This window comes from Leucopleurus acutus (genome assembly GCF_964270905.1).
Source record: "Leucopleurus acutus genome assembly, chromosome: 1".
NCBI lineage: Eukaryota > Metazoa > Chordata > Mammalia > Artiodactyla > Delphinidae > Leucopleurus > Leucopleurus acutus.
Genome location: NC_139142.1, coordinates 138,606,711 through 138,676,350, shown reverse-complemented (window position 1 = coordinate 138,676,350; position 69,640 = coordinate 138,606,711). Strand labels below are relative to the sequence as shown.

Below are 69,640 nucleotides of genomic sequence, written 5' to 3'. Positions count from 1 at the left end.
CCTGTGCTTGTTGGCCATCTGTATATCTTCTTTGGAGAAATGCCTATTCAAGTCCTTTGCCCATTTTTTTTTTTTTTTGCGGTACGCGGGCCTCTCACTGTCGTGGCCTCTCCCGTTGCGGAGCACAGGCTCCAGACACACAGGCTCAGCGGCCATGGCTCACGGGCCCAGCCACTCTGCGGCACGTGGGATCCTCCCGGACCGGGGCACGAACCCGTGTCCCCTGCATCGGCAGGAGGACTCTCAACCACTGCACCACCAGGGAAGCCCCCTTTGCCCATTTTTAAATCCAGTTATCTATTTTTTTTTTGTTTACCTGTGGGAGTTCTTTATATAATCTGCATATTATCCCCTCATCAGATATATGATTTGCAAATATTTTCTGCCGCTCTGTAGGCTGCCTTTCACTCTGTTGATTGCTTCCTTTGACACACAGAAGTTTTAAGTTTGATATAGTCCCATTTGCCTACTTTTGTGTTTATTGCCTGTGCTTTTGGTGTCACATCCACTAAATCACTGCCAAATCCAATGTCATGAAGGATTTTTCCCCCATGCTTTCCTCTAGGAGCCTTGGTGGGAGGGCTGCCTGGCACAGTCAGGAGGATGGGGAAATAGATGGCCACCTCTAGCATCTCTGACTTGACGAATACCTGCTGTTACCAAGAGTCAGAGTTTAGAAAGCTGCCCTACCCATCACAACTTACCCTTGACACTTATGAAGCTAGCGATTAGATACTGGAACAGGGGTGCAGAAAAAACCACCCTCTTTATAAACACATCACCATTCGGAAACGACTGGGGTAGCCAGAGATGGTCTCTGCCGTACTGCTGCTTTCCTATCTTGCTTGAGAGCATCTAATTGTTGAACTGTCTTTTTGTTCAGGGCCCTTGCAATGAAGGAGTCTAGAAGTGTGATGTTTAGCTGTCAGCCTCTGCAGTGCCTAGTAAGGAAGTTGGAACGCATGATGAGTGTTGGGGGGCCAAGGTAACACACGAGATGATGCATCAGAAAGTGCTAGGGCCTTGCTTAGCAGACAGTGGAGCATTCGTTCACTGTGACTTTCCAAGCACAGAGGAATGGTGGGTCGATGAGGCAGGGTGGTACTGGGTAGAGCAGTTCAATGCTCATGAGCACTGACTCTGCAGCTGGACAGGGCTGGGGTGGAACCCCAGGTCTCCCACTCCTGAGCTGAGTGACTTGAGCAGATCCCTGGGTCTCCCTGGGTTTCCCTTCTGTCCTCTATAAAAGGGCAGGTGTGGGTGGTGGGGAGGGAGGTGGCCCAGAATTATCTACAGCTCTCCCCTTTGAGCCATCCAACCCACTCTGAGGGTTTAAGAGTGGCCCTCAGCCGCCCGGAGTCTCCCTTTCCTCTTAGGCCATTTCACAAGCACAAATGGGAAGCCAGATTAGCACTAAGGACTCCCTAGGTGTGAAGACAATGCAAGGCCTTCGGCTATGAGGCATCTGCAGTGCCCCTCCCAGAGCATGGGGCCTCTAGAGCCCTTCTCACTAAGCAGGAGAAAATTCTGTAGTCACAGCTGAGAATGTCTGGACAGATATCAAGCAGTTTAGTGATTCTAAAACTTCTTATTTAACTCCAGAACCTCTTCTTTATTTCCCCAAAGTATTTTGTAGAACCCAATGTATTAAACAGATAAAAAATTGGAGCGCTTCCAACGGAAGTGGGGGAGGGGATCCCTGTCTCCACCCTCTCCACTTCCCCATCATCTTCCCACCCCATCAACTTCTGCAGATACAAGGACCGCCTTAGAGCACAGTTTAAAAACCTGACTGGGGCTTCCCTGGTGGCGCAGTGGTTGAGAGTCCGCCTGCCGATGCAGGGGACACGGGTTCGTGCCCCGGTCCGGGAAGATCCCACATGCCACGGAGCGGCTGCGCCCGTGAGCCATGGCCGCTGAGCCTGCGCGTCCGGAGCCTGTTGCTCCTCAACGGGAGAGGCCACAACAGTGAGAGGCCCGCGTACTGCAAAAAAAAAGAAAAATAAAAAAATAACCTGACTGGGTTATTCCAACTCCAGAAGGCCTAATTCTGGTCAAACTCACCATTATCAACTTGTGCGGTGGTGTACAAACCACTTTCTCTCCTTGATCGTCAATTTTTTCATCTATCAAATGGAGACATTTCCCTGCTCTACATGTTGTGTGTTGCTTACGAGTCCATAGATATGACAGTGCTGTAAACTGAACACACGGCTTTCGTTTTGTTTGTACCTTGCCTCCTTCTTGCAGATGTTCTGCAGTGGGTTAGTGGTCAAACAGCAAGTTGGTCCTCCAGACTTTCAAAATGAGTCTTTTTTGCAATTCTACTCCAGCATGAACATCTGAAATGGTATATCAGCCGTATTTCCTTCTTTTTTACATCAGAAGCTCCTCCCTCTTCTACTGCCCCCGTCTCTCCATGCTCCCAGAATTCCAGGTCCACCTGTAACCTGGACCTTCACAGTCTCCGTCACCTTCTTCCCTCTGTACCCCCAGCCTTGCCCCAGCCCACCCTTCTCAAGTTGCCCCAGGCTCCCTCCTGCAGGACCTTCCTTCCAGCAAAGGCACCTCCAAAGAAGGCAAAGTGTACGTATGCCATTCCTGGGCCACACCTCCCCCATCGAACTCTACACAACCTCACCCTATCTAGCCTTCCACCTGGATGGCTTTCAGAGCTGGGCCAACAGCTACTTTCCTGACTATTTCCCAGTGTAATACAGATGCCCGGAGGGGCCAGGTTTAATGTCCTCACTTGGAGGAGCTACCAGGAAATCCCAGCCAGCCCTTCCTAGAGAGAATTTATTTGAACAACTACATAATTGCTAATTTGTAGGGCAACCTTTAAAATGGCTTAAAGTCTACACAAGGGAGGATGCCAGAGCTAGTTGGTTCTAATAACCTTCTGGTAGAGCTCTATTCTCTGAGAATAGAGAAAAGAGAAGAAAAGGGGTCTAAAGACCCTGATCCCGTGTTTGAAGATAGAGGGTCTGAGTTCAACAACCACTTCTTCACATCCTAGACGAGTGATACCTTTTTGTATCTCAGTTTGCTCATCTGCAAAATAGGAATGGAGAGAGATCCTCTGCTTGTTAAGGTTAGGTGAGACAGGTTTGTCAGGGCTCCTGGACCTCAGGGCTATGCACACCTGGGACTGGATCATTCTTTGCTGTGGGGCTGTTCTGTGCACCGTAGGACGTTTAGAGGTGCACAGATGTTTAGAGGCATCTTTGGCCTGTACTCACTAGATGCCCGTAGCACCACAACCCACAATCGTGACAACCAAAAGTGTCCCCAGATAGTGCCAACATCCCCTTAGGAACCAAATCCCTCCTGGTTGAGAACCACTAGTATAGGTGAGCACACTGGATGAACAAACTCTTCACTGTTATTGCCTGCATGCGACAAACAGACTTTTATCAATTCATTTACTAAAAGGATATAAAGCTGAGAGCAGATTTGGAAGTGAAAATCAAAGCTGTGAGGCAAATACAGATCCTCTCCTCTCTCCTCGCCCAACCCGCACCCACCATCAAAGACCGAGTGTGCTCGGTGACAGTCCCCCCTTAATCACCCAGCCTGACCCGGAGCACTCCCCTCTGCTTGCTGGCCTGGATAATTCTTGCGGCATGGGCCTCACCCTTGTGAAGTTGGATGCATTAATACCAGCAAAATATTTCTTAATCTCCTAAGCCTCCTTTTTGAATCCTTAAAAAGGAAAGAAAGAAATGGCACAAATCTCTTAATTAGGACGCCCAATCACTTCGATAAATATTTACCCGGTTCCGGCATGAGGCATAGAAACCCCGCGCCCTTAGTCAGTGGAGGTCAGCAAAGTGCGCCTTGGGAACGGCAGGATGCGGTGGGGCTCGGCTTCGGATGGAATGCTGGGAGAATGTTTCCAGACTTAAGCTTCTGCTAAAGACAGGTGAACAAACACATTCCATGCCTACTCAGCACAAAGTCCCAGGTAGACGTGAGGGGCTCATTAAATTACTGCCCGGCTTCCTTAGCTTTCCGGAGAGAGGTGGTGGCCTCCTCCGCCAGTTGGGCCACCAGGCAAGCAAACCATCCCCAGCATTCTCTAGAACGTCCCGGCTGGGCACCTTTGCCCCTGTCTGGAACTCTCCCCTTCCTCTCCACTTAGCCACACCGAGGGCCACCCTCTATAGGCAGCTTCCCTGACTGTCAACCTCCACCCTTCTACTCCATACTGCTTCCCTGCATAGACTCTATTTGGTTCTTAGGGCCTACATACAGCCTGGAATTAGGGGTTGTCCTGCCTTGTGTACGTTCCAAAGGCAAAGGCTTCCCTTAGATTTTGGTACCTCCAAAGAGGTCTTACACAGAGCAGGCTTTCTGTACATTCTTGCCAGGTAAGCAAACAAGTGTCACTGTTCCCATTCTACAGATCTGGAAACCGAGACCCTGAGAGTTTCAGGGTCTTGCCCAGGATCTTGCAGATCCTCAGGCCTCCTGATGCCCAGGCTGGGGCTGCTACACAGTACTAACGAGTGGATTCCTCTCTCCTGATCTTAGGAGACTTTAGAGCCAGACTTCACTGGAGTCTGAAATAGAAGTTGGGATGAGGGCAGGGGTCTTAAGGAAGGGAGCCAAAGCACGTTGTCAGGTGGCAAAACACAGAAAGGATCCGAGGAAGCGGAAAGCACCCTGGCGCAGGCTGAGGGGGAAAGGTTTCCGTTACAAGTCTTTGTTCAGCCTGGTCCCCTTTACCCACTGGCGCTTCTGTCCATCCTTCTTGACCGAGCTCAAGCTCCACCCTTCCAGGGAGCCCTCAGAGAACACCCCCTTCACAATTCCTGTTCTCCCTCAGAGCCAGACCACTTTATACTCATATACTTCATTGTTGTGGCTTGTCTTCTCAGAAATGCTATGGACGCCACTGCTGTTTAGTCGGACTTCTCTGCCTCCAGAACCCCTCACCCCTCCAAGGCTTAGCCTTGAATTGCCCCCTCCCTTCTGCCCTTCCCCTCCCACACACACCTCAAGGGTCCTTGGGCAGTATGGATGTCCAGGGTCATCTGAGGACCACGATAAAGAATGGGAATTCCAGAGAGGGAGGGGAAGGCCTGATGACCTCAGGAGGGGCTCCAGCGAGCTGGGTGTTCCCACCGGGGCTTGGCTACTGCCTGGATTATTCCCTGCAAGGGCTGGGACATTAGACCTTCCTCATCTCTGCAGGCACCCTCAAAACGTGCATGGAGTTGAATCATCTGATGGTTCTGCATCATCATCATGACCAACATGGCTAACTGTTATTGATCACTTAAGGTGCCAGGTTCTGTACTAAGTACATTGCATGCACTATCTCCATCAGTCCTCAAAACAGTCCTCTGAGGTGGACAGGATTGTTATCTCCACTTTACAGATGAGGAAATGGAGGTTTAGCAAGATTAAATAAGTCCCCCAAGGTCACATAGCTGGGACCAGCCAGAGAATTGGAAGAGGGGTAAGGAGACCCTGGGAAGTTCCCCAGCCTCTCAGAACTCAGTTCCCTTCCCTGAAAAGAGGTGGTTGCAGGATGAGCTCCCTCTGCGTCTTCCCGGGGCCCCTCCAGTTTCCTGTGGTCTGTCCTGCAGCCCTGATCTCCATTCCCAGGAAAGCCAAGCTTGCACAGTGGAGTGTGGGGGCTGAAGACTCTGGAGCCAGATTGCCTGGGTTCAAGTCCATCAGCCACTGAAGTGACTCTGGGCAAGTCATTGTACCACTGCATGTCAATTGCCCCCTCTGTAAAATAGGGGTGATACTGATAGTACCCACTTCATTCACTGTGAGAGGATTAAGTGTGTTAATATTTGTCAAGTGCTTAGAACAGTGTCTGGGACAGAGTTAAGCACTATGTAAGAGTATGTTAAATAAATAAAAATTCCCTTTCCTTTCACTCTGCGGTGAGGTGCTCACTTGTGGAAGAAGGCTGGGGATGACTGAGTGGGGGGTGGGGGTGGGGTAGGGGTGTTGAAGGTTGGGGGACAGAACTGCCCAAGCAATGGAGTCAAGGACCAACCATCAGAGGAGCCTTACAAAATCAACCAAAGGGGAGAGGGGAGAGAAAGATTTCTCTTCCCTTTGGGCAGTCCCAACAACAGACCTTTAGAAAAATCAAAGCCAGTGGAGGCTGGGGGGCTGGGGGGGAGCGGGGGAGGGATGATAGAGAGCGATCTGAAACCCACCCAAGGTACTGAGCTCTTCCTCAAATAGGAGGCCACAGCCCAGTGGCTGACCTCAGTCAGACCCTTTGATTGCTGGGAAAGGGAGAAAACATATATTAACACTTTATCTAAAGTGTTTGACAATTATTTTTTAAAAACCAGAAAAGCAGCTCTTGGAGCTGGCAAACTGCTACCCACCAACCACCCTGCACCTCAAATGAGGGGCTGGGGAACCTCCGCTCTGCAAATCCAGGCCGGACTTTCTGTCTCACCGGGTGACTTTTTTTTTTTTTTTTTTTAATGCCAGGAATTCCTCTCCCACGTGGGGTGGACTCCGAGGTACTCAATTAAGCAGCCAATGAAAAGTCAGCTCTCCGGTAGCAAATGACCCTGACACTTCTTGTAACATAAACAGTTGAAACGTTTCCAATTAGAACTGGAGACAGAGACGTTTGAACTCTCTCGCTCCACTCCCCTCCTTCTTTAAAAATAATTGTCAAGCGCTTTGGACGGGGTGTTGTATACATGTTTTTTCTTTTCTCTCTCGAGCATAAAAAAATTATTTTTCTCCTTGTTTTTCCTAATTTGTGGGGTGGCAAGGTGGGGGGTAGAGCGGTGGCGAGCTGAAAGGGGTGCTGGCCTGGTTGCCTACCTCTCCGTTCCTCTTGAGGCAGGAGGCCCAGACAGCCCTGCAGAGCTGGGAGTGATGCTGGGTGCAGAGCGAGTAGAAGCCAGGGGCTGGGGAGCTGGGCCTCTGACCTCATCGCCAGAACCTCAGAATGAATAAGTGAATATGAATGAATGAATGCCTTTCCTTTTGCAAAAGCTCGCCCCGGTCCCGCTCGCGCTAGCAAAGGGGACGCTGAAGTTGGCTGTTGAGCCCGCTGCCCTGGACTCTAATCCTGACACCTCTGCCCAGCTTGGGGCAAGTTACCGAACTTTCTCGGCTTCTCTTTTTTACTCTATAAAATGGACTACCAGCCAGGCCGCTTCCTTCAGGAGTGAGGTGAGGATGAAGAGAGTTCTCGCCTGGGTAGCAGTGTCCTGCCCTGTACACAGATAGTGCTTGGGCGCCGTTATCATTTCGGTCTGGTGGCGGAGTAGTCCACTCGGGCCCTGCAGAGGAGGCGGCTCCCTGCAAAACAAGGTCGATCACACGCCCCGCGGGCTCCTCCAAGGTTTCAGGCCTGGCGCTGGCCGTAGGGCTGTGGCTCACAGGTGAATTCGACGTGAGTCTGCTCTGCTCATGGGGTCCCTAGGAGAGTGGACGTCGGGGCAGGAGCGACGCCAAACCCGAGACGTCTCTTCTGGCCATGGTCTGCGTAGACCTGACCTAGGGCCCGGGCTCGTCGGCCGACTGCGGGCGGGCGCCGTCGGAGCCGGTCTCGAGTGAGAGCGGAGAGGGGGAAGGCCGGTACAGGGGCCGCGTCCCGGGCATCTTGAAGGCATTGTGTTTAATAAATCCGGGCGAGACGCACACTCGCTCTCCCCCCCTCTTCTCTCAGCTCCCAAATCGAGACCTGCTGCGGGAGCCCCAGTTTATGGGGTCTTAAACCCCCCCTCCACTTTGATTAGCAGCTTCAAAGAGCTCCCTTTAAAGTTTGCCCCCTTCCCCGTCCCCACCTCCTTTTACATTGCCACCCCTCCCCCATCACTCTTTCTAGACTTCTGGACAACAGAACACTTAATGCAAGTTTAAAAGTGGGGGGAGGCTGGGGGGAAGCTTCAGGCTTCCTCCTGAACGTGGGCCGTAGAAATTACCTGTTTCAGGCTTGCACAGGAGTCGGAGAACCGTGGAGCTTGGCTTTTTTCCTTTTTCTTACTTTTTTTCGTTTCTTTTTTTCTTTTCTTTGGTGTGTGTGTGTGTGTTTTTACCTTTTATTATTTAAATTGATACGTTTCATTACTAGGGAGAAAAATAAAATATTCCTTTGATACACAAAATCAAATTGATATTTAGCCTCTGCTTACTTTTTTATGCATGGCTCCTTTATACCACATGGTAGTGACAGATTGTTTGAGCTGGAAGGAAAAGCCATTCAAAGCTAATTAAGCAGCCATTCCAAGCACTATTTGCAAGCGGGAGGCTCAGAAGCCTCGGCATTTGTCAGCGCTCCCCCACCCCGCGTGGTTTTGACTGACAGCCTTGGTCTCGGACTGACAGCGCTCGGCAGCTTCACCAATCGGTAACAGAGACTCCCATCAGCCGTCTCTGATTGGCTTTTCGGGCCTTGATCGGGGGAGGGGTCGGCGACCCCCACGTGGGGGCAGGGGCGAGAAAGGGGCGGGGCGGGTGGGAAGCGGGTGCGCCCACCCGTGACGTAGAGGGGAGGGCAGAGAAGGGGGAGGGGGAAAGGAAGCTCCAAAGCGGAGCCATTTTGTGTCTAATGAATGCTGCGGCCAGATGCTCGCATCTGTTGAGCCGGGCTTCTCCTCCCCCGCCCTTCGGTGCGTGCCGCACACGATTTATGTTTTTATTTAGGAAAATAAATAAATGAAGAGAGGAGCACGGTTCGGGGCTGGCGGCCGGAACGGACGCGGGGAGGTTCAACTCCGAGGCGGGTGTTCACGTGTAACTCCCATCGCACCGGCCTCCGAGCGCCCGCTCGCTCTCAGCTCCTCATTAAGATGCAAAAGCGAACTCCAGCTCCTAATGAGGAGAAAATATAGATCCGGGGACCGCCGACGGCCCTGGGGTGCGTGCGGGTTCGCGGAGATGCTGGAGGGGAGGGTCCGGGGGCCCACCTGGGCCCGCCCACCCGGCGGTGCCCGTGGGCTTTGGGACGCTGCCCTTCCAGCTTCCCAGCCTCTCGAGGGCCGCGTCCCCCAGGCCCGTCTGCCCTGACGTAACCCCGAGCACCAGAGGTGGAGGCTATCGCTGTGCGGGCAAACTGGCCCCCGTTGTCGAGCGGCCTGTTTGACCGCGCGGGGAGTCCCGGAGGCGCGGCGGCGGGGTAGGAGAGGAGTGCGCGGGGGCGGATGAGCGTCTTCGCCTCGCGGGGCGTCGAGGCTGGCGGCCGAGACGCCCACAGGCTCGTACACGCGCCGCTCCGCAGGTTTCCGCCGACGCGGTGACACTGCCGAGGGCAGGCTGAGGAAACCGGGTCGGAACTCGGAGCTCCCGGGCCGTGGTGAGGCCAGGCCGCCACCGCATTCCCGACTTCGCTTCCCTGGCCCCGGCTCTCAGTGAGCAGCTGCGGCGAGGGCGTAGCCGTCTCCACCGGGAAGGAGCCCCGTGTGGGGACAGCGTGGACTGAGCAGGGTGTCTGCGGGAGTCGGGCTCTTCCGTCTGCGGTGTCCGCCAAGCTAGAGTTCCTCCGACTTCTCGGGGGCAGCCGCCGCACATCAAAGAGGCTGTTTATTTGGCTTTCTGAAAAGAAGGACAAATGAACAAAGAAGAAAAGCTGGGGGCCGTGGGGTCGGGGGTGGGCCGGAGAAGGCGTAAAGAAAGGGACACCCTCAGTTCCGAGAAAATTTTTTAAGGTGGGGGGCAACTTTGGGACCACCACTTTATCAGTCCGAAATCTTGTGAAAACATTAAAGTGACAAAGTGATTTTGTTTGTTTTATAGTATCTAATTGGGCTGCTTTGCAGACCTAATGGGATTAGAGGGAGGTATCGTTTGCCGCCACTGCAGAATAAACTGATACGTTACTACCAGCCACAGGTTTTGAGGACTGTACAGCTTTTTTTTTCTTTTGTTATTATTCCTGTCTTCCCTCTTTCCCCCTCCCGCCAAATAATTATTTGCTAGTAGATCGTGGGAAAAAAAAAAGAGAGGAGGGGAAAAAAACCCTAGCAGCCCAGGACTATAATATATATCTATTTATTATATGTCTTTCGGTTAATTCCTGATCTGAGGAGCGCTGTTTTTCACTCCCATGCGAAAGTCACCAGCGGGTAGGGCCTGATTGCTACTTTTCATGCATAGTTTTAGACACAAGAGGGCATTGTGACGTCGCGCCCGGCGGCGCCCAGTCGCAGGCCGAGTCCGGCAGCCCCACGTGGGGGCCCCGCGCTCCCATTGGCCAGCGCTGGGCGAAGCTGCCACATTATTTTGTTACTTTTCAGTCCCTATTTGGAACTGCTCTCGCGGCAGTTCAGACCTCGTGCTCGTCTCCCTCGCCTGTCTGTGTGTGGTATCCGCAGGTCCGGGGCACTTTTTTTGGTGCGAGTGTGTGTGTGTGTGTGTGTGTGTGTGTGTGCGTGCGTGTGTGTGTGTTTGGGGGGATTGTCGGGGCGCGAGAGGAGAGCCGAGCCGAGGGGAAGGAAGGAAGCCACAGAGCTCCCCGGTCTCGGGCTGCTTCTCCCTTCCAGCGCTCTCCTGCCTGCGCGCTCCGAGGCGGCGGTGGCGGCACCGAGCGCTCCTCGCTGGGGACTCGGCGCTCGAGCAGGGAGCAGCGAGGACCCCTTTGATGCGGCTTCCTGTGCCTGCTGGAGTTAGGATGCCAGGGTGGTTGATTCCCACCTACTGAGCCCGGAGTTTCCTCCTCGGCCCTGGGAAGGGCTTGCAGCGGCGGCGGCAGTAACAGACAGAACAGCAGGCTCTCCTCTCCGAGGGGGGGGGGGGGGTCGAAGCGCCCGCGCCGGGCTCCCGCCCTCACCCTCCGGCACTCCTGCGGCCCCAAGCCGCCACCCCGGTGCCTGCCTCCTTCCTCTTCTCGCCGAGAGCCGCCCCTGGGATCGGACCCGCGCGCCCCGGATGCTGGGGCTGCCCCGGCGCGCCTCCCTCCTGGCGCGACGCGCTGAGTGAACCGGAGGGCGCCCGCGCTTGCCCCAGGAGGGGCCCCCTAACCTCGGGACCCCGCGCCGGACCCGCCGGGTAGACGACGATGTCCGCTCAGCCCCCGGCTTTGACGCGCTCCACGCAGCGGGGGGAAGGCGGCCGGCCACAGCCCGCCGAGCCCTAGGTGCACAAAGCCCGCGCCCGCCGCCCGGCCTCGGCGCCCGCCGACGACTTTGCCGCCTGCTTCGCGGCTCTTTGTCTCCGCTTGGGGCGGGCGCCCGACTCTGGGATTTCGGTGTGAGAGCGGGCTGGGGGGGCCGGGGACGAGCTCTCGGTTTCCCGGCCGCCCCCCGCTCGGGCTTGGCTCCCCCCTCCCCCGCATCTCCCCTGCCCGGGCTCTCGGCGCTTCCACGCTCTCGGAATCACGACCCCTCCCTGCCATGTATCCGCAAGGCAGACATCCGGTGAGTAATTGCAATTCGGTTTATTTAAGCATCTATCATGGGAGGGTAAACGAGGCAGTTTATCTGGCACCTCCATTTTGCTTGTTGCTACCTTTATAGTGTGTGCGTGTGTGCGCGCGCGCGCTCACACAAAGGGGATGGGATGGGGGGGGCGCCGTTACGAGAGGAGGTTAATTCCGCGCTAATGGCGTGGGGGGCTGCCAGTCGTCCTGGGGAACTGTTTTCACGCTGTCCCCGCCCCCTCGCCTAAGTATCCCAACTCACTCGTTGTGTCTCCCCCGCCCCAGAAGGGAATGGGAGCCCCTTCGTGAAAGGGATGGGAGCCCCGCGGCCAATAGGGAGAGGTTAGCCCCCCGTCCCCCCCCCCCCGCCCCGTCGGGGAGCTGAGAAACTTGCTGGAAAGGTGCTGGGCTGTGAGGGCGGCCCCTATGGTGGGTGGGTGGGGGAGGTGCGGGGGGAGAACGGGGAAAGCCAGTGAGGGGTCTGGGCAGCTTGGAGCCGGGTCTGACGCCCCCGCCCCTCCGCTGTCTTGTCCTCGCCGGCTTCAGGCTCCCCATCAACCCGGGCAGCCGGGATTTAAATTCACGGTGGCTGAGTCTTGTGACAGGATCAAAGACGAATTCCAGTTCCTGCAAGCTCAATATCACAGGTAAGGCCAGTGGGGGCCGCCCCGGGGCTGGCGGGGCGGGGGCGTCTCCGCCGCAGCTCCTGCCACCACCCCTAGGGGACCGAGCGGGCCCCCGACCCCGGGGCGGCGGGGCAGTCCGGGCCTCTTCCTTTTGTTTCCCCTTTCCGAGCGCGGCGCCTTAACCCTTTGCTGCCGGCAGAGCCTCCCGGCTCCCTGCGCCGCCCCCAGGGTGAGGGTTCGGGTCGCGAGCCAGCTCGCTCCGGGTTCTGGGGGTCGCGAGCGAGCGTCGGGGTCCCGCCCCCCCCGCGGCTCGGATAAGTCCACTCTCTCGGCCGCGGGAAGTTTCAAGTTGTTTCACTCCATCTCCGCGTGTCGGGGACCCAAGCCCCCCTCCCCCAGAGGCTGCGGGATAAGGGGTTCCCCCCGGGGGGAGGGTGTCAGGAAAGTGACAAAGTGGCTCCCAGAGGCCCTTGGGTTGGGGCCTCGGAGGAGGCTGTGCAGGCGCCAAGTCTGAGCCGGCTCCTTCTGCCCTCGCAGCCTCAAAGTGGAATACGACAAGCTGGCGAACGAGAAGACGGAGATGCAGCGCCATTATGTGATGGTGAGAGGCCGGGGCGGCGTGGGCCTGGGGAGCCTGGAGCCGGGTCCCCTGACCGGCCTCCGCCGGGCAGCCCCGGAGCGGGTGTAATCCGAGTGTGCCCTCTGACCCTTCACCAGCCTCCCACAGCCCGGCCACTTGGAGGAGGGTGGGTGAGAGGAGGGGCAGAGAGAGAAACCCAAACCCCAGACCAAGCACTTGTGCACTTCCTTTGTGCCCCATTAATTTGTGTTTTGAAGGTTTCCCAGAGGGCTGGTTGTCTTATCTTGGCTAGTAAGATAGGATTGGATCAGCCTATGTCAGGGTTGGATAAAAATCTCTCTTAGAGATCTCCTGGGAGTGTTTGAAAACTTCACTGCTCTGCAGCCCTGGGATCTAGCCAGAGTGGGGCGTAAGGCCCCTCCGCCTACCCCCTTTCTCCGGGCGTTTCTGACAGTGGAGGAGCCTTTTACAGGCGTTTGCCTCCACTGTACACTCAGGGATCCCCCAACTGAGAACCTTAAAGGCCCTGGGACAGTGTGTAGACGTCCGCCCTTTTCCCAGTGTCTATTCCAGCAAGTTTAAATCTTCTGTTGGTGAGGAAGGCACCGGAGGTCCTTAAGTGAGGCTCCCTGCGCTGCTTTGCACATAAGAGGCCTTCGACACATTGCTAAATAACTCTCAGAGGACAAGAGGGTCCCAGTGTACACACGATTCCTTGTTGAACGAGAACCTTGTATAAACAGGATATATGGCACAGGCAGGGCTGGTGGGAGGGAGGGCCCCACTCTTCATAATACTTTGCGTATAGGATGTTCTGTTGCAGTGAGAACAGCACTCATGAGCCGGTCTTCAGCTCTGCAACCCCTTTATAGCCGGCTTTGGGCTTTGACTTAAACTTCTTTAGCAGATGTATCATAAAAGTATCATTTGGCCGAAACCTTCCCCAAAGCTCATTGTGGAACACAAACAGACTTTGGTGTTGTGCATTAACGGCCGTTACTTTTACTTTTAGTACTACGAGATGTCCTATGGATTGAACATTGAAATGCACAAGCAGGTAAGTGCTTTACCGTACATGTCTAGCTTTAAAATTTTTACCTAATCCACAGATGTTTAAAAATGGCTCCTCCTGTTTGAAAATGAGCCTCGTTCTTCTGTTCCTTCTCCTCCTCCTTGAAGAGTGAATGGATCCAGCCCTTGACATGCGGGGTTTGAGGCTTGGCTGATTTCTTGGACATGTTGAGCTTCTAGTGTCCGAGCTTGTGAAGTTTGTCCTGGTGTTGGATCTTGGTGGAGGAGGAGGGAGCCAAAGGAAACTTGTTCCTTCAGGATCTACTTTACAAACTCCTGAAACCCAGAGGTAGCTGGCTGCTACCTGTTTTAATGTAAAATTTTCAAGAGGAAAGGCAGGAGAGTTTGTGTGTGTGTGTGTGTGTGTGTGTGTGTGTGTACAAAAATATGTTGTGCCTTGATGAGATTAAACTTCAAGAGTCTTAAAAGCCAGGCTGAGCTGTCAAAATTTAAGGGAACAAGCCACCAACTGCTTAAAAATATAAAGCCAGAATGAAATACAGCCCAATGCCTTACGTATATGAGGCAATTTTTTTATCTCCATCTTAATGTGAAGGCGGCCACAGCCTTTCCCATTTTTCGGAGAAGGAAGATGAAGCCGAGAGGTGAAGTAAGGAGCCTGGGGCAGCCTCGCCACGACTTCTGAGATGGCTGGGGGTTGAGCTCAGCTTTGAAATCCCGGTTTGAAGTCAAACCAGTTTAGCTAGTGTGGTAGTGTGCGATGGATATGTAAACTACCCCGTATTGCCACTCTTCTAATAACAGTATACCTCAGACCGGGCGAATACAAACACCTTTATCTTGCTGCATATCAGTAACTCATCCTGGGTGCCGGGCTGGGCTGTGGGAGAGGCCCGTTTGTGTATTTGTTTTCCGAGGAGAGGCCGCCTATAATTTGGCCTGGCCAGTGATTAGCATTGACTTGGCAAGGAGAAATGGCGCAGGCCGGTGGTTCTCTGTAACAATTGGTGTTCTTGAAATCCCAGAAGACTGTTGACTTATTCTAGTCTTCGTTGACCGTGCTTTGAATGGACTTTCTGCTCTAAATGAACAGTGGTTTACAAGGTTTAAACTTCTCTCTTTAAGGGGGCAGGACCCAGGGCAGGTGAGAAGGGCAGGTGACCTCTGGAATGCTTGTAGATTCCTGTCTGCCCACTCCAGTGGCTTCGCACAGAGTCTTTGGAATCTAGTTTCCTTTCCCCTCCTGGAGGGAACCCCAGTGTTGGGTGAAGGGCAGCCAGAAAGGGACCTGAGTTTGTTGAGGAATCTGGGGAGGCACATGAAGGCTACCAGGTTTTTACTTCTTGACCCACAGGAACTGTAAACAGACACCACTTTGTAAGTAAAGCTGTCTCTCCTCGGGAGTCGGGGCTAGAGACTGCCCAACTTCAGGTGGGACTGACTGGGTCTGACTGGTCCAGTAAGAATGTGTGCAGTGCAACCGGGGTTCCAGGTGTTCAAGGGCCTTGGGCTCTTATGCAGGATGCAACCTCATCCCTTTCTCCACCCCCTCTTTTTTTGTCCTCAGCGCTTGGTATCTTGGGTGTGTTTAAATTGAACAGGGTAATTGCACCCAGGTTTAAAAGTTATAGCAGCCGTTCTTCTAAGAGCTTCGTGGTTAAGGTGTAATATGTCGTTGCACGTCGAGGTCTGCATGGGTGGTGTTCCCCGTGTCTGTGAGTGGCTGGTTCTTTGGCACAAAGAATCCACCTCGGCTGGTGGAGCGAAGCTGTCCCTGGAGTCCTGGGGACACTCTGAACCCAGGAAGAGTTATTCGCCTTCGAAGCTAGCACATTGAGTGGTGGGGTTTGCATAAGGAGCAGCTGTGTGCATCTGGGACTTCTGGCCAGTCCCCAATCCAGGTTCTTAGGGGGAGAATGCCTGAGGTTTGGCGACATGGTCTCATTTAATCCTGTCAGCTGCCAGAGGCAGATAGATGTATTCTTTGCCCTCTTTTTGTAGGCGAGGAAACTGAGGCTTCAGGGAGGCGAGGAGGGCAGACCTAGGACTCAAATCTGGGCCTCTGGCTTCTAAACAGGGCTTTACCCTGTTGCCACTCACCTTTGCCTTCCAGCCTCAGCTCCCACTTGCTTCCCAGAGGGAGTGTTCCGTGCTCTGAGTTCAGTGCCTTTGCCGGTTTTATGGCAATCTCTGAGTTGGGTGCAATCGCCCGGTGGCTGTGTAGGAACAAAGAGGCAAGGAGGTGAAGAAACCCTGCACTGAGAAATGCAGCCCTGACCTCCTGGGGCTGGCCACTCCCTAGGCATGCAAGGGTTCTGCAGAAGAAAACCGGCCACTAATTGTAGTGTGGGTCTTGGGTGCATTTGGCGGATGGTGGTTAGGCCTGAGCAAACAAGTTTATCAGCTGACCTGTTTAGCGGTTGACTGGTGTTTTATCTGCACACACAATCAAGTGACTGGAGTGCTTGAATTATTCATGCAGTGTCCTGCCCTCTAGACTTGACTGTTCGTGTGATTACATCTGCCTGGAACAAACAGGCTGGATTCTTCATCTTGAAGCTGGTGGGGGGGCGGGGGGGCGGGGACTGTCTGTACTTCTATATAATGGCTGCTCTCCAGAGCTAGCACCTTGGGGAGTGTGGCAGTCCTCAGCCTGCGTGCTCCCGCGCTCTCTCCCTCTCTCTCTCTCTCTCTCTCTCTCTCTCTCTTTCTCTCTCTCTCTCACACACACACACACACACACTCACCTCTTACCAGCACCCCCACATATTTTCTTCAAAAGCCGTTTGCTGGCTCTATGGGAAACGCCTATTAGTTGGGAACCTCAGGTTCTACCAGATGGGCCTGAGTATTGACAGAGGGCAGCCGATGAGGTGCGTCCAGCCCGTTTTTATTCTACCGAGAGGTTAAACTCACTGTGGCTGGCTCCTTTCCTAGCTGTTTCTCTGTCTCCCTCTCCGTTCTCTTTCCAAGCTGTCAGATCCCAGAGAAGCAGTAAATCGTTTCTCCTCCCCTCTCTCCCTAATTGTGGCAAAGCAGAGGTTACAGCATCATGGGCCTGGCCCGAGATTTCGAGAGGTCACCCACTTCCTCCAAGCCTCTACTTCCAGGCAGGATGTCAAGGGTGATTCAGCAAGGCCGGGGAGGTGATGATGGCTGGCCAGCTCGTCAGTTCCCATCTTGTTCCCGCAGAGGCTGAAGCTCTCGAGTGTCAGCCACAAATCGCCAGCGTAGAAACGAGCCCTCCAGAGCGATCGTAGTGCATTGGGTTTGAGGCACTGGTGCCCTGAGAAGCTGGGGCAGGCCGTCTCTTCACCCCCCTGCTGGTGAGCGCTAAGGTTTTGGAAGAGCACCAGAGGCCTTTTGATTTGGGGACAGTGTCATGCCCCCACTTTTCTGTCACCGAGCAACACTTCTTCTAACTTTCTGTTCTAACTGGGAGAGCCATTTGGCATCTCCTGCAGACCTTTCAAGTCACAGATGAGGAAACTGAGGCCCAGGCAGGGGAGCCGAGGTATCCAGCCCCATGTTAGCAGAGGAACTGCCGCTGCCACTTTTCCTCCTGACCCCAGGTCTCTTAGCAAAACTCAAGAAACGAAGAGCGCTCATTTACTAACTAATAGCACTCTGTGTCTTTAATTATTGTTGCTTCTTTCTGCGTTGTCTCAGGAAGCTAAGGCCACAAACCTGGCAACCCCAAAGTCCCGCATTTCTGGTTCTATAACCATATCAGATGAATCATCTTTGCCCGCCCAGGGTGCTCTTCTGAACCTCTAGCTATTTGCACAACCAGTGATTCAGTGCGCCTAGTAATAAACGCAATGCATAACTAGCAATCCCGGAGGTAAGGGTCACAGGTAAGGTAAAGTGATGAAACCTGTGACTTTCATCTAAGGATGGGGGTGGCCATGAACATGGCTGAAGATGGAGATGGGACATCTTCATTTGTCATTGCCCTTCTCTGGGTCCTCACACCTACATAAAAAGGGGCTTGGGCTGGAAGACCTCTAGGGATAACAGCTTGAAGTTTTGTGGCTGCTGTGAAGGTGTGGGTGGCCAGAGGGGGCCAGCAGGTGGTGAGGTTACCAGAACCCTGCCCAGGAATCAAGTCCGTCTTGGTGAGGAGAAGATGGAGCACTGAAATTGAAGGGGACGTGGGTCTTCATACTAGGGCGGTGCCTATTTGTGTGGCATCTGAGTCGAGCCAAGAAAAAAACCTTTGAGTATCATTTATTTTGGTCAGAATGCTGGCATCCGGGAACCGCTCTACGCCCTGATTTCCTTCTGACTTTCTTGCCTTGTTGCTTTTCTCCGGAACAGTCTCTCTTCTAGTCATGCTGGCCTGGGGTGCCTGCCTTGCTCCAGTTTGGGGTCCACCAAGCTCCAAGCTCCCTTCACCCTGTCCTGTCCACCTAGGAGGAGCCTGCCTCCCAGGCCCCCAAGACTGCATCTCACACCAGCCTTCTCGGGACCCCCTCTTCCTTCTTGCTGATGGAGTTGTCAGAGCGAGGGTCTGTGTGCTTTCCTTGCGCTTTTCCTTCTCGTCCATTTGATCACTGAAATGACCTGGGAGATGGGTACATGGTCCCTGTGTTTACCCTCCGATCAAGGAAACTGGTCCTAGATGGGGACCTGGCTCCTTACTGAAGACTCTCCATGAATCCTGCTGGACCAGGAGCTCCTGGAGGGCACGGAGCTCTTCTTTCTGTCTGTGGCTTCCTCCTTCCCCAGCTCGGACAGGAAGGGTCTAGCCTAGGTCAGAGGCCCTTTGTTTCCTTTTTTGGTGTAGGAGTGAGTCAGCCAAGGGATGAATTCCCTTTTCCTTCCTGCGTGGGGGGAAAATGTTTTTCCATCCCGTTTGTACAAAATCCTGGGATGCCAGGGGCAAAAAGGTGATCAGGCTGGACCTCAGTGGGGTGCCCTGCTGCGATCTGCATGCAGGAGGTCCTCCTACACCCCCATAGCTGGGGGGCAAGCCCCTCTGCTCAGGACTCCTATGTGCACTTAGCACATATTGGGTGCTCAGTGAACACGTTGCTTCTCCTTTGCTCAGAATTACTGGGCAGTCAGAGGGTGTGAGTCGAGATGGGGGTTGTTCGTTGCGGGCTGGCCGCCGGCTTTGCAGGCTTCCTCCTGCTGCTTCCTACCGCTCACCATCCAGTTTCTCCATCAGTCAGATGAGGGGGTTGGACTGATCCCCAAAATGATTATTAGGGGCCTGGGGTGTCCCGGATGTGGTCTGGGGCTTGTTCCACAGACACCCTTCCCTCCACGGGGGAGTCGGGCATCTAAATAAGTCATTGCAATGCAGTGAAGTAAGTACTAATGGAGGAGCCCCCGGGACAGAAGGGCTCATCCTTCCTGGGAAAGGGGGGTCGGGTCAGAGAAGACTACACCGAAGGGCTGTTACTTGAGCCTCGTCTTAAAGGGAGGGCCGCATTCGTTAGGCAGGAGCCGCCAGTGGAGGCTCCCCCCGGGGGTGGCAGCAGCAGTGCTTGGAAAGGCAGCCAGGTGTGTCCCGGAAGCCACAAGTCCACAAGTCTTGGGAACGGGGCGGGGAGGGGGGACTCCACTTGGGGCAGGAGGCGAGGTGGTGACATGTTGCAGCAAAGCGATCTCCAAGGCCTCTCTGCTCTCGCACTCGCCGCTCTGTGGCTCTTTGGTCCCCAGATGGCTCTCCAGGGCTGGCCCAGGTCCATCTGCCGGGCCGGGCCGGGGGGCTGCTTGCTGCAGTCTGTGGCCTGCTTCCCCACCGTCATCTTCTGGTTTGAACTTTACTCCCCAAAGTGGCATTGTCTTGCTCATATTGGTAATTCTGTAATGACTGGTTATGACCCGCCCCCTCCCCCATATTTAATTCTCATCAGCCCAGCTCTCCACTTTGCTATTAATGATAGCAGCCGGCAAAATAGCTTTCAACATGCCATTGACAGTCTGGTTTAAGAGAGCACTTGAAGTAGTGCTAGACAGCTGAAAGCACCCATAATTGTGTACCAGAGTGAGAACTGCGCACTCAAGGGCCTTGTTTTTATATGCTTAAAGGGACAATATCTTGTTTTCAAGATCACAGCCGAGATGCTTTCTCTCCCCTTCTCTCTTTGCTTTTCTCCCTTGGCTTTTGCTTTTCTCTTGCCTTTCAAAAGAAATGTTCCTTCTCAGGTTGAGGCTAAGGGGAAACTTAGGGAAGGGGGGGAATTTCCTGCTGCCACAGAAGTAAGGTTTGGTGCCGCCCCCGAGGGTCTTCTGGAGGAGATAATGGGGGCGTTGCAGTTCTCCCCAGCAGTGATGTTGAGTTCTTTTGTTTGCTAGGGCTGTTGCACTGGTGAGCATGTGGGTGGAGCGAGCAGGCTTCCAAACTGTCACCTTGTCACCGTGGATGTGCAGGCAGAGGCCATCTGACGGGGGAGGGGTCAGCCTTTGGGGAGTCAGATCAGGGGCCTCGAAGTCCCTCAAATCAGATTCCAGAAGGCCGTTCTTCTGCAGAGGCCCCTCCGGAAATCGTGAGGATGGGGAGGTCAGGGACTTGCCTTCTTCAGGGGAGGTTCATCCCAGCTTGGGATGAGCCAGGGGACCCATTTACTCAGCCCTGAAGATTCTGCCTGAGAACAAAGACCTCCCTCCCCTTCACCCCAGTGATGTCACGACTTTGAAGGTTCAACAACCTTTTAGGAAGAGGCTCCCTTCGCTTGCTGTCACCAGAACTTCCCCTGACCAGCTGCGTCCTTTGAAGGGTGAAGGAAGAACCGAGTTCCCAGGAGTGGGGCTGAGATTCCAGGGGAGCCCCTTCGGGGTTGGGTCTGGCTGCGCCCGTTGCCCTGTCCTCTCAGAGGCGCCCCGTTTCATTCACCCGCCACGTGAGTGACAGAGGCGGGGTGCTGGGGCAGCTGCCACCATCTCCAGATAATCCCAGGGGAAAGCCTTCATCAAGGATACAGTGAAAATTTGATCTACCAGATATTGTAGATTATAATAATGTAGCCTTTCGTATTTCTGTAGCACTTGATTGTTTGCAGAGCAGATTAGACATTTTCATCTTAGAAACCTAAACTCACAGGCATTTGGCTCCAGGACACACACACACCAGGAGGAAAGCATCAGAGCCTGGCACGAAAGGCCTGGCGTGTGAAGATGACCTGTATACTTAAGGGTGCCACAGGGCTGTGTTCTTTTCTTTATTTTTTTTAATTTATTTTTTTCGGTACGTGGGCCTCTCACTGCTGTGGCCTCTCCCGTTGCGGAGCACAGGCTCCGGACGCGCAGCCTCAGCGGCCATGGCTCACGGGCCCAGCCGCTCCGCGGCATGTGGGATCTTCCCGGACTGGGGCACGAACCTGTGTCCCCTGCATCAGCAGGCGGACTCTCAACCACTGCGCCACCAGGGAAGCCCGCAGGGCTGTGTTCTTAAACTGGGGCTGGGTTTAAGAGGGGAGGAGAGCGGTGTGGAGGCTCTGAGCGCCCTGAGGGACAAGACCATTCTGCATTCACGGAGGCCCCTGAGCCCGTACCGGGTGCACGGTGTGCATTTTGTTGGGGACTCCGGGACTGTATGTTCCAGTTTGGGGGTCTTCCTGACCCTGGATAGCGTCACGGACCTTCTGGGAAGGATACCAGGCTTTCTCAGGTTTCTGAGAGAGGCCTGTGGTTGCGAAAGTCGTGCTTTATGTGTCATAAACCTGTATTATAACGTGTCTTTGATAGGCTTAACCATTTTTTTTTCCCGTCTCACATGACAGGACAGTTGAAGTGTGAGAGGGGAAGAAAGGGAGGGGGGTGAGGAACGAGATAGTTGGGGAAAGATGATAAAGCAGAGATATGGGGGGGGCGGGATAAGGAATGGGGAAGAACCAGGGAAAGCATGCTGACTTTGGATTCCGGGAGCACCCGAGTAGCAGGAAGCAAGGGTTAATGGCTTGGAGGTAAATTAGTAAACGCTGCCTGTCATTCCTCAGCTATCTATTTGGGCCTGGAGTTCCAAGTGTTGGGGCCTTATCTCATTGTCCTTTTAAATCCTTGATAACCATTGTTCACAGCTCTTCGACTTTTTTTCTTCCCCCTTAATTCCGAATGAGAACTTTTTCTTTCGTTTGTACTGGGAGGGTACATCTTCCCTCAGAGGCGGAAGGAGTTCTTTCCACCAGTCCTGCAACCTGGGGGCAGGGCAGGGGACTCTTCCTGCCTGGTTGGCTGGGGAGGTTTCTGTTTTAGACTCCTACACCACCCAGCCAGGAGGTGAGGACTTTGGGACAGAGGGCCTCTACCCAGTCCCCAAACACTTCTCAGGGGAGAGTGGAGAGTGCTGCAGTCCAGTGCCCATCTTGCTTTGCCTAAGAGCAGAAGTCCTCGGGCAAGACTCTGGAGGAGTTGAGGTTGATGGCCCCATCTCCTAGGACCTCACGCTTTATCCCAGAGAGTCGGTATCCCCATGAAACCAGCCCGAAACGAGGAGAAGCATTAGAGCCCCCAAAGAGCTGCCCTCCCCCTGCCACAGTTCTCCCACTGTTGGCTTGACGCTGGTCTCCGTGTCACCTGGCGCTCTGTGTGTGGCACCGGGGAGCCTAGCCTGCAGGAACTCCTGAAGGTGGCGGTGGTGGGGTGTGTGCATGGGTGGTCTTCTCTCTTAGCCTTTTCCGGTTTCTCTCTAATCTCTTACCTGGTTCTCACCCCACTTCTCAAGGGATCGCCACCTGGCTCTCCCTCGCTATCCCCCTGACTAGGTCCCTGTCTTAATCCCCCTCTGGTGCTGTAGGAACATTGGGCATTTCCCAGGCCTCCAGGTCTTTGATAAACCCTTTTTCATGAAGGTGCCAGTGGAATCAGAGTTGGTCTGTCAGAAGTCAGTTGGTTCTCGAAGGGGCATCCTGGGAAGTTAGGTTCAGAGCACCAGGAGCTGGGAGATGGCCTGTCCTGGTGGCTAGGAGACAGGCTTGGAAGTCATACAAACTTAGTTTTGAGTCCTAGATTAGGATCTACTGGCTGTGTGACTTGGGACAGGCCATTTCTCTCTGCGAACTTGAATTTGTAATGGGAATGGTGAAAATGCCTACCTGTTAGAGTGGTACTGCCTGATAGAACTTTCTGCAGTCGTGGAAGTGGCTATCTCATTGTCCGGTACGGTAGCCACCAGGCACGTGCGGCTGTTGAGCCTTGGAATGTGGCTACTGTGACCGAGGAACTGAGTTTCAAATTGAACTTTAATTAACGTTAGCTAGCCACGCATAGCTAGCCACGCATGGCTTCATGTATTGGACTGCGCAGTTATAGAGCGTGTTTTGAGGATAATGTGGAATGACGCATGCTAACTGCTTAGCACAGTACCTCCCTTGTGTGTGGGGAGACCTCAACAGGGGGTTCTCACAGCGGGACAGTCCCCGAAGTTGCCAAGGCCTGAGAGAGCGAGGACCAGCTCCTTGGTGTTGCACATGTTGTGACACTTCCCAGAGCCCTTTCTCCTTTGTGACTTGTTGACTCCACATGCCAGCCCTACAAGGTGGACACCAGGAGCCCCGCCTGACAGTAGGAGCACTGACGTTTCAAGAGGTTAAGTGACCCGATTGCGGTCTCTCTGTGGATCAGGGGCGGGTTCAGAACTGGTAACTCGGCTTGTTTCATTTGGACCAGTGATCTTTATCCAGAGGCCACATCAAGGCGTGGTCTTCTGTGGTCTCCACGCTGGCCCACCCTCAGACCCACCTGTACATCAAGGCTTTGATTCCAGTGTTGGGAAGTCCTCAGACAAAGCTTTTTAAGAATTCAGTGGAACATGAGTGTCAGCGACGTGTAGACTGGGGTTTCTCAACCTGGGCACCGTTGGCGTTTGGGGGCCAGATAATTCTCTGTGGTGGGGCTGTCCTGGGCTTCCCGGGGTATTAAACAGCATCCCTCGCCTTTACCTCCTAATTTCCAGTAGCACCACTTCAGTCGTGACACCCAAAAATGTCTCCAGACACTGCCAGTGTCCCTGGGGGAGTAAAATCTGCCCTGGTTTAGAACCCTTGATGAGGGGGAGGAATTCTGGCTCCAGAGCCATGGTCTTGCTGTGTGACTTGGGGCAGCTGGGCCCTCTCTGGGCCTCCTTTTCTCCATCTGTGAAATGAGATGTTGAATGTGCTGATGGTTTGGGGGGGGGGCAGTCTGAGAGGGAGCCGATCGTTTAAGCAAGTTTCTAAATAACTGATCTTGATTTTTATGGCCTATGAAATGCCACCATTTCTGCCATCCTTGTCTGGGGAAGAGAGGCCCCTCTGACCCTTTTAATCTAAGGAAGGGCCACGCTCTTGGGTTGTGGACTCAGTGATGGGGTGGGTAAAAGGGGACTGTTTTCTGCTCCTTCCCCGACACCTCATTTGCCCCTTCCTACCACCCAGGTTTCCCAGAGAGCCCCTGTCCTTAAAAAGTCACAGCGCTGACCTTACAGGGAGACTCCCAAAATTTAACGAGCCGCCTCTGCAAGGGTAATGTGACTTTTACAGCCTGTTGAGGGGCAAAGGGAGATTTGCATAATGTTCCAAGGGGGATTAGGTGGCTGGGGGTTGCCATAGCAACGCCACAGGGATGAATTGAGAATTTTCCCTCCTGGCGGGAGTTGGCCTGTGGAGTCTGGGAAGGTGGGGGAGGGGACCAGGGGGTTATCTGAGGGGAGGGAGGGAGGGATTGGGGGGGGTTGGTGGGGTCTTCCGCGCCTGGGATGAATGGGCAGTGTTGGGAGAAGCCGTAATCTGAAAAGGCTTTCCCTGTTCCGTCTACACAAGCAGGCTCTTTGAGGGCCATTCCCTGGAGTGGGGGTGGGAGGCAAGCAGAGTTTAATGTGTTTGGGAGCCAAGAAATTAAAGTGAACAAATATTTAAAGATTATTGGATCTTGTTAACAGGAAGCCCGGTGGATGGAAACTGAGAGTCTGAGAAAGGAAAGTCTCGAGTCTTAGAGCCAGGGAGGGACTTGGCTGTCACCTTTCCAAGTCCCTCCCTTGGAGTGGTATCCACGCCCGTGTCCCTGTAGGGTTGCCATTGAATGCTCCCCGGGACGGGGTACTCACTTGCACACAGCACCTAATTTGTTTTTGAGAGCTCTGATTATTAACTTGGACCCAAGTCTACCTCCTTCATGCAATGGAAGCTGAGGTCCTAGCGCAAGACACACCTGGGGCGGAAATGCAGGTCTCCAGACTTTGCGTTGCCAACTCTTTCCAGGGTCAGTGGCCTAGATGCTTCCTCTGTTCTCCCACCCACGCCACTCCCCCGCTTCCTCACTCAGCGTCACCATTCCCAATTCCCTTACTCCGTAGACTCTTGGCAGAAAATGTCCAAGACTTCTGGTGGGCACAGAAAAGGAAGGCAGGATTCCTTTCAGGGGAGCACCTGGGAAGGTCATGTCACAACTCAGGGCCCCCAGACTCCCTTGCTTTTCATCTGTCCTCGCTGGGTAAGGGCAAGTGTGTTAAATCCTCTCTGCCATCTTTACTCTGTGTGAAGGGCACGGGGACCAGTGTCACAGGCTGGCCCCAACCGGCGTCCCCTTCCTTCCCCCGGGAGACAGATCCTCAGGGTCACACCAGGGCTGGGCCTTGTTTTGTTCCGAGCCCTCCGGCATAAAGAATTCAGCAGGCTTCCTCAGAAGCATAAATATTTAATGGCGTTGTAGTTATATATAATTTGATCAATATGTCAATGCTAAAAGGGCCTGTAAGGAGGCTCACCTATCATTGAGTGATCTGTGATGTAAACCTCCCCAGCCCCTGCAGGAGCAGGGGTCATTATCTCCCGGGCTGCCAAGTGGGTCATTTAATCCCCCCTCCTTAAAGACATCGTGGAGCTGCTCTCCCCTAGAGCCAGTGCCTGGCGGGGATGGAGCAGGGCCTGGGAACCCGGCACTGGCTTTTGCTGGAGGTCTCACACCTCCCTGTCCCTGGACCTCCTTCTCTCTGGTGATAACACGTGCCCTTGCTTTGTTTCCGAGCTCTCTGAGCTTGGTCTGAGGAGAAACTGCTTGGCAAGGAATTTCATCTCGTAGTCCAATAATTGAGGGCCTGTCAGTTTAGAATTGCCTAGGAAATGCCGTGGGATACCTGAAGGTAAGATTGCTCGGATGCATTGTTCTGGAATCTCCCAGTATGATTGCGGGGTGACTGTGGCACTTGGCTGCCACAGCTTCCTGCTTCTGCATGGCCCCCAGCCTCTCCCTGTGCCCCTGTGATGTTAATTCAAGACAGGCAGCCTCCCTTTGAACACCCCAGGACTCGAGTCAGAGAGCCAGGTAAAACCCCATCCAAATTCAAGAACCGCAGAGCAGACCAGGTGTCCACCCCAGACACACATGCTTCGAGAGGAGTCACCCAAGGCCCAGCCAGCGGTCCAGAGGTCACATGGCCTGTCGGACGCAGAGCTGGGGGGGGGGAGCACCATTTCCATGTGACCTGGGGTGTAACTCACGTCTCACGGAGGTATCTTTCCGTCAGCTCATTTTTCTCGCACACGTCCACACACGGGGCCCCAGAATCACAGCACTCTGTTCTTCCCAAGACGCTGGTTGTCCCGTGAAGAAATGCTCGTTTTAGAAGTGAAACCTAGGAGCGGCCCTTTGGCTGCCTCATTGCTGTTACTTCCCACTAAGTGAGACACCTTGAAGAGCCCTTGCCTGGCTGTCTTCAGCTCCTTGTGAATCACGGCAAGAACCCGGACAGGAGGTGCTCGGCACCTACAGATAGGACATCACTGCTCTTGTCTGCTCTGTGACCGTTGGGCGCAGTATGGCTGATGGACACGTTCGAACGGTCTGTGCCGTGAAGACTGGTCCTGGGGGCCAAGCCCAGCCAGCCCCAGCCTAGCCCACCGCCTGGCATCCATTCGTGTCTCAAGTCGGCTTGCCTCTTCTCTGCTCATCCTTTGAACTCACGTTCTGCTCTGTTTTACTGAGCTTTCTGGAGGAATCGATGTGTCACAGAGCAACTCAGGAATGTTTAGCGTTCTCAGACTCTGAAAGATGGCTCCTGGATCTTATAATTTATTCAGTCCATCCCTCTGTTTTGCAGACGACAGAATTGAAGCCCAGAGGAGGGAAGGGATTTGCCCAAAGCCATGCAGCTAGGTTGGAGGCCGAGCTGGGAGGCGACGCCAGGTCATTTCTGTGTGGCTCCAGGGTCAGAACGTGCTCTTTAAAGCGGCCAGGTTCCTCCCTCTCCTCGTTTTTATTGGGCTGAGGTTAGAATGAAGTGTGCATTTTCAAGAGCTGATCGGTCCAGACAACCTGGCAGTTCAAATACTGGAGAGACGGTCTTCTGGAAGTGGCTGTCAGCTGTGACTTGAGCAGGCAGTTAAATTAAAAAAAAAAAAACACCGAAGCCTGGCTGGGTGCTGCCGGTCAGGAGCAAGAGGTTGCTCGGGGTGCGGGCTAAGGGCAGATTCCATCTCCCTTCAGTGTCGTGGGTCAAAGGCCCAACGGATGGGAACAGCAGCAAATGTGAATGCAAGGGTGTGGCTGGAGCGGCGTACTTTGAGAAAGTTCTGGCGCCCTCCGTCTACCCCAGGATGGTTAGAGGTTCTGCTCTGATGAGATGATCGCGTGAATGGGAGTCACTAAGGCGCGTGGAGCAGACTGCTCTCTGGGAAACTACTCTCGCCCCCGCCCCCCTCATCTTGTGTTCCGTCACTTATTGCCTAACAGTCTGGACGGGGACACAGGGCAGGTGTACCTCCTGCGCCTAGTTGAGAGCGCAGATTCCGGATGTCGTAGGATCTCTGTGCACGCTTCTCTCTCTGAGCGGCTGCTCTGTCTGCGTCGAGTAGCCTAGTTCCTTCTGAGGAACGATGTTTTTCCACCAGCAAAGCTGCCTTCTTTGAACCACACTTGAAAAGAAACTTTCAAAGGCGGCACCAGCCTCCCCAAACACCTTTTTCCAAAGGAAGCCGTCCTCCCCGCAGCCTGGCACCCGCCGCCTCCCAGGTTCTCCTCCGAGGCTCTGACTCAAAGGCAGTGGCCTTTTGGGACCAGGATGGAGGAAGGATGAAGGTCCACCCCGTGAGCCCCAGCTGCCTTATTGATAACAGGGTGCCCCGAAGGCCAAAAGGAGCTTTCCAGCGTAGGATCTTGTTCCGATTTGTGATTTGTGACCTGTCCCGATTGTTAAAAGTCACACGTCTTGATTCTTTTTTTCTTTCCTTTCTTGGAAGTGATGTTTAGAGCTTGTTTGAGTTGGATCAGATGCTGTTTTAACAGCTGCCCTAATCGGAAATGCTGTCAATTATTAACCCTGACAGTAGTTTTTCTTTGAAAAATACTTCTCTGAGCTCCCTCAAAATGTCAAAATTTGGCTTCTTGGTAGGAAGTCGGTTAGTGACGTTGCTTAATTGCCAGGCGTCAGTTTCCCCATCTGAAAACTGGAGATTTATAAGGAGTGCCTTCCCTGTAGGGCTCTTGTGAGCTCACACATGCAAAATGCTTGGAGCAGCTGGGTCGGCGGATGTTAGCCATTATTATTATCGTTGTTGTTAAGAGTGGTTCTGTCCGGTCGACTTTCTATTTGCGGGAGCTTCCACTCCTGCCGTCACCACCCTCAAAAAAATAAACATGAGAAGAAAAATCGTTCAGGGAACAGTTTTCCTGTTCATTCTTTGACGCACCAGCGTGCGCTGAGCCCGTTCTCAGGGTTGGATGGTCTATGTAGAGGAAACCGAGGCTCAATTCCTGCTCGCACATGGTGGGGAGACCAGGAGGGGAGAGCTGCTCCCCGGCAGGGGACGGTCCCAGCTGGGAAGGATGGGATCGCATGCTTTCTCCACCCTCGCTTCCTCCCAGAAAAAAAAACCCAGACACGAGGACAGGGACCAAGTGTGACACCACCCCCTTTCCTCTGCCCTCCCCCAACACTGTACAGTCCTAACTCGTGGCAGGCCAGAGTCCTTCCTGTCACTCGGGGAGGCCGCTTTTCATTAAGCCTGGGCCCCAGGAGAGAGCCTGAAGGCTGATAGCCCAGGCCTCCGGAATATTGCATGTCTGTTCTGCTGGTCCTTGGTCGATGTGTGGGGTTGGGAGGCAGGAACTGCTCCCTGTGGGTGGAAAGGTGAGATGAGAGGGGACTTGGTCTGAGCCCCCCACAGGGCTTCTGAGCGACCCAGCCGTGGTCACTTAGTAGCCTGGATGCCAGGCTTGAACCGGTCTTGAACCAGGCAGAGCTACGTGAAATCCCGGCAGATTTTTCCTCATAACCAGAGGATGCTGGGCTCTGGACCAGGCCGCGCAGGGGAAAGATCCCACCTGGGGGCAGCCTGTGGCCGCACATTTGCTACAAGATGCGGGGAGAGGGAAGGTCAGCTACTTTTCATTTTGTTCCTTTACCTCCCAAGATCTTGACACTTGACCTGTTTGCTAGAGGAAGTAAGCAACAGCTGGGACTCCTTTATAACTACCCACCCCAAAAACGGTGAGAGCTGTAGTTGCTGAGCAGGCCAGAGTGATGGGGAAGGTTCCGAGCCTGCGCCTGCCTCCCTGGCTGTAGCGGAGGCAGCAGGCAGAGCCCAGCGGGCGGTTTGTGGCTGGTCTGGCTTGACCACTGCCTCACCCTGTCGATGAAGGACTTGTGCTCCTGGTTGTAGGTCAGCGCTCCGTCCGCCACTGCCCCTCCCCCAGATACCTCCCACAGTGGGGCAGGCCCAGATCCCTGGCCAGGGGCCACTGCAATCTGAAGTCTCAAAAAATAAATGCGGGGAGGCCAGCGAGATTCTTTTGGTTCAACATTTACTGAGCACCTACTACATACCAGGCTCTGCTTTGCCAGTCATTTGAGGTAAGAAGCCTTGGACCAATGAGCTCCCTAGCAGTGAGGATGGTTTATTTTGTTTATTTCTCTTTGCTTTTTGTTTTAAATAAAACTTTCTGTTCTTATCTGGCACATAAACCTGTGACAGTTGAGTGATTATGTTGCTCTTACGGGTTTGGACTGATTTGATTGTTTCTAGAACTCCCGACGTGTACAACCCTGACTCTTATATTTTATCCCTCTTGCCCACTGTCAGTCAATTTGGGGGAAGAAAAATGAACATAAGTGAGAAAGGACCTTGTTTTGGAGTAGAACTCTTCCCACTTATCTAGATTAATAAATACAATAATTAGTAATCGTCCCAGGTTCCTTACAGTATGAATGACGGGCGTCCAGTGGGCGGAGGCCAGGGATGCTACTAAAAACACTACAATGCCCAGAACAGCCCCACGCAACAAAGAATTATCTGGCCCCAAATGTCAATAGCATTGTTGCTGACAAACCCAGTTTGTACGACAGACTGTTATACAGTGCCCTTGCTGGAATATACCCTGAATGTGCAGATGTGGCTGTGAGTCCCATGGGGCTTAGCGAGGATGATATACCCTCTCCACCCTGGAAGTTTAGAAATGTGGGGACCGTTATTGGCACTCAGTTGGTCTAGGATATGGGGGACAGTCTTTCACACCAAAGACTTGTTTTACCCCAGATGCCCACAGTGGGCAAGACTGGCCCTATTCCTGAGAATCTAGAGTGTTCCAGGAGAGAGCGGTGATCTCTGATCCCCACCCAGGAGCCCCCGATGCCCTGGACAGGCGTTCTGAGTTGGAGCCTGCACCGCAGCCAGCAGCCCCAGGACGTGGGACCACAAAAGCCCATCAGATTCCTGGTCCATGGCCTGTCTCTTCACAAGCCAGGGGCATCCTCATCACTCATGAGTGGCTGGGGGCTGGGGGGAGGAGGGGGTGCTGGCCCCAGGAATTCTCCTGAGGGCCAGGGTCTGTTCGTAAGCCTTCAGACAACATTGCTTTTATGTTAAGTGCACAAGGATTTCTCATCCAGAGTCATTTGACGTGCAGATGATCACAGATTTTTAAAGGCTGTTGTCATGGTTTTGTCTCTGAAAGATGGCTATGTGCTGATGAGAGCCTTGAAGCCAGCTCTGGGACCTCAGTCCTGGTGGCCTTGGGATTCAGAAGGAGATAAGAGAAGCAATTCTGAGACTTGTCTGTCTGGTCCTCGGCCTTCCTGTCTGGATTCAGTTAACCATTTAGCCCCACTGTTTTTTTCTTTTTTCTTTTTTTTCTAAACCATTCTTCATCTGAGATGGTTTCACATGGAACACGGGTGGCAAAATCAGTTGATGTTTTTCTCAATGTGATCTTTTCTGGAGGGTTAGCAGTGGGGCAGAGAATTGTTTCTGTGGTCAACTTAGATGAAGGGCTAGGGATCCAATCAGTTACATCCCGAGCATCATGTTAGAGAAGGCAGTGCTCTATGCCCCCCAAAAGGAAGCGTCGACGGTGGGATTTCAGGCTGGGCAGCACATATAAGGGTGAGGGAGCGGTCTGGTGGGAGACAGGCAGCAGCGGAAAGTGGAGGGCGAGGGAGACCCTTTAAGACACATATCGCCGGGTGTGGGGCTGGCCCCAGGGAACACTTTGGCACATGCAGCCGGGTGTCTTGCATCACCTCCTGATTTGTCTGGGAGCCTGAGGGCCTGGCTTGCTGTTGCCCTTGGGGCCACGCGGCGTAGCAGTTCTTCTCACCACACTGCATTTCACTCTTGTTTGTAATGGGTTTCACCACAGTGGGTGGTGTGGAGGTGGTTCTTGTTTAGTTTTTGCGTTGTTTTGATTAGGGCTTCCATCCAGAGGAGGCGAACTGGATACTCTGAACCAAACACAGAGACCACCTCTGATAGGAAATTGGAGTTCCCTGAAATGTAGGCAGCCCGGTTGGAGGGAGTTGGAAGAGATTGCTTCACGCTGTGGATTTAGCGAGGCCTCCTGGCAGGAGGCCCACCGAGGGTGGAAGGATGGAGCCCGTCGGGGGTCTGCGGTTCTGGGGGGAGCTTGTCCTTCCACCGTCTGACATTTTGGCGACTTGATTTATTGGCCTGAGCCTCACGCAGTCTCTTTTCCTTTGCAGACAGAGATCGCGAAGAGACTGAACACGATTTTAGCACAGATCATGCCTTTCCTGTCACAAGAGGTAAGCCCTTCTTTTACTGTGCCCTCCGTTTCTTGCAGAGCAGCCCAGTGGCTGCCTAGGTCTCACCGGAGCCCCAGCCCCTGTCCGTTGACGTGGACTGAAGTTGACAGCCTGGGGCTTTACAGAAGCTCCTCCGGCACATGAGAGGGGCCACTTGCTCCTTCAGTGGAACCTGTTCTCTGCCCTTGCCTGAGCCCCGAGAGGAGGGTCCTGGCCTGTGGAGGGGCTAACAGTGGGCAGTGGGTACCGCTGTGCCTCCCCTCACCGCCGGCCCTACCCCATCCCAACCAGCATTCCCAGCCTCTGCTTCCCCGTGCCCCAGCTTCCACACCTGGAGACGTCTAAGAGCAAGGAAGCCTGGCCAGTTAGCACCGAGGGCCAGACCCTGCAAGGAGAACTACTACCCAAAGGGGACCCCGGCCCCCAGGACAGAGTGTCCTCATCAGCGGCATGACCAAGCCAGTCACATCATCTTCTAAGCACACATTTGCAAGAGACTCCCGCCTGAGGCAGGGCTGGACCAGTGGGCAGTAGGAGAAAAGCATCTGCAAGGAGGCCCCGTGGTGCAGGGCAGATGGGTGGGCTGCCCGAGAGGGGCCCCTTTCCATCCAGCAGAGCTCACTCCAGCCTGGGGCAGACCTGCCCTCCAGGCCCCCGTCAGTGGCTTAGACCACCCTCGCTCCCTCCGGGATTCCTGGGTCTCTTGAGTCGCAGTAGTGACCCATACGTGACTGAATTCATGTAAAAACAGGATATAGTGATGTCCTAGGAGCTTGCAACCCATTAGGGGAGACAGCTGCCTATGAAGCAGGTTTCACCTCAAGGCTGAAGGGAATGAATGCACTAAAAAAAAGTTTTTTTTAAATAGACTCTATTCTTTATAGTTTGAGGTTCACAGCAAAACTGAGTGCAAGGTACAGAGACGTCCCACCATCAATATCCCACACCAGAGTAACTGATGAACCTACATCGACACATTATCACCCAATTCCCAGCTTATAACGTTGTGCCATTTTTTTGTTGTTGTTCGTTTTCTATTTAGATAGATCCAGGGTGAGTATCTGTAGATACACGTACTTTTCCTCTGAACCCTTTGGGTGTGAGTTGCAAACACCCTGACAGCTCACAGCACTCACTGCTCCAGCTGCCTCTCCTAACAGGACACCCTCCTACGGGACTGCACTGTGGTCACCACATTTAGGAAATGAATAATCATTCAGTAGCATCTTCTAATATCCAGCCTGGGTGTTAGTTTGGGGACTTATGCCTGGAAGGAAGTTTTTTTTGTCTCAGATGCCTGGAAGGAAGTTTCTTTGTCTGCGTGGCGGAGGGAGACGGTCGACAAATAGCCCTCTTTGGGCTCTTTTATATTTTAACTTAAAACTCCGGGAAGTGTGGATTACAGAAGTAATAGGCACGCGTTGAGAAGGGTTTAAAGGGTCCCCCGTCCTCCCTGTGTCCTGCTTTGGTCGGTGGACCTCCTCTGCCTCCTGTGTCACCACCTGTCCCCTACCCCCGTGCCTCCGTGGTCGGTCGGGGAAGGCAGCCGCCTCTAACCCACACCCGCTCCCTCCAGCACCAGCAGCAGGTGGCGCAGGCGGTGGAGCGAGCCAAGCAGGTCACCATGACGGAGCTGAACGCCATCATCGGGGTACGTGGACTCCCCAGTCTGCCTCTCACCGTGTGTATAGCCCTTTTATTCCTCTCACTTACCATAACCAGAGATGGACCCTGACCTTAGCTGGCCTCAAAGAATGGCAGCCCCAGGGCTCCGGCCTCTCCCAGCATCTCAAGGGCTTGGACCCGCCTAGAGATCTCCCCCTGTGGCTCCCCGGTTGCCTCTCACTCCCCAAGTTAAAGCGGTGCCCGACACGACCCGATCCGCCTCGAAATTCATCAGCCCCATCCTTTCCCGGCTTTCGGTATCTCCAGCATTGAGGGGGGGGTGGACTCTGGGATCACCTTGGAGGCCAACCTGGTTTCTCCCACCTCCCCAGGGGCCTGTCCCCTCACTGGCAAAGGTCTACCCTTCTTTGGCCACCTGGGATCAGAACTGTCTCTGCTGTACTGTGATGTGAAACGTGCTGTGGCATTTGGGGCTGGGCCTTGCTGTCCCATGCGCTGAGCTGCCTGGCGGAGTCTTCATCCTGGGCCCATGTCAGGTCCAGCCAGGGCCCCTGGCTAGGTCTCCCTGATGTTCTAGAAGTCCCGTCTCACCCGGGAACAGGAAAAGATAATGCAGAGTGCTTCGTGAGACCCACTTGTGGTCTGGCCCCTCAGTGAAAGGAGGAAGCCCGGTCTCTCCCTATTAGTGCTCCTACCTGGCTTACATCTTTAGTGCATTTGTGGGGTTCACACAGCATCTTCCTCCTGCTTGCTGCTCTGGTATGAGTCTGCTAAAGGATATTTAAGACAAGCACCTGAGGAGAAACAGGTTTTTTAAGGGGACTTTGGGCAAGGCTCTTAGCTCAGGTGCACCTGTCCACCTTTGGTCCCTAAAGTCAACAGGGTGGGTGAGATCACTGCTTCCCATCCACAGATGGCTGAGTCCAGGTCCCCAACGGAGCTTCTGAGCAATACATTCTAGGGCACTCACCCCAGAGTTCTTTTCCATAGGTTTGGGGTGGACCCGGAAATCTGTGTTTTTGAAGTTTTCTAGATCATTCGGAAGGGTAGTCAGGCTTGGGAAGCAGTGGACTGGTTGGCTGAGGTCCCTCTAGCCCTCTGATTGGTCCTCATTCCTCCGCTTGTTCTTAAGTACAGTCATTATTTCAAGGTGGAACTGAAGGCCTAGGATGTTCTGCTTGGTGGGATGAATGATGACTCTGGGCTCTTCATTCTGGGGCAGAAACCTGGAGACCTGTGTTCTAGTTAAGCCTCTTCCCCAGGTGACCTCAGGCAGTCCCATCTTTTCCTCGGGCCTTAGTTTCTGCGTCTGTTACAGGAGGGGGTGGACCAGCTCATCTCTTTGGGCCAGGAACGCCGGGAGGGTGGGCTTTTGGAGTGACAGAGTGATGCTGGTGGGTACGGATCCTCCACCACAGTATTGGGACCCCGTGATGGTTACTGGGCTCTGTCCTTCCGGTCTGAGTCCCGTGGCAGCTGCTGAGAGCTGCTGGAGGACGGCCAGGGCGGGAGCAGTAGCCTTGTCTGAATCCTGACAGCGTTGAGGGGGGAGGAGCAGAGAGGAGGCCAGAAAGGGGAACGGGAGCGACTGGTCACTGCTTTTAGCCAGTGAACTTGGGAGGCAGAGCCCCCAGCAGGGAAATCATAATATGGTAAAATTCGAAATCTCCTTGGAAACCATCTCATTAGCCCAGGGTTGTTCAGCCTCAGGACTCGTGAACTTTGAGGCCACATACTTTGTGAGGATGTGCAGTAGGGTGTTCAGCGGCAGCTCTGGCCTCCACCCACTGGATGCCAGTGGCACCCTCCCACACACAGCTGTGACACCCCACAACGTCTCCAGACATTGCCAGATGTCCCGGCAGGGGTCAGGGGCAGTGCACGAAACGGCCCGTGGTAGAGAACCACTGATCCGGCCGAGGCCCTTGCTTTACAGAGACGGGGAGTGACTCACAGATGGTCACACACGGTCCAGGAGCAACGCCGGGCCAGAGGCCCCGGGCTGGCTTTCGGCTTAGGGCTCTTCCCCCCGCCACCTCCCGTCCAGTCCAGCCCCGGTGTGGCGCCTGTGTCCTCCTCAGTGGCCAGTTCACAGCGTGGGGGCTTTGCTGAGAGTGGCAGATGAGGGCTCGGGGTGGGAAGTGCGTTCTCTGATACTTCTCCTCTCTCAGATCCTCTTCCCTATCCGCTTTCCAGGCCCAGCCTTTCCCATCCCTCCGTGGCCACAGTGGAGTCCCTTCTCCCCCACTGTCTCCCCCCGCCCCCAACTTTGGAATTAAAATCCTCTTATGAAATTTTTTTTTTTTTTAAGTTCTAAGAGAAGAGTGGAATTGGGGGAAGAAGCGCTGCTTGGATTAGCTCCACTTCCTTCAAGGAGTATTTAGGAAGCTACACGTTAGGCCAAGGCAGCTAGAGGCAGATATTGGAATTCAATTAAAGCCAACGAGTGGGGCCTGTGACCCCCATTTTCGAGGTAATTGCTTCTCCGGCTCTGAGTGAATGCGGCTGTCTCCCTGTCATTAAGAAGGCAGCCGTCTAATCAGTGCGCCTGACAGAGCCTCACAAGGCAGGAATTACGGACGGCTGAGGGTGGCTCGCCGAGCCAGGGCATCCTGTGAAGGAGGAAGGAGAGGGACAGCGGGCTTGCGGCCGGGCTGACTCGGGAGAGCGATGGGAGGAGGGTGGCAGGGGGCCGGGAGGGCTGATGGCCAGAGGGCAGGAGTCCTGCCCCAGCAAGAAAGGGCGGTGAAGGGGAGGACCCAGAAGCCTTGTGGCTACCCACATGGTACTGTCCGATTTGCCCCTCTTGGGGGAGAAGTAGCCCAGCCCCCTGGTCTGGGAGTTAGCGGGGGCTTTGGGCAAGTCACTTCATTCCTCTGGCCTGTGTTCCCCATTTGTGAAAAGATGGAAAAGGGCTGGGCAAGTTTCCTTTGACGTGCCCTTTTCAGTCAGTCATCTGGGGCTCTCCTGGGCATGGGGCGGAAGGATTCTGGGTTCACATCTTGGCTCATTTCAGAGAGAGATGAGAGGTCAGGTAGACACATCTGGCACGGGCATACCTGCAGCTAGTGGTGTGTGTTTATCACATGAATTACAGTATTTCCAGGGTCTCCCCTCCAGGTGGGAGAGGCCAGAATCCAGCGTCAGCTTGGTGTGAGGGGACAGGGGACAGAGGACAGAGGGGCTGACGGAAGCCCAGGCTTGCTGGCCCAGTCCGCCCACCACACACAGGGCCACGGGGAACTCAAGTGACCGTCTGGGGAAGGCAGGCCTGAAGGTGTATGTCTGTTCGCCAGGGCCTGCCAGGACCCAGTTACCGCAGACCTGTTACACACCCTTTTTTCTCGGATCCAAGTTATTAGGGGATCGTTGGAGGGTCAAAAGATTCCTGAGCGTGAGGGGTGAAATATTGGTCAGCAGCTTGCACAAGGCCCCCCCAAGCAGATTAAAGACCCTGTGAGCCGGTTACCCACCATCTTCAGAACTCGTGTTTTAGTTTGCTCCGCGCTAGTCCAAGGTCACTGAACCTGGCAGGTGGAGGGGCACGTACCTCACTGGCCCCACTGACGATCTGGCCTGCATTCCCTTGGAAATTATTAGTGGAAGATACAAGTGTTGGCTTGATTGGGTTTTTTTTTCATTTTTTTATATTGGAGTATAGTTGATTAACAACGTGTTAATGTCAGGCATACAGCAGACTGATTCAGTTGTACGTATACATGTATCCATTCTCTTTCAGCTTCTTTTCCCATTAGGTTATTACAGAATAGTGAGCAGAGTTCCCTGTGCTGTACAGTAGGTCCCTGTTGGTGCTTACGTATTTTTTTTTTTAAATTGGGTGAGCGGGGTGAGGAAGGGGGAGGTTTTCGCTTGTTACAAACTACACTGGGTATTTTGAAGCCGGTCCTGAGGTTCTCGCGTTCCCTCCAGGATGCCGACGAGCTGGGCTCAGTTGACTGGGAGAAGGATGGTGCGGCGAGCGGGCCTTAGAATGAACGCATCTGTTTCTCTCAGCCAGGGGGCCGTGGTAGAGAGGAGTCGTGCTGGGTTTGCGTCCTGGCTCTGGTTACTTTGGCTTAGCGGAGTTCCTTCACCTCCCCCTGAGCCTGTTCCCGTCTCTGAAATGGGGATAACGGGGTTGTTGTGAGCTCTCCAAGCTATAACAGAGCATGAAGGCACAATTCAGCCTGGAGATGGGGGGCCACCTCCGTGGGCAGGAAGTAGAGGCCGGGGCTGCCCTCCCTCTCCTGGGAGGGCAGGTCGTCTGCATCTTACGCAGTTAGGACTCTGTCTGGATGTCCTTGGTGGGTCTCAGCCCTGGAAATGCTTAGACAGCTTCACTAGGTTTAACCCAAATCATGAACCTGAGAAGCGAAGCATTAAATCAGGTTGCAGAGGCGTGAAGCGTGATGTGCATAGTCCAGTTACACAGACGCGGCCAGCGCGGGCCTCCCCGACAGTCTCCCGTGTAAGTGGCCATACTTTCGGAGCCCGGGAACTGGGCATCTGGCACACGTGAGGACAGGGACACACGTTTGCCCCATGGGACATGTTTTTTGACAGGTTGCTGTTCCAGTGTGAAATGTTAAAGGTGGGAGGAGGGCGTGCTCACGAGGGGGCTTGCCTCCAGACGCCCCACCCCTCTTTTGGGGTTGGGGGGTGGGTGGTTGACTTCCTTTCCTATGGTGGACGGAGAAATCCTGGTCTTGGAGGGAATGGTGGAAGCCAGGGACAGGCTGCTGCAGAGTGGTGAAGCCCAGTTCCCTCCTCGGACGGTGGACTTGATCCCATTTGTCCCCAGTTGAAAACGCTGTCACCCTCCCACTCGGATGTCACTGTGTTTCTGCACGTCGCCCTCTGAAGTCACAGATATGTCACAGGGATAGAAATGCAGCCTGAGGATGGCTGTACCCTGCCTGCGACACGGGGACGGAGAGACAGGTGGATCACTGCCAGCCGGCTCCCCTTGCCCCGCTGCAGCAAAGACTTTATCTCCCTCTTTATCACAACCAGGACTGTTGTTAGCAGACCCTTGGCCCAACAAGCCCTGGCGTCTGTCCTCGCCCCAGGAGAGGAGCCTGGGAGGAGGTCGGCTCTCTGTCCCTGCTTCCTGGAGCCTGCTGGGCCGTTCCCGACTATGCCTTCCAGCCACCCAGAGCAGACCTCAGGGGAGTTTCTGGCTGTGCAGGGGGTGCTCTTGTATTTGAAGATGAGAAGTACATGGAAGCTGCCTTTCCTCTGTTGCAAAGAAGAGACACTCCTGCTTGACGGTCCACGGCTGAAAACCAACCTGTCCATCTGGGAAGCTCAGCAACTTTGAAAGCCACTGTCTTCCAAGCGGCCACTGCAACTACAGCTTTTGTTCCAAGTTTCTGATGCTGGTTCACTGGTTCGTGTTTTGGGAAGCAGGAAGCGCCACTGATGCCCCTCTTCCCAACCAAGAGGAGGCTTGGATCTGGGCAGGTGGATGGCTTTTGGACAGAGACACTCTGCTGACTTACTTCCCAGCCTCTCTGTGTAAACCCTTTTCCAACATTTTCATTTATTCACCCAGCAGATGTGTATTGGGCAAACATGCCAGGCCCCACCCGAGGTGCTGGGATGGATAAAACAAGGTCCTTTCTTCCTGGAGCCCACGAGTTGCCAAGATCAGAGAAAGATGCACTTCTATTTGTGGTCCACTCATAGTTTTTGCTAATGTTTGTTGAACACCTACTTTGCCTTCACATGTAGTAACGCACGTGATCCTTGTACAACCTGAAGAGATGGGCTGCATTCTGATCCCCACTTTGCAGATGTGGAAACTGAGGCTGAGAGAGGTCCACTGTTGTCTAAGTTCTTAAAACTGATAAAAGATCGAGCGGGACATCTTCCTTAGTCTGTCTGGCTCCAGAGTCTGAGCTGTCATAACTCTCAGAAAGGAGGAACCGGTTCTGACCCGGATGATGGGGAGGGCTTCCAGGGGGCCCTTCGGCTTCGCTTCTGCTCTGGCCTCTCGAGGCAGATCTGGGGTCAGGCTGCAACCTGGACCAGTGCCCACCGGCAGCTTCCGTAAACTGCCCACCAAGAGATGTCCTAGGTCTGGAGCAGTGGCCGTGGGTCCCAGCCTTTCTCCCCAAACTGAGAAATGAGCTCTCTGGGGCCAGGAGTGTGGTGTGACTGGGGGTGCCATTAATTTGGGGGTGCACCAGGTTGGCGGTTGGCGGCTTAGTTGGGGAAGAGTGGGGCTCTTAATCCCTGACCTCAAACACACTCATTGCCTCTCGGAGCCTCACGTCTGTCCAGAGCTGTGGGCCTGCATTGTGTTTTGTCGTCTGTTCATCAGTGGCCTGAGAGCCACGGTTCACGCTGACAGGCCAGCTCGTCACGTCTTAGCTCTTTGTCACTCCCACCAACTCTCCTTGCTTTGGGGAGGAGGGTCTCTTTAGGAACATTCTTTGGCTGACGTCGGTGGTTGACAGACTTGAGTCCAGATACCACACTAGCGGTGAGACTTGGCTAGTTACTGGCTGCCCCCTCCAGCCCCTAAGTGCCAGTTTGCCATCTGTAAAATGGGCAGAACCCTTCTGCCAGGTAGTTGGAAGGGTCAGAGAAAATATTTGGAAAGGGCCCAGGCATGGATTCAGGCATTCAGTAAATTTCTGTTCCCTCCTGTTGTGCTCGTTGAGACGAAAGATGTATGTGTACCCAAGGGCCCAGCCATTCCTAAGAAATGTTTCAGTCCCTACGAAATATTCCGCCGTGGCGTAGCGTGCGCCACAGTGCCCGTGGTTCTTGACGCAACCTTGGGAATGATAAAGGGCGCTTTGTCTTGGCTGCTGGGGGAGCGCAAGGGGAAGGGGGAAAAGAAGACCCAGAGGCTAGTGCTGAGCAGAATCCTTAATTAGGGATTGTTACCCTTGCTATTGACAGTAAGTGGCTTAATGCATGACTAGATTTTGGAAGGGGAGGGAGCCTTGGAAGGGCCTCTGGGAAACGTTTAGCTATCGTTATGAGATCACTTAGTGAGTAACCTGCCTGAGGTCACCCAGCTAGTGAGCGCCAGGATTTGAATCCTGGTCTGTCTTGATTCCAAAGCCCCCACTCCTCCTGTTACCCTGTTCTCCACTCTGATGTCCGGTGACGTCGGCTCTCATTCCACTGGCCCCAAACTCCTCTCCATCTCGGGACTCCTCTGCCGTGTCCTGCCTCCGCTTTGTAAGACAGGCGTGGAGTTCCTCAGGATTAGGGAGTCTTCCCCAGGGTACGGGCTCAGGGTGGGAAGCGCTGGCTGCTGACGTTTGCAGGCATGTAAGCATGAGCAAAACTGTGGCCGCTGGGAGCGTAAAAGTGGATCGCCCTCAACGGAGAGGGAGCCCCGACGACTGGCTTTTAAACGCATGCTGTATTTATCTTGGGCTTGGAAACACGCGTTGAGAAGTTCTGTCCTGAGACTGGGGTTGGAGAGGAGGTGGAGCGTTTGCCATCATAGATCTTGTGTCTCACTTGCGGTCCATTACCAGACTTCCTCCGGCATGACAGCATGTGTGGCCTGAGCTGGGGGCAGAGGTACGGGGGGGGCATGTGCCCCTGGCACTTCCTGGAGGAGCGAGAGGGCTGGCCCAGGCCTCCCCGGCCCTCCCCGCTCAGCCGCGCTCACCACCAACTTCATTACAGCAACAGCAGCTCCAGGCGCAGCACCTCTCCCACGCCACGCACGGCCCCCCGGTGCAGCTGCCGCCCCACCCGTCAGGCCTCCAGCCTCCAGGGATCCCCCCGGTGACGGGGAGCAGCTCAGGGCTGCTGGCGCTTGGTGCCCTGGGCAGCCAGGCCCACCTGTCGGTGAAGGACGAGAAGAACCACCATGAACTGGACCACAGAGGTGCGGCCCGGGGCAGGGGCGGAGGGCAGAGTGCAGGGCTGGGGGCAGAGGATTTGGAGGCCCCTCTGTGAACAGACACAGCAAATGCTGTCACCCTAGGACCAGGAGTTAGCAAAAGGCTTGGGGCCATCTGTTAAGTTCCTGGTACACGGAAACCGGAGCCCCATCCCCCAGGCCACCCCCCAATCCTTGATGTGTACCTTCTCTTCTTTGCCCTGGAAGACATCTTGTCCTTTCTTCCTGGAATACCTTCCCATCTTCCTAGCCACACCCTGTCCACCCTCCAAGGGCCAGCCCCAGTCCCACCCCTGCAGGATGCCCTCCTGGCCAAGCTGAGGGTCTCTTTTCAAATTCCCGTAAGAGTTCAAGAGTTGGGGGTCCCAAGACGGAGCCCTTTGTTACCGTTCTTCTGTTTCCTACCCTGGAAAGTGTTTTATCCTCACCAGGATTGTTAGTCCTCTGAGGACAGAGACCACGTCCTTTGAAAAAGATACCCAGTTGGCGCTCAAGTAAAGACTCATTAGGGGACTGTCTTTAAGTAGAGGTGGTGGTGACACTGCTGCAGGGAGATGATTGGGAAGACTGGGAATTAGAACGTCCTCTACCCTTAACCCAGCCTGTCCTGCAAAGACCCCTGAAACTGCGCTGAGAAGGGCCTTGGGAGGGGGCCTAGTTTGATCGGGAAAGAAGAGGGCCTGGCTTCCTAGCAGACCCTTTGCAAAGGTTGCCACCTTGTGTGGTCTGCCCTTAGATGTTAGTTTTATAGCTTTATTGAGATACAGTCGGCACATACTACCCTGTTTAAGGTGCACCATGTGATGGTTTGATTTGCCCTTAGATACTTACTGGGGCACATGGCCAATGCGTTATGAGCCGGCCCTGGGCACAGGGGGCTTGGAGTGTTACCATCCTGCCTGGGCCGGGGCCATGGGGCGGTAGGAGCAGGTCGTGGGAACCAGAGACTACGTTTTTTTGCCCCTGCAGTAGGATGGTCCTCCTGGCAGAGGAAGAGGGCCTCCCCACAACAGACAGGAGGATCAGGGAGCTAGTGCTTGGCTGGGCAAATAATCAGAGGCCTCAGCTTCCTGGGGCGTCTTGGTAAAGAAACAGAGAAGAGTATTAATTAAAAAACAACACCGGGCTTCCCTGGTGGCGCAGTGGTTGAGAGTCCGCCTGCCGATGCAGGGGACACGGGTTCGTGCCCCGGTCCGGGAAGATCCCACATGCCGCGGAGCGGCTGGGCCCGTGAGCCATGGCCGCTGAGCCTGTGCGTCCGGAGCCTGTGCTCCGCAACGGGAGAGGCCACAACAGTGAGAGGCCCGCGTACAGCAAAACAACACCACCAAAATACCACTCCGATCATTCCTTTTAAAAAAAAAAATAACAATAACGTTCTCAGCTCCCAGATCCTGTGGCTATTTTGCGTAGCACGATCTTCCCAAGTTTACGGCTTTAAAAACTGCTGACCAGTAATCTTGGTGCCTTTCTCCGCATGTCAGGGAGAGCTAGGCCACAGATCCCCCCCTGCTGCCCCGCCGGGGCCTGGTGGCCGAGTGAAGCATTGGGATTGGGGCGGTTAATTTCCAAACTGAGAGACGTCACCTAATGGCCCTACCTTGGCTGACCCGCGGTGACGCAGAGGGCCAGGCCGCTGCCCGTTTTAAAACCCGTGAACTAGTAAAGCATAAAAGCCAACCGGACGATACTGACCTTGCTTTCTTTTTTGTTTCTTTGTCTTGGGGGACCTGACCCTCCTCCTGTCCTGGCCTTCTGTCCCCAAAGAGAGAGAATCCAGCACGGTAAGTCCAGCACTCTGGAACCTGTGGGGGGGGGGGGGGTTGGGTGCTGGGGGAGGGTCAGCCCTAACCCTGTGTGGGCTCCTGGGAGGAGGGTGTTGTCCCCTGTTGAGTGACCTGCACTTGGGGAAGCCTTCGTCTCTCCAGGCTTCAGGGCCATCATTTGTTAAATGAAGAGCTGGGCTAAGTGAGCTCTAACCAGCCGCCTTTTGTAGGAGAGGTGATTACTGGAGAGGTCAGCCAGCCAGCCCTGGGCCCTCCAAGCGGGGGTTGTGGAGTCACAGGCTGAACCCAGAGCTCGGGACCCTGGTGTCCCCCCCTCGTTTGGGGCTGGAGTGCCTCCCTGCCCCCCAGATTGGCTGACCCCTGTATGATCCTATTTCCTCCCAACACCTGAGGTTTCTCCCTGTTCTAGGCTTTAACTCGGTTTGAGAAAGTGCTAGCAAGCGAGCATTAAGGGCAGGCTGCCTGCGTGTCTGTCAGCTCTGAGATTTGCTGTAAATCTTTCTGAGCACACGGAGGCTCAGAGGTTCTGTTTCAAGTGAATAAGCCTCTGAATAAGCACAGTGGAGTCTGGATAAAAAAAAATCCTCCAGCGATTAACACAGCTATTTTATTCCTCATCGCCGTCCTTGTATCTGGGGCCATCTAATCTGTTAGGATGGCTTTGGTTATTACCTCGTGTTAAGTGGGACTTGGAAGGTCAGGCAGTTAACTAACCATCTAGACAGCAGCTTCCTTGGGCAGCTCCTCCATCCCGACCCACCTCCCCTTCCCAGCCCTCTACCCGGGCTGACTTTAAACCTCCCATTAGCAGCAGTGCTCACGTCCCCTCTCGACTTGCCTGTGTGCTCGGAAATCCAGGTCATGTGGGCCCAGGAATGGCTAGGTGCGTAAGAAAGGAACAGCTGAAACTGTACATCCATTTTGATTGCTTTAGTGTTGATCCCGGTAGGTGGCCTTCTTGGAGGGCTGGGCTGGACACCTCAAGGCTCAGTCTGGTCCCAGATTCATGGGACGTTGGGTAGTCCTCTTGGCCTCTCTGAGCCTCAGTTTCTCTATCTGTAACATGGCAATATTCCTGCCCAGCCAGCCTCTCCGCTTAGCTAGGAAGACCCCCTGCTCAGAACGGGACCCAGGATCCGGAGCTTACCTGCTTAACAGGGACCTGCCGCACAGAGAAGTGGGTGTGCGGCCCCTTCCCTGCCTTCACACATTCTCATGCTCATCCTCGTCGCTCTTGACTCTGGCTTTGTGCCCCCATCTGTGAACGATTTCTGCTAAAAGGAACCCATGGGGAGCCCCTAAGAGCTGGGCTCTTCGCTCCTCAGTGCTCGCCGACATCCAGACTCAGGGCAGAGGGGCCATCCTTGGGCCACTGGAGAATTCCGTGGAAATGAATCGGGACACCGTCCTGGGCCGGGAGGGGGTGTGGGGCGTCCCGGGGACAGGCAGTAGGGGCTCACATGTGTGCACGCGGCCATGGTGTTGGAGGGAGTGTAGACAAACGTAATCAGCCCTTTGGAAACGAGGTTGTCAACAGATGAGGCCCCGGCAGGAAAGACAGGGCCGTGTCGGAGTGGGAGGGGGACCGGCTGGATGGGCTGGAAGCTGTCCCAGAGGGGTTAGTCTGGAGTCCAATTAGAGGTAGCTTCATTCATATTTCCTTGCCTAGCCGAAGCAATAAAAAATACTTAGTTTTTTGGCCGCCTGCCAGCCAGAGGCGGGCTGGATCGATGCCGCTAAACGCCTGACAGGACTCTGCTCCGGTAGCAGCGAGGGTTTTCAGCCTGACTGCAGGAGAAGAAAGAGCCCGCTGTTCTCTGAGCCGTGGCCCTGGTCGCGGGGAGAAACACGAGCAGCCGCGCGCCCCCCTTTCCTCCCCGCCTGCCCACCCGAGAGCAGAGGGGCTGGGAGCGCTTCTGCTTAGCACGGGGTGGCCACCGTCAGAGGAACTGAAATGAAATGACGGCGATTTTTCTGCCGGCGCTCGCCCCGGCTAATTGAATCACGGCTGTGCGTGGATCGCCGCCGCGCCTGCCCGGCTGCGGGGAGGGTTGAGCTGCACTTCCATTATAACCTCCGTATTTTCTTCAAGGCTTGAGAACTCTGCCATTTTAATTTGCTTCAGGCAGAAGCTTGGCAGGGAAGGGCTGCCCAGAAACCGGCTTAGGGGAGGAAATAAAGTCCTGTGGCTGGTTCCCGCACCACTCCCCCCACCCCACTCCGTCCCCGGCCTCTGGGGACGTGGGGAGACTTTCAAGCTGCCTCTTGATGCCCTTCTCCTCGGAGCAGACGTCCCTCTGGGTCCCCATGTGGCCTTGTCACACACCCCTGGGGATGGGGATGAAGTGGACTTGGCCTTCCCTCCAGCTGGATTGTGAGCTCCTGGAGGGCAGGGACTGTGTCTTGTTCTTTCCTCCACGCCTGGCATCCAGCCCCAGGCCTGATCCAGGGCAGGTGCCCTGAAGAGGGTGCTGTGCGAAGCGGGGACGGGGTCGCGTGGTCTCTTAGGAAGGGGCAAACCTCGGCAGCCCCCTGGAGGGGGTTGTGGTATTTTTCTCTCGGCACAGAGGTTTGCTGGCAGGTACCCCTGCCCGTAGCTCCTTCCTCCCTGCTCCCAGCCCGTTCCTGGTTACCCATCACACCACCAGCCAGGGTCCTCCTCTGCGGGCAGCTCTCCCCTTCCAGCACCGCTCCGTCCCCGGGCCCGCTGGCCCGTGCTCCTCCTGCCTCGCCTGTTGGCCCACCTTCCCTCTTCCCAGGCCTGAAATTCCAAACTCTCCTTGTCCTCACTTGCTTTGTAGTTGAAGGGAGAACTTGCTAAGTCTCTTCCAGGCCTGAAAAACTTGGGTTTCCTTCGTGTTGCCTGCTGCTGGGGGACCTTGGGCACGTTGCCCATTGTCTTGGGGCCCCTCCTTTCCCGTCATTACAAAGCGGGGGAGTCTACCTGTTCTCTATACCTTTTCCTGTCTTAAGAGGGGAAAGGCTTCATGACATTGCATTTTCTGTTTCTTTATAACTCTGGAGTTTCTCTAAAGTTGTAGAAGGCCATGCTGTAGTTGTAGGGTGTTCGTACAAAATGCCCCATCGCCCACCTACAGTTAGGAGGCCTGTTGGCACCCCGGCGATCCCCGTCCCGGTCAGTCTCCCCGCTCCTGTCGGGTTCAGCAGATGAAGTATTGCACTTGGCCCCAGTTTGTTGGCTCAGATCCATCTTTCGAGACCCAGTGCGGATTGAGCTTATCCATTCTTTGAGCAAATACATGTGGCAGGCACAGATGGGCGATGGGGGACACAGGCGTGACCCCCGCCCGCCCTCATGAGGCATACAGTCTCATAGGCCAGAGGCAGACGGCCTGTGCTGGGTTAATTATCTAATAGCAGCTATAAAAGAGAATCGTCGTGCTCCCAGGGGAACCGAGTCTGGGGAGTTGGGAGGGCATCCCTGGGGAAACTCCGATGGAGCTGAGACCTGCAGGACACACACGACACCTCAGCTGACCTTCTGAGTCACTTAGCTATGTCGATATGTGCATGAAACGTTCATGCTCACTCTCCTCCTTGCTTCCAGAATAACTCGGTGTCGCCCTCGGAAAGCCTGCGGGCCAGTGAGAAGCACCGGGGCTCTGCCGACTACAGCATGGAAGCCAAGAAGCGGAAAGCAGAGGAGAAGGACAGTTTGAGCCGATACGTACGTCTGAGAGCGCGGCGGGTTCCGCCGGGGTTTGGATTGGGTGGGCTGGGCTGGGGGAGACCCCACGGGGCCTGAGTCATGGGAGAGTCGGGAAGAAGTGGGGGCAGGAGACACTGCCGCACTGAGGAGGGCAGGTGGCCCGGGCAGGGGAAGCGTCCACAGACCGATGTCCTGTGAGCCTGCGGACCATGGCCAGGAGGCAGTGGACAGGGAAGTCATCCCAGCCTCCGTAGGGCCTGGGGAGAGCTAGGGGCACCTCCCCCGATGGGCCAAAACCCCCCTGCTGCCATCACGGCCCCCTCAGAACCTCCGGTCTGCTCTGGGGACCGTTCCTGGCATCCCCCCACTTCAACCCTACAGGTGGTCATGGTGTCTGCTCTGTGCCAGGCCGAGCAGGGCTGAGAGCTGGGGCAGAGGGCAGGGGGCGATGCAGTGTGGGACCTGGTGCCCTTGGGCCCGGCCCTCCGTGTTCAGCTCCTTGGCTGTTCTGGGGCTTCGGACACGTAGCACAGCCAAAGCCTCAGCTGCGTTTCTGGGAGACAAGGCTAATCACCTCCCCACACACACGGTGATGGGAATGATGGAACGAGACCAGCGCACTCACTTGCAAATGGTGGTGGATATCAGGCCAGCTGGAGAGAGGTGTCTGGCTCCAGAGCGACATGTTAAAGCAGCCTTAGAGATATTATAACTGGGCAGGTGTTGGTGAGGCCGCCTGTGGGCGTGGGAGCAGAGTGACCGTGGGGCTGGGGGCTGGGCTAGCAAACAGCAAGGAGAAGAGGTCGGCTTTGGTGGGGCTGAGTGGGGAGAGCATGGACTTTGGGGTTTGGCCGGGGTTCAGATCCTGGCTGGTGGAAGCAGGGGCGTGGTCTGGGCTCAGTCTGGGGTGGGCGTGGCCTCTCACTGGCTTCCCTCTCCGTGCAGGACAGTGACGGGGACAAGAGTGACGATCTGGTGGTGGACGTTTCCAATGAGGTAAGGGCCAGCCCAGGTCGCAGGGCGGCTGTCCCTGTGCAGGGTGGTTGGCGATTGCTCCTGTCCTGGGTGGGAGCTGTCTTATCTCAGCTGTTGCACCGTTACCAGCAGCCCCAGCTGGGTGACGAGGCCTTTGGGGTTGGGCTGGTCAGGAGGAGGAGAGCAGGGCTTGGCTGCCTGGTGGCTGGGCATTCGTGCACACTGCTGGGTTCCTAGGCTGGGTCTCCAGAGAGAGGCCCCTGAAGACCCCAGGGGAGGGCTGGCTCCCAGTCACCATGGTCCTCCAGGTCAGCTCTGTTCTCCCCACCACCCCTGGGATCTTGGGGTTGTGAGCCTCCTGGGTCAGCCGTAGCGAGGGAGGGGGAGCTGGAAAGGACCTACCCAGGGCCAAGGCCCAGCTGCCCAGCTTGGAGTCCTGAACTTGTATTTGATCTTGGGCAGGTCACCTCCACCCACCCAGGCCTCAGTCTCCCCCCATCTGTGGGATGAAGGGGTCAGACTAGGTCATTAAAAACTCATTGTCCCCACTTGGGACCAGGCTCTTTTCCCATGCCCCGTGCCTACTCCATTCCCGTCCCCAGAGCAGAGAGACTCCAGACTCGTCACTGCTCAGCACATCCCCATATCACTTGTGTTTTTAGGACCCAGCGACGCCCCGGGTCAGCCCGGCACACTCCCCTCCTGAAAACGGGCTGGACAAGGCCCGTGGCCTGAAGAAGGACGCTCCCACCAGCCCCGCCTCGGTGGCCTCCTCCAGCAGTACGCCCTCCTCCAAGACCAAAGACCTTGGTCATGTATGTGGGGTCTGCCCCTGGCGCCGCAGAGGCTGGGAGAGGGTGGGGAACGTGGGGGCAGAGGGAAAACGTTCTGGAAAAGGGTCTGGATCTGGAGCGGTGCTAAGTGGAAGGCAGAGGGCTGGAGTAGAAAGTACACGGATTGGGGCTTGGCCTGGGTTCAAATCCTGTCTTTACCACTTACAGGCCGAGCCCTGTGTTTATTATTAGTTAACGTTTCTAAGCCTTAGTTGCTGCATCTATGAAATGGGAACAATTACCACAGTCCCTGCCAAACAAGACTGGGCAAGAATGAGGAGCTGTGGGGCAGAAGATTCAGAGCTGGGTCCAGCACTGGGCTACATGTGGTGCCCCGCTCTTGGGAGAAAGGAATCTTCATGGCTTCCCTTGGTCTCTGCATCTACCCTCTTCAGAATGACAAATCCTCCACCCCTGGGCTCAAGTCCAACACACCAACCCCAAGGAACGATGCCCCAACTCCGGGCACCAGCACGACCCCAGGACTCCGGTCGATGCCGGGCAAGCCTCCAGGCATGGACCCGATAGGTATAATGGGTAGGCACGATGGGGCTGGGCTGACCATGTGTGAGGGGAGGGGCTCTGCCCCAGGCCAGGGCTGGAGCCTCACAGATGGGGGCCAGGGAGGGGGGTCAGAGGCAGGGCTCTCCCAGGGCCAGTCTCTGGGGGACCTGGTCAGGTTTGAGCAGAAGGTGAGTGCCTGCTTCAACACCGATGTCAGGGCTTCCTGGAGCCGCTGTGCACTCGGTGTGTGGAAGGAGCTTCAGACAGGTCAGGACACCAGTGATCTGTCTGCCTCTGCTGTTAGTTCCGTGAGGCTCTGAACAGCCCCCTCCTCTGGGCCTCCGAGTCCTGCTCTATAAAAAGCGGTGGTCACATCTCTCAGCTCGAACCTTCTTAGGCTGTGAAGATGGGGTTCTCTGGTAGGTGGGTTCAGTCCAGGAGGACTGCTTGGAGTAGGCAGCTTTAGAACACAGGAGGGATTGCTGCTGGGCAGGGAGGCAGCCTGGTGGCCTGAGCTTTGCCCTTGATGGAGGTGTGGGGCCCACTCCCCTTGGTGGCCTCTCCCGGCTGACGGCCGCCTCCTTGCAGCCTCGGCCCTGCGCACGCCCATCTCCATCACCAGCTCCTACGCTGCGCCCTTTGCCATGATGAGCCACCATGAGATGAACGGCTCCCTCACCAGCCCCAGCGCCTACGCCGGCCTCCACAACATCCCACCCCAGATGAGCGCAGCTGCCGCTGCTGCTGCCGCCGCCTATGGCCGATCGCCAATGGTGAGCTTTGGAGCTGTACGTAGACCTTTTGGCTCCTTTTTTGGGGGGACTGGGTAAGGAGCGGGGGAGTTGGAGGGGGTGAAGGTGGCCCTTCCTGCACACCAAAGGGGACCTGGGCCCAGCGACCAGGCAGCTAGCTGCCTTTGGGGTAGAGTGTTTATTAGGAATAAGAGTGGAACACACTTGGGGGTCAGCAGACCTGGGTCCCACCCCGCCTGCCCATCAGTTGCCACGTGACCTCACACAACACAGCCTCCCTGGGCTGCCCCTTTCCATCTGGGAAGCGGGGCTCACACCTCTCTTTCTGGGCTCTGTGGGGGTGGGAATCCCACGGTGAGTCGGGTGATTTCCACGAGGCAGGGACTTGGCAAACGGGGCAGCCCGTTATACCAAGATTTGTCTGCCGTTTATTGAGAGCAGTTCAGACTGGAGAGGTGGGTGCTCTTCCAGGAGACGGTTTTTCTCTTGATCTCCTGAACCCAGGTTGGCCTCCTCTCCACATGACAAGCCCCCTGGGACACCAGGGGAGGGAACAAAGTGAGGAGGGGCCCGCTCGGCCTTGCAGAGCAGGGAGAATGAGCTGGGGGTGGGAGTGGAAGATAACCGGTTCAGAGTTCGGGGTCTGGACCATCATCCTGTTCCTGCCATTGTCCTGGACGAGGCACTTGGCCCTCTTGGGCCCGTGCTCTCTCTGGAACAAGGGGCTGTGCTCTGCCCAGCTGTCTCGGGTTCTGAAGAGGCAGCACCATGCGGGTGGGACAGGAGGTGGTGGAGGGGGATGTGTAGTGGGGGGCGTATGGCGGCACCCCGCACTGAGGGCTGGCCTGGCCTTGCCTTACAGGTTGGGTTTGACCCTCACCCCCCGATGCGGGCCACGGGCCTGCCCTCCAGCCTCGCCTCCATTCCTGGTGGAAAACCGTAAGCTTTGGCTGTTTTCTGCTTCTTGGGGAGGGCAGGGGAGAGCACACCACCCACCCACCCATCCATCCCCTGCCCTGGTGGACCTCCCCTGAGGGAAGGTGTCTGCCCCTCTCGGGGTACCCATAGGCCAGGTTGCAACCCCAGCAAAGCTGCCTGGCCACACTCCTGAACGGCCCCCAGGCTCCCTCTGAAAGGGGAACGAGACAGGGCTGGGGTGGAGGATGTGGTCCCTGGGCTCTGAGAGGGAAGGAACACTTCGGACACTACGGTCTCTCAACCAGACGCCGTGGAGCTGCCCTGGCCTCGGGGGCTCCTGTGGGTTCTGTCCACAGCTGGCACTTAAGACAGCAGGTCGACCATGCTGGCTCGGCCCTGGCTCCGATGTGCACCCTGGGACTCACTTGGAGGGTCGCAGACAGGTTTTCCTCCCCAATGCCACTGACTCCTAGAGGAGGGGTGGCGTTCAAGCTGGGTGGGGGAAGGGTGCTCCCTTCGCACGGCCAGTTTGGGGTCAGCAGCCTGGTTTGCAGCAAGGCTCTGTGAGCGGGGGCAGAAGCCAAGGTTGGACTCTGCAGCGGTTTCCGGCCCGGTGGAGCCAGGCCAAGGAGGTTGGGGTTACCAGGTGCCCTCAGATCTGGGGAGAGGGAACACCTGGAGGCAAGGAGGCCAGGCAGGGGCGGGTGCCGGTCAAACTAGGCAGGAGCTGTGCAAACTGTCATTAGAGGATTGGAGATGGCAGAAGTGTGGTTCTCCCCCTCCCAGAGCCTACTCCTTCCACGTGAGTGCTGACGGGCAGATGCAGCCCGTGCCCTTCCCCCACGATGCCCTGGCAGGCCCCGGCATCCCCAGGCACGCCCGGCAGATCAACACGCTGAGCCACGGGGAGGTGGTGTGCGCGGTGACCATCAGCAACCCCACGCGGCACGTCTACACAGGCGGCAAGGGCTGCGTGAAGATCTGGGACATCAGCCAGCCGGGCAGCAAGAGCCCCATCTCCCAGCTGGACTGCCTGGTGAGGATCCCGGGGCTGGGGGCATCCCTTCCACCTGGTCTAGGAGAGCGGGACAGCCTGGGTCAGGGGGAGAGCCCCATCCCCCCAGCCAGGTGCAGCCCTGTATTGGCTGGGCGGCTTCGGGCAAGTTGGCAAACCTCCCTGAGCCCCACTTTCGTCGTCTGTAAGGGGAGGTGATGCCGACCTCCAGGGGTCTGTGAAGAAGTGAGTGAAAGTTTGAAAGGGGGGTGAACGAGGAGTGAATGAGGAGCCGAGTCGGACGGACAGCTGCCTTCGGCAAGGGCAGGAAGTGGGCAGAAGTGGCCAGGGTGCTCAGTGTTGTGGACCCCCCTGGTCCCCAGGAGGGGAGGAGGGTGGTGCTGAACACTGCCCCTTCCCCCTCCAGAACAGGGACAACTACATCCGCTCCTGCAAGCTGCTCCCCGACGGGCGCACGCTCATCGTGGGCGGCGAGGCCAGCACGCTCACCATCTGGGACCTGGCGTCACCCACGCCCCGCATCAAGGCCGAGCTGACTTCCTCGGCTCCGGCCTGCTACGCCCTGGCCATCAGCCCCGACGCCAAAGTCTGCTTCTCCTGCTGTAGCGACGGGAACATTGCCGTGTGGGACCTGCACAACCAGACCCTAGTCAGGTTAGGCACGGGAGGGAGCGGGGGTTCTTGTCCTCGGGAAGGCCTCGCTGGCCGTGCCTCCTATCTTTGCTGCGACTGGCCTGTCCGAGGTGCTGTGGGCCGGCCGGAACAGCACGGGCAAGGGCACCCAGGTGAGAAAACAGCTTGTGCCAGATGCCTGACATGGGTAGACGATGGAGGGCTCCTTGGCCCAGGAACTTGCACAAGGCTCTGGGGAGAAGGGGAGCTGGAGACACACAGAGAGGGCAGGAGAAGGAGAGGCGTTGAGACCAGGGTGGAGGAGCAGTACCTCTTGGTGGTTACGTGTGGGGCCTCGGGAACAAAGCTGCAGGGTTTCAATCTTGCCTCCGTGTGACCTTGTGCAGGTCACTTAAGCTCCGTGCCTCGGTTTCCCTTGCATGCAACGGGCGGAGTGAAGCCCCTTCCTTAGAGTCGGACCCCAGCGCCGGGCCCAGCATCGGCCCTCAGTGCAGTGTGGCCGTCTGCGTTAGTCATAGCGCCGTGCAGCTGGTTTATGGCCTCAACCGCGTGGTTTATGCGGGGTGACAAGGATGGATCAAGAATGCAAATTGAGGAGGCATGGGGTGTCGGGCTAAGGGGGGGGTTCCCCTGTTACGTACCTGCTCTCCCAGAACTGCCCCTGCCGAAGACCCTTGAGCAGAGTAGGAGAGGGGCCCAGGCCTGGCCCTGCTGCAGGCTCCCCGGGGGGACGATGGACCCCAGTTTCCTGTTCTGCTCAGGCGGAGCTGGCCTGCCCCCTGGGATGGCTGTCCGCTTGGCATCGGTTCTTCCCCGGAGCTCACCCGCATCCCTGCCTGGCCTTCCTAGGCAGTTCCAGGGCCACACGGATGGGGCCAGCTGCATAGACATCTCCCACGACGGCACCAAGCTATGGACCGGAGGCCTGGACAACACCGTGCGCTCCTGGGACCTGCGGGAGGGCCGGCAGCTGCAGCAGCACGACTTCACCTCCCAGGTGTGCCCCCGAGACCTCCCCCTTCCCTCCGTTGGAGCAGCGTGGGGCCTTCCCTCCCCAGGTCCCAGTGGCTGAGTCAGGGGACAAAAGGGCCCTCACACCTGGTCGTTGCAAATGGACCTGAGACCAACCTGAGCCATCTGGGAAGGCTTCCTGGAGGAAGTGGCAATGAAACAGAATCGACAAGGCTTTGGAGTTGGACACACTTGACCCTACGGCTTGGATTTGATTCCCAGCTCCTCTGCCGTTGAGCACTTTGGCCTTGGTTTTCTTACGTGGGATGGGAATAGTCATAGCTGCCTCATGGGTCTGGTGGGAGCACCTGAAATGGTCCCTCTAAAAGCCTTGGCTGTAAGCATGGCTCATAGAAAGCATTCTATAAGTGCCAGGTGTTACTGGGTTCTGTTGTTATTACTTGTTTTAATATTTTAATCTTGCTATTCAAGACGTTAGTGTTTCATTTACTCACATTTTTCTTAAGGAAAGGCAGAAGTCACTGAGGCAGAGAGAATAACTGTGAGAGTGAAATATCTGTGCCACCTCTGAGTTTGCTCTGCCACTTACTTTCTAGAGTCAGCAATCTCTCTGGGCCTCAGCTTCGTCACCTATCAAATGGGGATGAAACACGAGATCCCATTCCCCTGGGTTATCGGGCTTGGCTTTGCAAATGGCAGGTGGGGAGGTGCTGGGGGAAGGAGTGGTGGGACGCTGAGTCTTCAGGGTCCCAGAGCAGGGCTCTGGAGGATGCTAATCTCCTTATGCCCCTCCCCCGCAGATCTTCTCGCTGGGTTACTGCCCCACCGGGGAGTGGCTGGCCGTGGGCATGGAGAGCAGCAACGTGGAGGTGCTGCACCACACCAAGCCCGACAAGTACCAGCTGCACCTGCACGAGAGCTGCGTGCTATCCCTCAAATTCGCCTACTGCGGTGAGCCTGGGGGAGCGGGAGCCCCGGGAGGCCTGGCCTGCCCTCTGTGCATAGATGCGGCCCAAAGCTTAGAAAAGGGCCAGAGCCCCAAAGTGAGCACGGTCCCAGAACCAGGCCCCCTGACTCTGACCAGTACCCCCCATCTGGCGTCCCCCCCCTCCCCGCATCCTCGGATGCAGATGCTGTCACGGGGTACCAAGCACTTGTGAGAGCAGGCTAGAGCCAGACCTTGCTGGCTTGGGGCAAAGGAACAGTACTCACAGCCCTGCCGGCAGTGCTTCCAGGTTGTGGTTCAGACCCCAGGCTCTGGTGGCCATAGCTCTGGACTGGAATATCTGCCGACCCACTTTTTTTCCTTTAATATATAAATTTATTTTACTTCTTTAAAAATTTAGTTATTCCTTTTTGGCTGCGTTGGGTCTTCGTTGCTGTGCGCGGGCTTTCTCTAGTTGTAGCGAATGGGGGCTACTTTCCGTTGCGGTGGGCGGGCTTCTCATTGCGGTGGCTTCTCTCGTTGGAGAGCACGGGCTGTAGGCGCGTGGGCTTCAGTAGTTGTGGCACGCGGACTCAGTAGTTGTGGCTGTGCAGCTCTGATGCGTCCCGTCCTCTCTAAACCCCGACCGGTCTTTCTGTGGACCAGGAATTGCAGGCACCCCACGTGGCTCTGGGAGCCCTGGGGCATTAACGCAGGCAGAGCCCTGTCCCCGCCTTCAGCTGGGTCTCCAGACACTCAGAGCTTTGCCATTCCTAGCACTTCCTGCCATCTTCCAGTAGTAGAATCGAGATGGATCAGTCAACCTTAGTGGCTTTAAAAAGCATCTTTTGGGCAGTGTAATCCCTGTGATTAACTGCAGATCCTCCCTTTCTCCGTCCCAGCCTGCCCGCCCCTCCCCTTGATCGCAGAGGAAGGCATTCTCTGGGTGTCGATGTTTGTGTTACCGCGTCTCGGTTACAAAATGCCTCTCACGAGTGAAGAGTTGGCCCAGCACTGGTTAGCGGTTCACACTGTGTTTCCATGGCAGCCAGCCATGTATGGGGCGGGTCTCACTATAGAGGGCAGCAGCCCACAACCTGATGTTTCCTTTGCCTCCCGCCCGCAGGCAAGTGGTTTGTGAGCACTGGGAAGGATAACCTTCTCAACGCCTGGAGGACACCGTATGGAGCTAGCATATTCCAGGTACCACCCGCCACCCGAGCGCCCCTCCTGATCCTGCCCAGAGTCAGGGCCCGTCCGCGGCCATGGGGGCGGGGCTGGGGGAGGTGAAGCAGAACTTGCCTCGGCCTCTTCCAGCCCCTGCCTGCCAGGGGTCCAGGATGGGTTCTCCAGAGGCAAGGGCTTGGACTTGGGCGCGTCCGTGGGCCGTACACTCTGCTGCTAATGGCATCTGACCCCTCGGGGTGAGGGCTTTTAAGCAGGGGCTCTTGTAGGGTTTCTAGAGCAAGGAGAAGTGAAAACATGCTCTTGGCTTTGGCCTGCACGCTGAGCCCTCGCAGGAGGTGTGCTGGGCATTTGAGCAAACTGGGCAGCTTTTTTTCCTGAGCAGTGTTGTCTGATATTCAAGTAAGTTCGTATTTCATCTCAACACTTCCAAGTAGGGAGAGAGGTGGGGCAGGAGAAAGATCCAGAAGGAGATGGGAGAGAAGGAAGAGGCTTTCTGTGAGTTTTCAAGACCTGGGGCCTGATGCTGTACCCTCTCCCTTGGTCACACAGACGCGCACACATACAGAGACATGCCACACACGCACACACACACACAGTCACACCCGCTCTCAGAGCCAACAAGCCACTTTCTGGATTCAGGCTAGAAGTCTGGCATCTAGCGTGTCACGCACGTAACTTTCAAGTCTCCAGTTAACACTGGATGCTTCAAAACTCAGGTGCAAATCCTTTTTCTTAGCTCACCAGGCTGAGGGTCTGGCCTGTTGACACCTGCTCCCAGCTCAGAAAAGCTTCTTCCTGTTTGTAAACTCAGGATCAAAGCTCACGAGGCTCAAGTGTTCTGTTTTGCTCCTCAGAGACTGTACAGATCATGTTGGGCCCTGTTAACGAGCTTTTCCTTGTGGGGAAGCAGGTGGAAGGGGCCCCTCTAACGGGAAGGGCTGTGTTTGAAGGCCCTGCAGTGTGGGCTCCAGGGCGGGCAGAGGGCGGTTGAATTCAGAGAGCACTGAAAGGGAGGGCATCCAGTACCCACAAAGTGAATTTGTCCTTTCTCTCGCCGCCCTCTCTTGCCTCTCCTCCTCCAGTCTAAGGAATCCTCATCTGTCTTGAGTTGTGACATTTCGGCGGATGACAAATATATTGTAACAGGCTCTGGTGACAAGAAGGCCACGGTTTATGAGGTCATCTACTAAACAAGGACTGTAACAGGGCTGTCAAACTCCGGGAGAAACAGACTCAGCTGTGCCGGGGAGACCCCGGCGAGGGGCTCCGTGGACGTGGAGGATGGGCGGCAAGCGGGCCAGCGCTGTGCTCCGGCGGCTGAGAAGGTGCCCCCGTCACAGTCGGGACTCCCAGGCGTGGATTGATGGGACTCACGGACTCTGATGGATTTCTCCTCTCCTCCCCTTAACGATCCTGGCAGATGCTACACATAGATTTATTCGGGGGCTCGTGGCTCTAGCTCCCCACAGACGCCCTCGTGAATCTTTCCTTCCCCTCTTGTTTTTGATGTGTTCCCCTGCCCTGGCTCGGGGACACTGGAGCGTGGACCACACGTTTGTGCCAGGGGAGGGGGGGTTTCACGTCCCTGACTGTGCAGCGCACGAGGTTTGTGAAAAGTGTAAATAACAGACTCCTATCTCGGACTGGTCAGCGGGGGGAGGAGGCCCCTTCCCATCGGCAACGCCAGCCGTGTATTTCGCCTGCTGTATTTGTAATCCACTCGTGGTGGTGGCTTTTTCTTTTTTTTAAAAAAAAAAACAAAAGTTCCCATCTGGGAAGGGGAGGCAGGGAGCGGGGTGCAGAATGGAGAGGGAGTAGAACGGGGAGAAAACTCCTGGGGCGGAGGAGAGGCACTACGGCTGGCAGCCAGGTTGGCTACCAGGTACCCCCCGGACAAGTGTCTCTCCGCGTGGACCTGGGAATCGATTGAGGCGTGTCAGGACCAAGCTCCAGACAGACTGACGGACTGACAGAGCTTGAGATGGGTGTCAGCCCGGGTGACGGCAGCAGAAATGGTGGGTTTTTCTGTAGTCCCCTGAGCTCCATGCTCCCCTTTCAGGTGTCTGACCCCCTGTCTGTCTGTCTGTCTCTCTCCCTTTCTCTCTCCCTCCCTCCCTCCCACCCACCCTGACCTCCATCTCTCTTTGGTGCACATTTGGTTGTCGTGGTGAGAAATGGAAGTTCAAAGCCACTCTGTCTCCGGCCCTTCTTAATCTTCGGACACAACCTAAAAAGGACACGAAGTTAGAGGAAAGCATAGCGACTCAGCTCAGGGAGCTACCAGAGAAAAAATAGCAACTGATGTGGGTGCTTTTTTTTTTTTTTTTAATTTGAATAAAAGGAATTAGAAGTGATGTCCTTTCATAAAATGCCTCCTCTCCCCTTTCCTGCCTCTGACCTCCTCTCTCCTTAGAGGGAAAGTGTGTATTTAACCTGCAGAGCTGTGAGTCAGGTTTATCTCCCCCCTGCCTGGGGCGAGGGGACTTGGGGTTGGGCTGGGGGCACACTGGGCTGACTTCTTGTAGCTTCCCGTCTCTCTTAGGAGCCCAGACAGCTTACAGCTAGAATATCGTCTCCTGCAGGTGCCACTTTTTGGTACCAAAATGTTCTGAGGTGTTAGGATTTGGGTGGGTTTTTGGTCTTTGGGGTTTTTTTTTTTTTCCTTTTTTCCTTTTGGTCTTATTTTTTCTTCTTCTAAGGAAAAGCTAAAGGGCGTCGTGAGTCCTGGTGGTGGGCTCTCCATGGATGTAGCATATGGAAGATAATTTTTATACTGCATTTTTATGGATTATTTTATAATGTGTGATTCTGTCTGGTGAGAAGGAAGGAGGGGCTCTGGTGAACCACGCCCCTCACCCCCCCACCCCAACCCCCCCACCCCCCACCCCCACCCCCACCCCCTGCTCTTGTTCCTGGGTGAGCCCCTCCCCCAACCTGGCATGGGAGGCTGCAGAGACCAAGGTGCGTTCCCTTTCTAAGGCTGGGGAGACGTATCCAGAGTCTGTCTGTGTCTCTCTCTCTCTCTCTCTCTCTGTCTCTCTCCCTCCCTCTCTCCCTCCTCTCTCTGGGTCTCAGATGCTCAGCTGCCACCTCTTGTTAAGGCTCTCCCCACAAGGGAGGGCGAGGGTGGAAGACAAGTTGATTCCTGAAGAAAAGAGAAAATGAAAAGTCATTGTAATGAGCTGTTTTTATATTTTTAAAAGTTACTATTTAAAGGTTGGTTTGATTGTTGCGTTTTAATTGCATCCCCCGCCCCCAAGAAGAGAGCGGGGTGCTGTCACCCCCATGTCCTGGATCCTGGGCCGCTTCCTTTGTCATCCATAAACGTGAGCTCTTCTCTCTTCAAAGCACTGCCATGCTGCCCCTGCCCCTAAAAGGTGATCGCACGGGACAGTTAAGGGGAGTGCTTAGCTTGCCCTGAGGGGAAGCCCACAGGTAACACCAAAGTCCTCTACCGCTGTCACTGCAAAACTTTTTGGGAAGAAAATGAAGTGTGATGAACTTCCAGTGAAGTTGCAAAGTGTCTGTGATGTCACATCAGGACCCTGAAAACCTCCACCGTCTTTTTTAAGCTTAAATTCAGATGTTGTGGGCTGACCCCGCTCTCTAATTCACTAAGGGTGCATTTCTGAAGGAAGAGGGATTTATTTATGGAAGGGGCAGGATAGGAAATGCAGGGCAGTGCCCTCAGGGAGGCAGGGCTGGCCCGGGATGGTTCCCAGGCTCTTGGCTGTCACGCAGCCATGGGCAAAATCTCTCTAGAACTAGGGACTAACGTGGTTTCCAACTCCGTATTTTGTCAGTCATCGTAAATTGGCACAAACGATTGCCTACTGTTATTTCATACAAGAAAGGGAGTTGAACATTTGAAAAAAGGAGTGACGCTCGGGATAAAGCAGTCTATTCTAAGCCTAAGAAAGGACAGCTGGACTGCACACACAGGGGTCATTTATCTGGAGCCGGTTGTCCTCTCAGGCTTACAGCGGAGAAGCTTCCAGCAGGTAGCAAGAATGCCCATCTGGGGCTACAGTTTGGCTGACAGCTCTGTCTTGTCCTGGTTGCACAAACTTGAGTGAAAGCATCACCCCTTTGAACCACACTCCTTGTTTGTCCAGGTCTTATCGTCACAGCAGAGGGCCAGAGGGGCCAGATGGCAGGCCCTGGCCAGAAAATTCTGTGTTTGCCAGTGGGTTGCCCATCGGTGCTGAGGTTGGAGTTGAGGCTTGCATGCCCCAGCAGGTAGAAGAGGAAAACACCTCATAATGCTTACCTCCAGTCTTGTGCTGCTGGGAGTGAAGGCCGATGTCAGGTCCATTTCTGAGAAGGGGAGGCGACCTACCTCAGAAAGGTTGTCCTCCCAAGACTTCCTGGGCATAGTCGAGGATGGAGAGATGAGCGAGTTTCAGGCCGAGCGCTAGAAGCTCACAGTCGAGGGTGGGGAGAGACATTTGACCTGTGAAAGTGTGGTTGGGGACACACCCTTGGGCCCTGGCTGCTGGTGCCTTGACGCCTTCCTGTCATCACGGCCACTGTCCTGAAAGGAGCTCACCAAGCCTGTCCACGCTGAGCCTCACACTCCGCCTGCTTCCTCTCCTCCTCTCTCCCCCGCCCACCGCTGCCCTCTCGTTCCCACGCTTCCCACCTTGCAGAACCTCAGCTCCCCCTCTTACTGCTCTGCAGGTGATTCCTCCGCTCTCAGGTTTGTGAGGCCTCTTGGAGTCTTTGGGGAGAGACCCAAGTATGGTAAACATCTGACTTCATCCTTAATCCCCCGAGCTTGCCCACACCTCCTCCTCCGCAGGATGGTAGAAAGCCTTGATATCATTTTCTTAGCCCTTTTCAAAGTCACCCCCTAACTATTGCTGCAAAAATCCAGGCTCATACTGATTGCAGCGTTTCACACACCTGTTTGCACAGCTAGACTAGTTTCCCTGGAGGGCAGCGCCCAGGACTTCATAGGCTCCGGGTTGTAACTAGTGAATAAAGAATGAGCTTTCACTGGCTTGAGATTAGCCTGTTTCTCAGGGCGAGTGGGCTGTCACAGTGCTCACCACTGAAGCCCAGGGAAGGGACTGGTTTCTGCAGTTCTTCAGTTCTGTTGTGCTGCCTTTGCTCAAAGCAAGGAGATCTGTTTGAAACACATGAAGAGGGCGTGGTCGTCAGAAGCCAGCTTTCATGGTTTTAGGTCACATCAGATCTATGTACAAGGGTCCAGGCCAGACCAAGCAGGGGCAGTGACAGGATTATCCTAAGACCAGGTCACCCTCAGGCCTCTCTCTGAGTCACTGCCATCCCTGTTCCCCACCCCTAGGCAGCCCAGGCCCCAGCAGGGGCAGTGACTGTCCTAACTTACAGGGTCTACGGGAAAGAACAGATACAGAGGTCTGGATGCTGGAGCTGGAAGTGTTATTGGCAAGACTCTTAAATGTTATGAACTGCCCACGGACTCTCCCGTGATGCTGGAGTGTAAATGTTTTTTCAAGAACACTGTTTGAGAATGAGCTATTTTTAACATAAAGTATAGCAAACAAACCTGATGAACCTTTTTTTATTTACACGGTTAGGCATCATTTGGTTTTTTTATGACAACAATAGAAAATGTGCTCTATAAAATGTACCGTACTCTATAAAATGTACCGTACTCATGAGGTATTTTTAAACGTTACACCAAAATTGGGCCTTTTGTATTTGAAGAGACATCTATCCTGAGACCTTGGTTTGATAGATGGGACAGTTAAGGCCCAGAAAGGGTAAGTAACCCACCATGAGACACAGCCTGAGCTGAGATTGCAACTCATACCTCCCCCTCCCCTAAACTCAGTAGCCCACCCTTAGTGAAGGAGCCGCCCGGTGGGCAGGACTGAATGATACTGTTTGGAGGATTAGTATCCAGGGGATGACGCCTCCTGCCTCTTCTTCAAGAGGACTGGTGGGGAAATTCCTCATGGAAGGGAGATGGCCCACAGTAGTCATGGAAGTCAAGTCATCCTGCCTTGAGAACACTCTAGAACTCACCCACCCATCTTGCCCATGCTTCCATCCATCCATCACCCAACCCACTCACTCATCTACTCATTTCTTCAGCCATCCTTCTGTCCACCTATCCATCCAACCAACATTTCTATAGTGAGACCCTAATGTGTGCCAGGCATGGTTCTGGGTGCTACGATGCCTGCCCTCCCCACAGAGCTCTCATCCAGCTGGCAGAAACGGTCACATAAATGGACAACTGCCGCTCCATGAGATATGTGAAGGCACAAACCAAAAGATGTCACTTCACATAGCTGAAACATCACCCAGGACGTGGAGTCAGAGCAAGGGGTTCTTGGAAGGAGTGAGCTGAACTGAGGCTTGAAGAATGCAGAGGTACCATGCCCAAGGGATGTGGGGAGGAGAGTGTTCCAGGCAGAAGGAACAGCATGTGCTAAGGCCTGGGGTAAGGGCATATCCTTCCCCGTGCCCCTCCCCCGCCCCACCTAGTTCTCCCCTCTGCCTTGCTCTAGCTCAGGAGGAGGGAGCTGCAGAGCCCACAGTTCCGGCCTGAGCCAGGAGGGGCAGGGGGACGAGGAGGAAATGAAGGGCGTGAGCTGCAGTTCAAGACTGCCCGTGATGGGTCCCAGGCTCTAGGTCCCCACCTCAATTAACATCCAAAGACTTGGGGTTCTGTGCACTGGATCACTGGACGTGATCTGGGTCCCTTACCCGGCTGATATACTCGCGCGGGACCTTTATAAACTGCACACCTGTCCTCGCCACTCCCCTGTTCGGAGCCCCTCAGTGGCCCTGGGCAAGCACAGTGTCTGAACTTTTAACTTGTCCTCAGGCCCAGCCATGCATCTCTAGAGTCATGTCTCACCTCTTCTCCCGTTTGACCTTACACACTAGTCACACATGCCTCCAAGGCCCTGAGAAGCCACGCTCTGATTTTAGGTTTCGTATGTGTTTCTCTTCCAGCCAGGAATGCCCTACATCCTTCTTCAAACCCCTGCTCATTCTTTAGGGCTGAGTTTCAGTTTCACTTCTTCCAGGAAGCCCTTCCCCGAGCCTCAGCTTCTCTAGTCTAAACTGGCTGTGTCTCCTCTGTGCTGTCGGAGCACCTCTGCCAGCTCTCTGTGGCACGCACTATGCATGGTGTATTGTGGCTATTAGTTTCATAATATCATCCTCTCTCCTGATGTCCACCTGGCCCTCCCACCAGGCGGTGAGCTCCGAGAGCAGGGACTGTGTCTCGTATCTCTGGTACTTAATACGCAGTACGTGATCAGGAAATGTTAGTTGAATGAATCAGTGAGTGTGTGATGAAGATCATAGCTATTATTAATAGAGTACTTAGTATGTGTCTGCCAGTGCTTCATAAGCACTGTCTAATTCTAAACACGTAAGTGTCCTATGAAGTCAATGCTATTATTATATTCATTTTATAGATGATGTAACTGGAGTTCCAAGATCACACAATTTGTAGTGTTTGTACGATATTGCTGCTGGCTGGCTGGATGAATGAATGAGTAGATGGATGAATGAGTGGGTGGGTGGTGGACCAGCTGCATCATTAGGATTGGCTCAGAAGCTTGGGAAGAACTGATCTCACAGATAGAAGAGGAGATCAGCACTCTCAGGATGAAGACCATAGGAAGGTAAAAGTCAAAGGAGGACAGAAGTGTCCACTGCCCAGCTTAGGCCTTCCTCACATCTATTAGGGCACATCTGTCAATGCCCAGAAAACTCCACAGTGTGCTCACCGTGCCCCTGACTCTGAGCTCCCCTCCCAGGCAGATCAGACAGGGCAGGGCTGATGGCTCAGAAGCGGGCCCTTGGGGGCTCCCGCTCTGCTGAGGCCAGAAGCGAGAGTGAGATGGAGCTGTGGTCTTGTCTCTTGTGAATATCACAGATGCAAGTGTTTGCTGACAATAGGTGACCAGACTTGAAAAAAGCACGTCTGGCGTGTCCAATTCTGGCAAATCTAACAGCAAGCTAATTAGGGTTTCCTTTAGCCGTGTGGACAGACATGTTGGATAAAATTAAAGTAAAACAGGGAATTCCCTGGCGGTCCAGTGGTTAGCACTCCGTGCTTTCGCTGCCAGGGCCTGGGTTCAGTCCCTGGTTGGGGGAGTAAGATCCTGCATGCCACGCAGCACAGCCAAAAATAAATAAATAAATACAACAATTATTTTGACAGGCTACCTTGAAAGAAAGGGGAATCCTTTAATGTCATAGATAAAAAACTTTAAATGTAGAGTGGGAGCTCCCAAGCTAAGAAAACTACATAAAAACTACATAAATCAAAAATGGACAGAATTTTATAAGGAGGAATGGGATATTTTAACATATCCACTAACAGAAATTGCTAGATCAAGCTGAGAGAAATTCATAAGGATATAGAAGATTTGAACAACATAATTGGGACACAGAACCAACCCTACAACCAATTATTGAAGAACACAGCTCACTTTTCAGCACAGCTGGAAGTCTTAGTTTTATCAATCAAAAGAAACAGGTAAAATTCAACACCCATTCATGACTTTCCTTAAAGTACCAAAGTAGGGATAAAAGAAAATATCTTTCATCTGGCAATGGAGAGCTGAATCAGACCAGCAGCAACCCAATAATAGATAAAGGTTAAGTTTTAGAAGCATAATTTCAAAGTCAGCAACAAAACAGAAATGCTCATTATTACTGCTTCTGTTCGACATAGTGCTGAAGGCTCTAGCCAATGCGATAGGACAAAATAAAAGAATAAAAAATAACAAATATGATGATTGAAATGAAAGAACGTCCGGATTATTTGCAAATAATATGACTACATACTTAGAAAATATACAATTAAAACAAGTAGAGAGTTTAATCAAGTTGCTAGATCTGAAATCAATATTAATCAATAGCATTCCTATTCATAAGTAGTAATCAATCACAAAATGTAATTTAAAGAAATAAAACCCATTTACAATAGCAACAAAAATGACCTAGGACTAAATCTAAGTAAAGCTACACAAGACTTTTATGAAGAAAAATATTAAATGTTATAGAAGAAAATAATTTTTAAAAAGACTTATGCAGGGGACTTCCCTGATGGTCCAGTGGTAAAAATCCGCCTTCCAATGCAGGGGACACAGGTTTGATCCCTGTTCGGGGAACTAAGATCCCACATGCCGCGGGGCAGCTAAGCCCTCATGCCACAACTACTGAGCCCACGTGCTGCAAACTACAGAGGCCACGCGCTCTGGAGCCTGAGAGCCACAACTAGAGAAAGCCCGTGTGGCACAACGAAAGATCCCACATGCCTCAGTGAAGATCCCGCATGCCGCACCTAAGACCCAATGCAGCCCCCCCACAAGAAAAAAGACGTATATGCAGATCATAATGTTACCTTACATTATGGTAAGACACAAAAAAAAGACGTATATGCAGATCATAATGTTACCTTACATTATGGTAAGACACAAAAAAAAGACATATATGCAGATCATAATGTTACCTTACATTATGGTAAGACACACAAAAAAGACGTATATGCAGATCATAATGTTACCTTACATTATGGTAAGACACACAAAAAAGACGTATATGCAGATCATAATGTTACCGACCAGGATTCTTGGCCTTCCCCAGTCAATAGAAATTGACTAGAGGCCAGACAAGAAATTCAGGCGAGGCTTTATTGGGGCCCCTCCTGCTGCAGCGGGGGGCAGCGAGAACAAACCACAGGTTCCCTTGCTTGCTCGCTCCCCAAGGCGGGTGGGCAACCTTGCTTCTTATATGGGGTGAGGGCAGGGGTGTGTCCAGGGCTCGGGTCAGAGGGGCGGCTTCGGTGGTGTGCCCACCCCTTAGGTGGCGGTGTGTGGGCGGGGCATGTGCAGTCCCCCGCTTTTGACCCCTACGCCCTGTTGTTGCTCCAGGCTCTTCAAAAGTGGCAGCTGGGGGCTCCCTGGTGGCGCAGTGGTGGAGAGTCCGCCTGCCGATGCAGGGGACACGGGTTCGCGCCCCGGTCCGGGAGGATCCCACATGCCGCGGAGCGGCTGCGCCCGTGAGCCGTGGCCGCTGAGCCTGCGCGTCCGGAGCCTGTGCTCCGCAACGGGAGAGGCCACAACCGTGAGAGGCCCGCGTACCGCTAAAAAAAAAAAAAAAAAGTGGCAGTTGGGTTTTTTTGGTCTCTTTGTATCATTTGGGTCCAGAATTTGCCCCAACTGCACCATGCACACAGTTATTTTTAGTCCCGTACAGTTTCTTTGTATTTTGTTGCTTGAGGAGAGGGGTGTCCAGGTGCAAGCACTGCAGCACTCGCAACAAAGGGGCCCAGGTCCCAGCCTCATTAAGCTATACCATATTCACTGAGGAGAAAATTCGGTTTCATTTTAAAAGCTGTCTTTCCCAGCAATCTATACAGTAATGCAATGTTAAACAGAGCCCAAAAAGGATGCTTTCTGTGTAATTTTAAAAGCTAATACTCACATTTATCTGAAGAGTAAAGTACCGATAATAGCAAATATAATTTTGAAGAGGAGTAAAAAAGGAGAACTGGTCCTCCAGATATCAAGACTTATTGTAAAGCCACAGTCAGCAGGAAAGTGTGCTCTTGGTGCATGTATAGACAAGTGGACCAGTGGAACACAGCAGAGTGCATAAATATATCTCCATAGAGATGAACTCTGACTATGACCCAGGTGCCGTCATGTATCATTGAAGAAAAGCATTATTAGCAATAGTTCTGGAGCAATAGACCATCTTTATGGAGGGGAAAATGGATCTCTACCTCACACAACATACAAAAATAAATTCCAGCAGGATTAAAATCCTTAAACTTCTAGGATCAAATATTAGGGAGCAACCTCAGGACTTTGAGTAGGGAAAGGATCATTGAACAAGACCCAGAAAGGGAGAGCTATAATGAAAAAAATAAAAGAGGTCAATTTGACTACATTAAAATTTAAAACACCTGTACGATGAGAGGTGCCATTAAAAAGCATGAAAAAAATAAATGCGTCGCCTATAACGGACACAGAAGTGGTATCTGGAATATGTAATGAATTCTTCCAAATCAGTACGTGGAAGTAAACAACACAGAAAAGTGGGCAGAATGCAGAAACAGGTGGTTCACAGGAGAGGAAGCACAAATGGTCAGGAAACAGGTGACAAAGCCCCGTTCTCACTAGTCATCAGGAAAATGCAAATTCAAAACACAAAAGCAAAACAGAACAACTCATTCCTGTTGGATTGGCAACTTTTTGAGTTTAATAACATGCAGCTTCCAGGAGGATGGGGAATGACATCAAACCCTGCTTGTGGGAGTATGATTGGGTCACCCACCCACTTTGTTGAGCATTTGGCAATAGCTAAGTAGAAGCAACACAACCCTATGACCTGGTAGTTCTACTTCCAAGTATATACACTAGAGAAACTCTTACACAAAGACACGAAGAGATACATACAGACATTTTTCATTGCCCCATTGTTTGAAGCAGCAAAAAATAACTGTCAATAACCAATAATGCAATAATGCATTATTGGAGGAAACATAAAGAAAAATCTATACGTTTTTGTATAATGAAATTGTATAGAGGCTTTAAAATTCATGAGCTAGATCTTCATGTATCGACTTGGATAAACCTCAGAAACACAATGTTGTGTGAAAAGAGCAAATTGCAAAAGGAAATACACGATACGATACTATTTATGTCAAATGTAAATCCACACAAAACAATTATAAATTTGAGTGTACACGTCAAACTATAAAAACACAAGTGGAAAGAACACAGCATGCCACCAGGATAATTGTATCTGTGAGGAGGGAAGGGAGAAGAATGTGGGAGTTCAGTTCGTTCTACCTATCACGTTTTGTTAGCTTTAAAAAAACTGAAGAAAATCTTAAAATGTTCACATTTTTTAAATCTGTGTGGTAGCTTTAGTAGTATCATATTATCTTCTGTATGGTTGAAATATTTCATAATTGAAGGTTAAATAAAGAAAAGCTAGAAAAATCAGGACTTGATAAGGAATCATCATAATTTCTGGTGACTAAGAGGGGAGCTTTGGGCATGGCGGGGGGAAGTGGGGGACAGGTGCACGTGCCCAGTGGCAGAGGAGCAAAGCTCACCAGGTCATCTTATCTGTGTCACCAGACCTCTCCAGGTCCTGGTCTTCTTATCTATGGAGTCATGCTTGAAGGCTGGGTGAGCAATCCCTGGGTCCTCTCTAGCCTAGATATTTTGTGATTCTAATGATTCTGTAGATTTCATGGGCAACAATCTCAGGCATAGACATCATGGATTAAATTTGTTCAGCTTTTTATTAGGAAACAAACAAAAGTAGAGAGAACAGTATCATGAATCTCCGTGTACTCACCGTCCAGTTTCAACAGTTGTCAACTCAGGGTTAACCTTGTTTTAGCTACACCCCTCCTATTTCCACCTGGCTACCACCCCTGGACTATTATGCAGCAAACCCCAGACATCTCATCATTTAATTAGTAAATATTTCAATATCTCCAAAAAGTGAAATCTATTTTAAAAATATAAGCATAATACTAGTAACCCACCCCAAAAATTAACAGCAATGTTAAAAGTCATAAAATACCCACTTCATATTTGAATTTCCTCAATTGTCTGGTGATTTTTTTAAAAAATGTGTATATTTGAATTAGGGTCCCAAATAAAGTACAAAGCGACTATAATTGATAAATGTCTTTTAGGTTCCTTCTTCATATCTCAGTCTCCCTCTCTCTCTCTGACACACACACACACACACACACACACACACACACACACACACATTTATTTATTGAAGAAACAAAATTATTTGTCCTCACAGCTTCTCACAGTCTGAATTTTGCTGATTGCTAAATTAGTTAGATCTTGGAGTTTGATGAGATCCCGGCTTGATTTGGGGCCGGGGTGGGGGTGTGCGCAGGCAAGACTATTTCATTGATCCCTTCGGAAGCACATAACTATGTATGTGTTTCTCCTTTTGAATGTTAGCAGTCATGGTTGATCACTGTCTAGATGCATGAATTCATTAGGAGGCTGCAAAATGGTGATACTTAAATTCTATCCCTCCTTTTTCATCTATTTGCTTGGGTACTTCTATAAAGAGAAACTACCCCTCATGAACCATTTGGTTATCTTGAGGTAGAGTTTCAATGCACGATAAATACTTACTTATTTGCTTTATTTTTCAGTTTTCAAAGTAATAAGTTAGTTCCTTAGCAACCTCAAAGATTTTCTTCTTTCAAAGTATCACTCTAACCATGTGGATTTATATATATTTGATATGTTTCAGTCAAGTGGAGTTATTCTTATTGCTTCTCAAATCATCCTATTTTAGGAAACTTCTTGAAGATGCCTTCTGAGTCTTTTTGATATGACTCTGGTAGTCTGATAGCTTCATTGCTTTCTGGTACAAGACAATGTTCTCATCTTGTACATTTTCTGTCCTAAATCTGGAGTCAGCCATTTCCCCAAGGACCCCTAGTTCCTTTTAGTGGGAAGTAGTATTTAAGGGGCCATAATCTGGGGGCTAGGGGTGCTTGATGCTAATGGATTGGTCATTGCTTTTAGATCCTTTCAGTAGCAGAGCTAGGAGGTACGTGTTTTTATATAGTTGTTAAAGATAAAATACATCATGAAGTCTACTGATACCTCTTTTTTTATTGAAGTTGTGCCAGTTTCAAGTGTACAGCAAAGTGATTCAGCTATATATATACAATATGTGTATTTTTTTTCAGATTCTTTTCCATTATAGGTTATTACAAGATATTGAGTATAGTTCCCTGTGCTATACATCTGCTGATACTTCTAATTCAAATTCAGGGTTGAAGGTTTTTACTTAACCTCATTGATCTTCTATCTGAATTTCCTTTCAAATTTGATTCAATTCTGAGTGGTTTTACATATAAGTGATGATGACGTTGAAATCCTTCCCTTGTTACCCATTTGCTGCTTGCCTCACTCTCCAACCTGTGAACTTCCTGAGAGCACAGATCTAATTTGGTTCACTCTGTACTCCTGGCCCCTAACAAAGTACCTGTCACATGATATGTGCTTAGTAATATGAATGCCTGAAAGAACAATGCCTTCAACACACATTTTCCTCTCCTTAAATAGAGAAGTAGAGTGAGTGCAAAACTAGCTCATAACTTTAAGCCAAGCCAATGCACCCTTCCACCCACCCACTGATTCGATAGATATAGACAGATGCTCTCTATCTATGCTACCCGTACCCAGTGGCAGAAGCTAGGGACATGGGGTATAGAAATGAATGGTCCATGCTTCAAGCAGCGTACTCATTAGTGGGGAAAACAAACTTGAACAGTTAGAACAATTATAAAACAGTGTTACTAATAAATAGTGGTATGGACAGCATATTATGGGGGTCAGAAAGTTCATGCAACTCTTAGGAGGGTCAGAAGGGGAGGAAT

At 53.7% G+C, this 69,640-nt stretch overlaps 1 protein-coding gene across 6 annotated transcripts; it reads left to right on the top strand.

Annotated features, from left to right (window-relative positions):
- The first annotated feature begins 10,990 nt into the window (after nt 1-10,990).
- TLE3 (TLE family member 3, transcriptional corepressor) lies at nt 10,991-56,425 on the top strand. 6 transcript variants are annotated; one of them, XM_082834368.1, is made up of 20 exons: nt 10,991-11,357; nt 11,906-12,006; nt 12,523-12,586; nt 13,578-13,622; nt 31,497-31,559; nt 33,136-33,210; nt 40,842-41,046; nt 42,829-42,845; nt 46,417-46,536; nt 47,464-47,514; nt 48,156-48,308; nt 48,722-48,827; nt 49,419-49,618; nt 50,445-50,521; nt 51,287-51,536; nt 51,922-52,169; nt 52,998-53,145; nt 53,921-54,071; nt 55,172-55,248; nt 56,316-56,425. In XM_082834368.1, the coding sequence occupies exons 1-20, from the start codon at nt 11,334-11,336 to the stop codon at nt 56,421-56,423; spliced, it is 2,283 nt and encodes a 760-aa protein (XP_082690494.1). In that variant the 5' UTR covers nt 10,991-11,333; the 3' UTR covers nt 56,424-56,425. The 6 variants fall into 6 exon arrangements, with proteins under 6 accessions (XP_082690494.1, XP_082690493.1, XP_082690491.1 ...); XM_082834367.1 differs by having other exon boundaries at nt 48,722-48,854; nt 49,419-49,603; XM_082834365.1 differs by having other exon boundaries at nt 48,722-48,854.
- Nucleotides 56,426-69,640: the final 13,215 nt, after the last annotated feature.

Excerpts from the sequence above, each read along its gene's own strand:
- TLE3 (XM_082834363.1), top strand. The coding sequence starts at position 11,334 with ATGTATCCGCAAGGCAGACATCCG. Across the intron at positions 13,623-31,496 it reads ACATTGAAATGCACAAGCAG|ACAGAGATCGCGAAGAGACT; the intron begins GTAAGTGCTTTA and ends TTTCCTTTGCAG. Across the intron at positions 48,309-48,721 it reads AGACCAAAGACCTTGGTCAT|AATGACAAATCCTCCACCCC; the intron begins GTATGTGGGGTC and ends TACCCTCTTCAG.